Genomic DNA, 72,089 nt, shown 5'->3' on the forward strand with positions numbered 1-72,089 from the left:
AATTCTTGCTCCCTCTTCTCAATTCTAAAACTCTCTCCCTTTTCCTTAGGCTGAAGACAACAGGGGTTTGAGTAGAACTCACTTGAGAGGCAGGCAGGCAGGAGAAATGTCACAGATCCTTTGCTTGCCTGTAAGGTTTCTGCGATCTCCATACACGTTGCTGACAGGAGAAAGGGGAGCAAATTAGAAGAACAGCACTTTGTACTGAAGTGATTGACCTCTTCCCAAGCAGGCTAACATACACCAGCATCCTTCCCGTAACTGCCCCCAGAGGTCTGTGATATTCCATGTGTCACACACAGTGGACACGCACGTGTGTGCAGGTACACAGAGGCAATACACACACCCACTCCGCATAGGCCCAGCGCTCCTGCAGGTCCACAGAACACAAACGCACACACAGTTCACACACACACAACACCCATGCACACATGCATAACCCAGAAAGTGGTTCTTGCTCTCAATGTAACCTTCGGCTCTTGGCGGTTCTCCTGAGCTCCCACTCTTGGCAGGATCACATTTCCCTATGACCTCAGTGACGTGACTGGGGCAGACTTACTGGGCTTATCAGAGAGAGAGAAAGAGAGAGGATGGGCAGAAAATTCTGATGTGCAATAATGCCAGGCAAATCATCAGGCCCACCCTAGAGGAATCACCAAGATGGGTTCATTTAGTAAGGATTGGCATACTCGACTGATAATTTGCTGGAACACTGGTGCATACCCTTCTTCCAAATGCTATGTCCTCTGAATTCACCGAAAAATAAAAGGAATTTGCCGGTTGTGTCCAACAACACAGGTAATACACATACAGGCATGTACACAAAGAGACATATATACCTACATACAAGCATACCAAGTGTTCACAAGGACTTTGGGAGGAATTGGGGTGTGGAGGTGGCTTCCCCCAAGTTGGCCTCTCTCCCCACTGCAGGCAAAGTACAGAAGTAGCCTTCTAAAAGTAGATTCATCCCACCAAACTGTCACACCCGAATCCCCTCCCGAGCACTCAGGGGATCAGAAGCCCCATCTGAAGTTTATTTCTAAAGCAGAATGTTTTTCACGCCAAGATAGCCCCACACATCCAGCCAACAGAATTGTTTGTGCGGCGGTCAGTTAGCCGTGTGACGCAGGAATGGCACCTGTTTTCATTTATTTCAGGACACAAGCAGGGGTCCTGGGAGCATCTGTCTCTCCAAGCCTCCCTCTCCTTATGAGAGGCTTTGGCTTCCAGAACAGCATAGCATTTACTCAAGGCTTAAAATTCCCAGAAGACTCAGGATATAGAGATGTTCCTGATGGTCTTTTTTCCAAATCATAAAATGTATTTGAAATCTGCTTGTTATCAATCTGGCCTCAAAGCTAATTGATCAAACATAGACCCACTGAAAAATCTGCAAGAATAGACCAGACAATTTTTTTTTTTTTAGCTTTGGGTTTTCAGGGAGGGATTTTTGGGAAGTGGGAGAGAAGTCACCCAGTTAAACTCCTGAAGAGCTGGGGCAAAATTCCCTTGTCAAGAACCAGTTTTTTTTTTTTTTAATGACAAAGTCACACAAGAGAGGAAATGAAAAGGGAAATTTTTAGACTTCTCATCCGTCCAGAAAGCCCCGGGCCTGTTTCAGAACCCTGTCAGGGTAACTGTCACCTGCGGTCACAGCACTGCAATCCCAAGAGGCCTTGCGTCACTGGCCATTATATCAATAAGGAACTACAATCACCAAACCACAAGCCAGCTTCTTTTCTGCGCCCACATGTTGCTTTAGAGGGTTTTTGAACAAGAGACTTTCCTGTTTTTGAAAGCCGTGAATCCACAGGTCTTACAGGTTACTCAAATGATCTTATCACTTGCAGCAACCACTGGCATGGATTTCAAAACTGCCTCCTCCAGCCCTGCCCTCCCCTCACTCCACAGACATCCACTTATTCACCAGCATTGGTACTTACAGGATCATGCTGCCAACTGCTGACACAGAAGAAAAACATAGTAGTTATACATTAAGCTGAACGGTTAGAGTATCTGTGCCAGGTCCTATCCAAACACCATTTATCCACTGACCAGAAGGAGGATAACCACCCTGAAGAAAACCCAACAATAACTGCTCTGCAGTCAGATCACTGATCCATAGTACAGCCATACTGTTTTTCATGCGAACACATACACACGGGGGCAAAGGTAGTGTCAGAAATCATCATGGTTCTTGGAAAAAGATTATATTCATCCCAGGGTGTGCAGCACGTCTACTGGAAAATGTTAACTACGTCCCAAACCACCAAATGAGGCTGCCGTCCAGATTGCTAGGAAATGAATGTAGAAAATCGTGGGGAGCGGGCTCCGAGCAACCTGGGTGAAAGATGTAAACTGGCCAATCTAAATCCTCCATGGTATGCAAGTCAGACTTGTTTTTCTCTGGAGCAAAGAGAAAGACTCAGATTACAGAGTGCACTATAGCGCGATGAGCTAAATCCACAAACAAATGTCTCTCTTTCCTGCTCAGCACGGCAGCTCAAGAGACAAGCGCCAAACCTAACAACTGCCCTTGATAGCCATCTCCTGGTTTAACTCCTACCCTGGCCGGGGGCCACTTGGCGTTGCTCAAGCAACGCCTGCAGAATCCATCCTGCACTACCTTGCTAGAGGCGTCCACCCTCTGGGCGCAGACCTGAAGTTACCAGAGAGCTTCCGGAAGGTGTTGCAAGTCCCTGCTCTCAGTAACTGTCCAATCAGAGCGAAGTATAAACCAGAAAAACTTTTATTCTGCAGCTACACCCAGTGACTCTAAGCTGACTCCACAGAATCCACATGGCAATAATGAATCTAGCAGACACTTATCTAACCTCACACTTCTCAGTCTTTTTGGGTTAGAATCAACACTTAGCTCATCAAAAAAACACACACTGTCCAAAAAGAACCCGCTCTCAGTTTGAGCATGCTGGTGTTTTGTTGATCTTCTTTTGTTTTTCTGCATTCCAATCAATCTGCTTGCGCTAAAATGTTGAGATAGACGCTGGAAAGCCAGAATGTTGTGATTTTTATGTTTGAGAGAGGATTCCTTCAAAATACCAAAAATCCTCTCTCTTGTGAAATGCTGAGTGTGAACAAGGAGATGAAGAAAACTGTCAGAAGTAAATCTCTCAACAATGATGACAGGTCTACTGTGGCCTAGCATGATGTATCCTCAGGGGAAAAAACAGTAAAAATCAAAGAATTCTGGAGACTTTCCACCCAGATCAAGAAGATATTTTTAATTATAATCCTCATTGGCAAGTAGTCTACTTCATTTTATGGAAAGCATCCTATTCTTCAAAAATGTTTTTAAAATAATCACTTTTTCTTTCGTCCTCTGGAAAACCCATGCTATAAAACAAACATAAACGTTGAACAGTTTTCCAATCCCTTCTGATAGTGGTAGTTTAGGACTCTTAGGCAAAGTGGGCTTCCCTGGTTCAGTTCAGTCAGTAAAGAATCTGCCTGCAATACAGAAGACCTAGGTTCTATCCTGGATTGGGAAGATGCCCTGGAGAAGGAAATGGCTACCTGGTCCAGTGTTCTTGCCTGGAGAATCCCATGGACAGAGGAGCCTGGCGGGCTACAGTCCATGGTGTCAAAAAGAGCCAGAAAGGACTGAGTGACTAGGCACAGGCCTAAACAGTCTTGCCTGACTTGGAACCTGCTGGACAATTACCCAACCAGCCTCTCACTTTGGCTGCGTGGACCACGGCTCTGTGTCCTCTCCCCAGGGGATAAACATTGCCCAATGAGGAAAATGTTGCCTCTCCCCTTTTACATCACCACTGACACCCCATCCTCAGGCAGGTGTCACCAGGCCCGCCTCCAGGACTGTATGTTCCCTACTATCCTGGGCTTTCGAGCTCAGATGCCAATGAGGGCACTAGGTAATGGGTATTTTTGACAAAGGACATTGCAGGAGGTCTTTCCACATCACTTATGGGAGTTCTCTATTTTGGGTCATCACCAATCCCCATTCACTCAGATCAACAAGGAAAATAACTCATACGAGCAAATGTAAGATGTCACCTTATAAGTGTGTCTATCCAAAGTTCCTCATGTTATAGAATGCTCACTCAGTTTCTTTATTTTAAATAACAAAATGCCCTTAAAGGCATTCAATCGATACAAGTTTAAGATGTTCATAGAGGTTGCCTAGAACAGTCGTGGGTGTTTTTGCTTTTTACAGTGTTTTTTAATTTTATTGGAGTATAATTGCTTTACAATGTTGTATTCGTTTCTGCTGTACAACAATATGAATCAGCTATAAGTATACATTTTATCCCCTCCCTCTTGAGCTTCCCTCCCAACTTCCCTTCATCACACCACTGTAGGTCATCACAGAGCACCAAGCTGAGCGCCCTGTGCTATACGGCAGCTTCCCGCTAGCTACCTATTTTCCACATGGTCATGTGTATATGTCAAGGCTACTTTCTCAGTTCGTCCCACCCTTTCCTTCCCCCGAATCCTGTGTCCACAGGTCCGAAGAACAGTTGTATTTTTTTAATCACAGTAAGGTAGGAGTTTTTGTAGTTATCCTTGAAGGTGTGACTCTAACTGCAAGTAACAATGTAAGCATGTTTTTTAAAGCTCATTTTTTATAAACTTATTATGAAAATTTGTAATCGAAAGAAGAGCATACAGTATGATGATATACTCTCTCTCCAGATTACTAATTACCCAGATTTTTTCCACATTTGCTTCACTGGTCCTTCTTCTTCTTTTTTTTTTTTTTTTTTTTTGTCTTTTATCTTTTTCTCTTTGCTGAATTGTCTCAAGGAAAATCCCAAACCTCACGTCATTTCACGCTTTGGTATCTGAGTATGCATCGTTAAAACGCATGAATATTATTTCCTAACCTAGGCACAACGCTGTTAAGATCTTTAATGGGTTAAGATCTTAACCCTGTTAAGATTTTTAAGCAGGACAAGAAGAAGTTACTTTAGGGATATCATAAATAGCATGTGGATATTAAGCTTGAGATAACATTTCCAGTGACTGCAAATACAAACTCAAAAATATGTGGGCAGAAGCAAGTTCTGGAAGATGGAGTGAGATCACTCAAAAGGGGGGCTCAAGTGATGACAAAGACAGGTGATGATGAAGAGTCTGGATAATGAGTTCAAAAGGGCAAGATTCTAAATACGTATATTTACACCTATAATTTTAAATAGGCATGTAATGAGACCAATAAATTAAATTTTATAACTAGAATTTTGACTATTCCACTTGCATCATTAAAAGTGTCCATATTCAACCCAGCCAAGAAAAGAGAAACAGACACGGGTGCACACACAGAAGACTTTTGTAACTTTTTCGTTGGGAAATGGGGTATTGCCTCATATTTGGAGTTGCATATATGGTGTCCTAAACCCATTGCCTGCCAGCCCTGCCAAGACTACTCTTCCTAAGGAAAGGATTCCTACTAGCCTCTACTAGACTCCAAGCACAGTGCCAAGCCCTGAATATATTGCCTGGAGAATCCCAGGGGCGGGGGAGCCGGGTGGGCTGCCGTCTATGGGGTCGCACAGAGTCGGACACGACTGAAGCGACTTAGCAGCAGCAGCAGCACTCCAAGGGCATCCTGCCAGCCCCATGTTTTCACTGGGAAGAAAACTGAAGCTTCAAGAAAGTGAGTTATTCTCCCAAGGAGAAAAAGATGGAACGTAGGCGTAGGCCTGACTTAGTTCTTTCTGCACCGCTACCTCATAAATTCTTTCTTTTCTCCCTTTCTCTAAGTAACCACTTTAGATCTGAGTTGAACCATGTGGCAATATCAAGATTTCTATTATATACTCAATGAAGGAAAACTGGGAGGCTGAGAGAAGGGTTCCCTGCCTGTGTGATTCACAGTATAGCCATCACTCCATTTTGTCATCGCTGAAATTGTTTCCGAATATAATAGTTGGTGGATAAACAATAGATGACACCACCAAATGGGCCTGTGAATTCCGCTAAGACAACAAAACCAGTCACGGCATTTGCAGAAAGGCTTGGCTTGTGGGTGACCAGATGCTCACAAGTATTTATCATCGTCTCTCTGAGCTCTCCTTGCTTTTTGCCCATTTAATCAGACATCTTCCCAACCAGGGCATCCTTACCGGCCCCACTCCTCAACTGTGGGGTGATCCCCAGCAAGTCATTTAACCTTTCTCCACTGAAGTTTATCATTAAAAGGCTATATTGGAAGACCATGGCTGAAACAGCCAAATAACATTAACCAATTAAGGTGAAAAGCACCATAGAAATGCTGTAGGGGCTAGGACTTAACTAGTCACATATGGTTTCATGTAAAGCACTCCAGTTCATCAGCTAACAGTAAAAGCATGCGGGAGTGAAATAGACTGGCTGGAAATGAACTGCAAATTGATAAACATTTAGTTGCTAATGCCCTGTTTATTATTTTTACTAGGATAAAAATTAACTTGCCCGGCCTTGGCCAGAAAACAGATTGAACTCTACCATCTGGGTATTGGAAACGGTATTTCTTTAGCCTCGGGTTTCATCCAGGTTACCGCTGCCAGCTCCGATTTTATTTGTCAATAGGCCCTGACTGTCCAGACAACAGAAATGGGGGAGGCTTCTGGGAAGCACAGTCAACGGAGCCAAAAGGGTGACTCTCTGGGGAAGCTTAGGACGTAGGGCCGCCCCCAACCATCCTTGGCGTCTCGCATTTCCCGAGAAAGAGGTTGCCACATGGCCCGTGAAACTGTCTTCCTCCAGCGAGACCAGCGCGGGCTGGAAGGCGCGGTCTAGGCGCAGAGAAGAGAGCACAGTTAGGAGCGAGCGCGGACGCGCGCCGGGTCGGAGGGCGCTTGCAGGGGGATGGGAGCGCGGGGGGAACGGGGGCGCGCAGGGGGGCGGGGGTCGGGGGCGCGCGGGGGAGACGGGGGCGCGCGCGGGGGCGGGCAGGGGCGCGCGGGGGGCGGGCTGGCGCGCCGGGCGGGGTCGGAGGATGCAGGCGGGGCGGGGGCGAGCCCAAGTCAGCTCCGCGGACGCCGGCCTGGCCACGTGACCGCGCCCGCTGCGGCCCCAGCTGCAGATGCCGTCCCCTCCCCCGGGCGCTTTTCCATCAGCCTGTGAGCAGCTGGATCAATTTACTCGAGCTCCAGCGCCTCGCACCAGCACGGGCTGAATTATTACTGGTGGAAATCCCCTCTGTTTCAGGAAATCAGGTAGCTTTCAAACTCCCAACAATGAATGGCCCTTTGGGTCCAGGGAGAATAACAAAAAATATAAAACCAAAAAAAAAAAAAGACTGTAGGCTACAGGTTTCCAAACAGGCTGTTTGGTTTCTAGCAAATTAGAGAGTGGGCGGATGAGGTACCAAGTAATGTTATGCTGGGGAGTGTGGTCTTCTTTGACGTCACCAAAATGTTTCTCCACTGACCGCCCCCCGCCGCCTTTCCCTTGCTTTTCCCTCCTCGGCCCGTGTGCACCCTGGCCTTTTTCCTCCCTCCTCCTTCCCTGTTGCTGTCACGGAGACAGATGACATAGGGAAGCTCTGGAAAATCGCTCAGAGTTGTGCAACGGAGCTCGCAGGCTCAGAAAATTCCTATATTTTCAAAAACAAAGGCCATGAGGTTGGAGAGGCGGCGGGGTGGGGAGGGGTATAGATCTTCAGCCACTGTCTCAGCCGGCCAAAAATCATGCGACTCAGGCCAGGAGGGGAAAGGCTGCTAAAAAAACCAGCAGCCGCCACCACTGGCTGTACGTTCCTCCCATCCTCTCGCCTGATTAGCAGTTCTGTCTGAGGGAACATTCTTCCTGTGGCAAAGAACATTCTTGCCTCCAGTCGGCTTGAAATAGAATCCTGGAGAGCATGCACCCGCCGCCCTGCTGCTGCACCCGGGGAAGGGGGGAGGCAGCCCCCTCTGCTGTGCATTGAATTCTCCAGCACCCTAGCCCCCCGCACCTCTCCCCACCTAGTTGTTTTTCCTATCCTCACGCAAGGGAGCAACAGCTGCCCCCATGTTGACATAGAACGATCTCGAATGAGCGTTCCACGGCTATATACGTAAGCATTTGTAGCCTGACCCTGCTATCTTTTTATTTCCCCTTTAAATTGACTTTGGGGCCCAGTTGTTTCAACAAGGACCGCTGTGGTCACTCAACGGCAGGGTCCCGCCCACAGTCACATGATGAGTGTTGGTGGGGCCGGCAATTCTCTGTGTGGCTAGTAATTGTCATGTAGCTCAGCAAGACTGCTTGGCTTCTACAACACTGTAAATCAACTATACTTCCATTTTAAAAACATAAAATGAAAAAAACGTAGATTCTGATGCAAAAAAAAGAAGAAAGACTGCTTAGTTTCTAAAGTAACCTGACTCGTATTCTTTACCCAGGCAGCTCTTGAAAAGCAGACATCGGTATCCAGATGTCACGTTAGGGAGTATGGTTCCAGGCAGGGTAGGCTAAGGAGCAGCCCAGGGTACACGTGGGCCTGGTTTTTTCCATCAGTCTCTGGTGACTCCTCCCTCCTCCCTGATCTTTCTCTGATCTAGACAGCAAGAGCCTCAGAGGACCTTGGAACAGGGAGCGCTTTCTAAATCAGAGCCTCCAGATGCTCTTTGCGGGCACTGAGTTCCCCTGAAAAGTCTACTGGCATTGAAAAAATACACTCACACAAAAATGGAGGTCACGTGCATCTATTCAGAAATTAGACGTGGAACCAGAACGACTAAAGAATTCATCGTATGTATTTGCAGAGGGTGGGGTGGTGCGAGGGAGTGTCACAAGTGGGTTGGGTAACACCTCTTCAGCAAGGGCACAGACCACGATCTCTTTAGCATAAGTGTTGGGAGGACCAATGAATGAGCAAGGGGATGAACATAAGAAATGAACCTGGAACACAAAGGAAGCACAAAGGAGCCCACAGTTTCTGGGAGGTAAGGCGGATGGGCTGGGGCATGTCTGCCAGAAAGAACCATTCTGTTTGAAGGAGAACAGACTTCTAAAGTGTAAAACGCAGGGATTTCCCTGCCCTCCAGTGGTTAAAACTCCACCCTTCCAATGCAGTGGGCACAGGTTCGATCCCTGGTCAGGGAACTGAGATCCCACATGCCACACAGCACGACCAAAAAAATCTGAAAATAAAGTTTTATTTTAAAGTGTAAACACAAAATGGAGTCTGACATAATGACAAGTGACAGTAACATTAGACGACTTGTACTCAACACATCCTATGTACCAGATGTTGCAAGTGTCTTACCTGGCACCACCGGCTTAGTCTTTGTGGCGCCCTCCAGAGGTGGAAGCCAGCTGGAGGATCTGTCAGCTCTTTGGGGCACCAAGGAAGAGATTCCTGGACCTGAAAGATTTAGAAGGACTGGAAGCAGATCCCGTCAATACAGAGCAACCCATGTGCATCTTTAAAGTCTGTCCAACCTGCCTGCCTAGTCTTGCCTCCACTGTAGTTTCTGCCTCCACCGGCCATCGCTGAGAGAGGATCCCTGCTCCCCTGCTGACTCACGGAGCAGAGACCCCTCGGAGAGGAATGAGATCTGATCTTCAGGCAGCCAAAGCCAGCCTCCCTGCGTCCACTCTGCTGCTCCTTCCTTCTCTCAGAAATGCCAGGCCTTCCATAGATGCATCTGAGACTCACTGATGCTTCCTCCGGGAACACCCCTTCAACACCCCTTCATCGAGGCTCTGACCTTGCTGGGTGACCTCTGGGCCCTGATGGAAGCACCTTCCCACCTCCTGGGACCTTTAGGGACCCAGGTAAGTAGAAGTGATGGCAAGAGCCCTCTCCTCGGGGGCCTCGGGAGACCTTTCACCTTCGAGAGAGGAACAAGAAACATAGGTTTCATCCAGTTGAAGCATTCATGCCTAGAAGTTCTTGTTTATGACTTAGGAACAGGCTCTCCATTCAAGTCGTCACAAGGATCCTTTACCTCACATTTCCGCTCAGAAAACACACCTTCATTTGGGGCCACTTCAAGGGAAGTCTCCTTTATTCATGGTCTGTACATTGCCCTGCTGACCGCTTCTCTTTTCTTCCAGACATGCTGTATAGTCCTGGCACCAGAGAGACAGCCCTGCGTACGTGTGTGCTCAGCCGCTTCAGTCGTGTCCGACTCTTGGTGACCTCATGGACTGCAGCCTGCCAGGCTTCTCTGTCCATGGGATTCTCCAGGCAAGAATACTGGAGTGGGTTGCCATGCCCTCCTCCAGAAAGCTGCCCTGAGAGGGCATAATTTGAAATCTCATCATTTCAGGTAAAATGTGTCCCTGAGGGAGGGGGTTTGGAGGAGGAACTTAAACCATCTGTTTCCTTCTGGTCACCCAGACAAGCAAGGTGACTGTCACTCTGAGTTTCCATCTCCTCCAGCATCCTAGAACCCACCACCACCCACCCCCAGCCAAAGGCTAGGATGCCTGTCACCCACCCATTGACATTCCATTAAAAATTGGGACTAACAACAGGTTCCAGAACACTGCGTCATAACTCAGCAGGTGTGGGATCTACCTGAACAAAAGGACAGAACGCCCAGCCACTGTGAGGTGGCTAAGCAAGGGCTTTGCAAAGCTGTTTGGCTTACAGCACACAGACCGACCTGTGTTCATGTAATGGGGTAAAGATGAAGCAGGTGCCCCGGTGTCCTCCTGACACAGCAAGTTGCCAGCCTCTGCTAAATGCACACACCCACACACATAAACACACACTCATGACCTCCAGTGTCCCTGAAAAGATGGCCCATCTCGCAATCAGTGCAGGCTCCCCACAGCCAGACATGCATGCATGCGCGCTACATTGTTTTAGTTGTGTCCGACTCTTAGTGATCCTATGCACCGTAACCTGCCAGGCTCCTCTCTATGGATTCTCCAGGCAAGAATACTGGAGTGGGTTGCTGTGCCCTCTACCAGGGGATCTTCCCGACCCAGGGATTGAACCCGCGTCTCTTATGTCTTAGCAGGTGTTCTCTTTACCACTAGCTCCACCCAGGAAGCCCCACAGCCAGAGATGCCTGGCTCCAATTCCAGCAAGCTATACTCACTCCTGAGCCTCAAGCTCCTCTTCTGTAAAGTGAAGCTAGTAATACCTCCTTGAGGGGCTGAGCCAATGCATATAAAACTTTAGACTCAGAGTAAGCACTTCATAACTTGAATCCAAAACAATCCCAAATTGTCCATAGCAGCAGTTTTCACACTGGCTTTGTGCTAAAGACAATAACATAGCCACTGTGGACAAAGCAGTTTTTATGAACCAGGTGTGTTCCATGCATTATCTCATCTCGACTCACACTAGCCCTGCTAGTTGGGTAGGTGTTAGGATCCTCATTTTACAAATAAGGTTTCTGAGGCTCAGAGAAGTTAAGACACTGGCCCAAAGTCACACAGTCAGCAGTAAAGAAATATCTAACATTGAGGTAATCGGTGCTTCAGTGCCAGCCCCAAAGCATGCTCCCTTCACAGGGCTGTGCTGCCTCTTGATGCAGTTAGCACAGGCCGAGCTCTGCTCTCTTTACAAGACAACACGGAGTAAGTGCCAAGTGATTATGCAGAGGGCTGCAGCCTTGCACGTGTGTGTGTGTGCATGTGTGCGTGCACGTGCCCTTGGCCAAGGGCCACACTTTTAGCCCGCATACTGGTCTGCCAAAAGCCCATGTTCAAATCCCACCTATTGAAAAGCTCATCTCCGCTTTGGCAGGACAGGCCCTGAAAAAATGTAGGAAATAAACAAGGGCCATTCAAAAGAACTGAACTGCAATTCAAATGAGAAATTCCTTCACAGGAATAAAACTTCAGAAACCAAACAACCAAAGCCCTCAGAAAACGTTGGTAATGATCCATTAATGTTAAGTTATTAGAAAGGGAGAGCAAGAGGTAAACCCAGTTTCTGCATGGGCATCCTCACCCCTTCTCTGAGGGCAGTGCTCACAAGCCTGAAAGGGTTGGCTTGAATAGAGAGGTCACCCCCTGGGGAGCCAGTGGGTGAAATACACTGGAAATGTGCCTAAGGGACCAGCATTTTTTGACACACAGGCTCAGAATGATGAAAAGCACCCTTCTGGGGACTTCCCTCCTGGTCCAGTAATTGAGACGCTGAGCCTCCAGTACAGGAGCCATAGGTTCAATCCCTGGTGAGGGAACTAAGATCCCACACGCCTCAAGTTGAGCCAAAATACTTTTTAAAATAAATGAATTTTATTTTTTTTAAAGCACTCTTCTGCTCTTTATCCCTCCACACCCGCTTCAGTTTCTCAAATATGGAGACTCCTTCTGAGCTTTTCCTTCTTGGCAATGCCACACTTGTTAAGAAACTAGTATCCTGGAAACCAAAGTGGCCTTGGATGTTGTTCTCTGCTGTGGCAGACCAAACTTTCCTTGCTGAATCAGACCCCATAATATATCAGCTCTGAGTCACACATGAACAGAGGAGCCACTATTAGGAAGAGAGAGAGTGCAGTGATATTTATCAGTGACTAAATCGGAGCAAATAACGAGTGTTACCTAATCACAGGGCATATTCATATACATTACCTTCCTATGAAGCAAGGTCATCGCTTAGTAGCTCTCAGGATGGTTTCTAACTGTCAATATTTACAGAACCAGGCACTTAACAACACACGCCAGGAGACCTGGCTGTCTCCAAGGATGAGTCATGCCGAATGAAGTCTTCTATCTCGGGGTCACTGCTCCATCCTCACTGACTAGTCATGGGATTATTGAAAAGTACGTGCAGGATTGCGGGCCCTGTTCAGTTCTCTGGAAGAACCAAAATTTATGAAATTGAAGCCTGGGAGGAAAGGATGTGAGTTTAAAAGCATATTCTGTGCTCAGTTGCTCAGTCATATCTGACTCTTTGAGACCCCATGGACTGTAGCCTGCCAGGCTCCTCTGTCCATGGGATTCTCCAGGCAAGACTACTGGAGTGGGTTGACATGCCGTCCTCCAGGGGATCTTCCCAACCTAGAGATCAAACCTGCATTTCCTGCTTTGTAGGCAGATTCTTTACCACTGAGCCACTGGGGAAGCCCTAAAAACGTAATCTGCTAACTAATAAATATAGCTCTGGGTCTAGGGTAAGTGGCAACGAGATGGCACCAAGACCCGAGTCAGCCTCTGCTTGCAGCAAGATATGTGATAAATAGCCTGAGTGGTGTCAAAGCCATGGCTGGAAAAGTCACCTGCATCATGCAAGACACACACCAAGGAAGGTGGTGCCACTCGGCTTAGAGGGAGACTGGCCACAGTCTTGGATATTTGGGGATTTTTTAAGGTTATTTATTTATTAATCTCTGTCGCTGTGTGCAGGCTTTCTCTAGTTGCGATGAGCAAGGGCTACTCTTGGTTTTGGTATGCAGGCTTCTCATTGCAGTAGCTTCTCCTGTTGCAGAGTACAGACTCCAGAGCACCAGCTCAGTAGTTGTGGTGCACAGGCTTAGTTGCCCTGCAGCCTGTGGGATCCTTCCAGACCAGGGATCAAACCCAGGTCCCCTGCATCTTAACCACTGGACCACCAAGCCCCAGCTTGGATATTTGAATAAGCACAGTAGACCTGTGTGCACAGCCAGTCCAGATAGAAACCCTTGGCTCCATTCAAGCAATGGAAGATCATTTCTTTGGGTTTTGAAAGCTTAGTTGTTCATGAATCACTCATTTAAAATGCCAGTAACCTCTGGGACTTCCCTGATGGGCCAGTGGTTAAGACTTCGCCTTCCAATGCAGAGGGTGAGGGTTCAGTTTCCTGGTCAGGGAGCTAAGATCCTATATACCTTCTCAGCCAAAAAAAAAAATCAAAACATAAAAGAGAAACAATATTGTGACAACAATAAAGACTTTAAAAGACATCAAAAAAATCTAAAATATAGATAACCTCTGGAGTTGCCTCTTGATAAAACCTAAGGTTTATCAAGTAGGGGGATTATGCTTGGTGAGAATCAGGAAGCAAGAAAAAGAGGGCAAGGATGGCGGGCAAGCCAAGCAAGGAGGGTACTGCAGGAGGAAGTGGGCTGGGGAGAGCCCAGCACATGCAGGACATGACTATTCTGGAAGATGTTCCTTTGTCTGTATGCAGAAAAGAAAAGCAGCTTCAACCTAAATGTCCATCGATAGAGGAATGGATAAAGACGTGGTACATGTATACAATGGAATATTACCCAGCCGTAAAAAGAATGAAATAATGCCATTTGCAGCAACATGGATGGACCTAAAGAGTGTCATACTAAGTCAGACAGAGAGGGAGAAATATTGTATGGAATCCCTTATTTGTGGAAATGCTACAAATGGACTTAAAAAACAGAAAGAGACCCACAGACTTAGAAAATGAACTTATGGTTGCCGGCAGGGAAGGGATACACAGGGAGATTAGGGAAGGTCATATACACACTGCTGTATTCAAAATGAATAATCAACAAGGACCTGCTGTATAGCACATGGAACTCTGCTCAATGTTATGTGCCAGCCTGGATGGGAAGGATTTGGGGGAGAATGGATACATGTATATGTATGGCTGAGTCTCTTTCCTGAGACTGCCACAGCATTGCTAATCAGCTATGCCCCAATACGAAATAACAAGTTTAAAGTTTGAAAAAAAAAAGAAAGGAAGCTTCTTTCACATCAACGTTAAATGAAGAAATTGGCACCACGCTTCAGAAACGCCACGATCAGTACAAGTGACCCTGTTGCAAACTTCACCCCCAACATGCAAACAGAAGCTGATTGCAACCATAGGGGCGGTTACATCTCTGCCAAAGTCCACTGGGGACCCAGCACTACGCAACATGGGACAGGTTGGTCAACACTGAGCTCCTGGAATTCCAGTTCCCTTTAAAATCGATGAGCTAAGCTAGGATTGCAAAAGAGACCCATGAGGGGACAGGATTATTACTGAGCTGTGTGGTACAAAATGTCTTTGATTGAAAAGTGGTGGACACCGTGGAAGAACCAGAAGTATCAAGACATATCTCAGGCACATTTGCAAATGGACTTAGTTTCTTAATAGGCTAGGTCTGCAGGCTCAGAGAAGTTGCCAGAGATCACAAGATTATTGCATGATGACAAGAGCTCCTGATTCCTGAAGACAAGGAGGTCACAGCCCCACCAACACTGGCCAGGGCCAGAAACCAAAGGACATTTCTCCCGTAGCAGTTGCGTGGAGACACAACATTGGCATCATATTTAGTCAAAAAGCGCAACAAGGGATGTACTTCATGATCCCGAGAAAGGTTTGATTGTGGCCCTTTCCAGCCACCATGTATCATAAAACTGGGGCTGGCAAGCACCCTGGGGAAGGCCCTGCCAGCTGAATGCTCACAATGTGTCCACAACAGCTGTGAACCCTTTCCCGGGCCTTCCTCAGGTGCACACACACATTCAGGCTGGCCATGCACATATGCATACATGCACCAAGTAAAGACAGTGGAAAGAGAGGTAGCCAGGAAAAAAAAAAAAAAAACAAAACAAAAACGCACTTCTGCAAATACACATGGAAAATACTTTTTGGATGAGTGCTTAAAGGGAGTTAACCCAGCAAAGATGACTTATTTACCTGCTTTATCCTTTGTGGCTTGGAATAAGGATATGATGGCTAGAGCTAAAGCAGCCATTTTGGACCATGAGGTGTTCTTTGCAATAGATGCCAAATTCTAAGAATAGAAAGAAAGGAACATGGAATACTGATGAGTGTAGAACCGCTAAAGCAGTCCTAGGCGACCTACTGCTACACTTCTTTGATAAGAGACTGAAATAAACTTCTTTATTGTGAAAAAAACAAAGAGACAAAAGTGCTTCAGATTCTATATGCATTCTACTACAGAGCTTCTGTAGGATGCCAGTCCTTTTGCTGGGGAACCCTCTGTTTCATTTCCCCCTGTGTTTCCTCTTTCTGTTGGAGGTAGAGGGAAGGAGAGGCCAAGTAGAGAGGGGTTTGGGAGGAGAAAATGTATAGCGAGGATGGGCCCCTAGCTGTTCCTCTTTCCCTGTGTCTATTTCTCTGCTTTGTCTCCAGACCTCCTAGAACACCTTGCATGTGGTCCTGTGCTTGGTGAATGTGTTGAAAGCTTGTACCGGTTTGCTGAGGCTGCCAGAACAAAGAACCGCCGCCTGATAGCTTGAACAGAAAACATGTATGTCCTCCCAGGGCTGGATGCTGGAAGTCCACGATCGAGGAGGAGTCAGCAAGGTTGGTTCCTTCTGGAGGCCATGAAGGAAGGATCTGTGCCAGGCCTCTCTCCTGGGCTTGTAGACGGCTGTATTCTGTGTCTTCACACCGTCTTTCCGCTGTGTGTGTCTGGGTCTAAATCTCTTCTTTAAAAAACTTTTTTTATTTATTTTTGGCTGTGTCAGGTCTTAGTTTCAATGCATGGGCTCTTTGGGGTCCTCCCTCGTTGTCGCACATGGGCTTAGTTGCCCTGCAGCATGTGGGATCTTACTTTCCCGATCAGGAACCGAACCTGCATCCCCTGCAGTAGAAGGCAGAGTCTTAACCACTAGACCACCAGGTTATTGTGGTTGTTCAGTCACTCAGTCATGTCCACCTCTTTGCAATCCCATGGATTGCAGCACACCAGGCTTCCTTGTCCTTCAGTGTCTCCCGGAGTTTGCTCAGACTCATGTCTGTTGAGTCAGTGATGCCATCCAACCACCAGGGGAGTCCCTTCATCTCTTCTTCGTATACAGACACCAACCAGATTGAATCAGAGCCTCATTTTTAACTGAAAGCGGCCTCATTTTAACTTAATCCCCTCTTTAAAGACCCTGCATCCAAATACAGCCACATTCTGAGGTCCCAAAAGTAAGAATTTCCACAAAAGTGAGGCCAGGAAGGAAGTTAGCAAATGCACAGAGCCGCTACCATGGGCTTGGAGCCACGCCAGACAGCAGAGACCAAAGATAAGAAGATACAGTCTCATTGTGGCTGAATGACTAAATGACAGTCCTAGCAAGTGAGTCAGTGGATGGATCAGTGATGAATGAATGGGATGAACAAACATCAAAACTGCTGCTGGAGCCCAGAGAGCTGATTAGACATAACCATACTGCGTCCAGAAGCATAACTGAGTCCAGAGCCAGCAGCCCACTCCCACCTCCATCTACAAAGGGGTCTCAGAGATCATTAGAGAAGCAAAGTGGCAAAGGGGCTTCTATTCTCTGTCCAGGGGAGTCTGACCAGCTCTTGGCTAAAACTAAACAGGATCAGTGTGCTCAGAGATGCTTGCAGATGAAAACCAGACTTTTCTTCATGCTTAGCCTACTACTCCAGGGGAGACCGGGGGAGACACTCCTGCTATGATTCCAGTGGCCCCAGGGCCACAAATCAGATGGAAAGCCACCAGGAGCAGCATCTCAGGTTAGCCAGGGCAGGAAGGAGGACCACCTGCCCACCAGCTGCCATGCAGTGACAGGTGGGGTCCCATCCCTGGGATGTCGACACCCGTGAAATGAGTGAAAGTCTCCACACCCTCAACTCCATCCCCTGCAAATACTCTCTGAGCCTAGAACTGACACCAGGAGCCAGGAAGTCAATAAAGAGGAACAGAAAGGCAAGATTCCTGCCCCAGTCATTATTAACACGTGTTTCTCCTGACTGCAAGCACACCAGCCACGTCACACAATTATTATTATCTGCCCTGTGGCTGTTTACTTAATCAGTAGAGATTTCTAAACAGGTCTTTTTGTGGCCTAGTAGAGGTCAGAGTTCCCAGGACCATCAGTCAGAGCCTGCAGGGGGCAGGCCAGCTGTCCATCATCTGGTCGAGGCCGCTGCAAGCGCAGTTTGAACCGGTTCCTGTGGCCTATGTCTGTCAGGCTCCCCGTGAACCCTGGTCATCAGTCAGTTCCTGAATTACAGCACACAGACACACACCCCAGCGGCCCTTCCCTGCTCGGATGATTCCCTTTTATTGTGTTCCAGTACATTCTCCCTCTGGCCCCAGTGGGATCGCCTCTGAGTGGCCTGTCCTTCAATTTTTACTACCGAATCTGTGGCTCAGAAGCCTTGGGTTGGTATTTCCTCTGCCCTCGGAGGGATTTTTATGGGGTTTTTATTTGGTTTCATTTTTGCCATGCTTCTCAGAACATTTCCTTTGTTCTTCTCACTCTGCTCTGAGCCTCCAAGGCCGTCCCCTCAGAAGATCACACACAGCTGTGGCCTCAAACATGTATCCCCCCCAAAAAAAGATGGTTGAGGAAACCCCCATCTTTTATGGATTTTCAAGTAGTAAAATGATGGTTTCTGAGGGTTCAAAAGGCACCTCCTCCCCTTGGCCAGGCCACTCACTGCAGCCCCTACAAAGAGAGGTGAGGCGGCCCAGGACCCCAGCCTACAGTGCCCAGGGTTAGGGGACCTACTGTTTGTCTACCTAGGATGGGCGCCCCCTTCTTTGGAAAATACTGCCACCCCTGAACTGATCATAGCAACCAAATGTGGGCAGCCTCTTGCTCAGAGATCCTCCCCCGACCACAGAGATGGAACCGGGAACTATTGTCTGACCCCCACAAAGGCCATCAGGTGGAACTTTTGAACTCTTGGCCCCCTCTCCAGCAGTGAAGCTGGGAGGTGTGATAAGCAGAAGCTGCTGTCCTGTACATTCCCTGCCATGTAGAGAAAGCTTATCAAAGAGATTGAAATCCATGTTGGGGTAGACGAGACCAAGATTTAGTAAGTGATGAGAGCGCCTGGCAGGGTCAGGTCCCATCTCAGGCATCCTTTTTGAAGCCCTGAGTCCCTTTTTGAAGCCCTGAGTGATCTGGGTCACATTTCTCTTTCGTGTGGCTAATCAGCCCTGGGATTTCTTTGGAAGGAATGATGCTAAAGCTGAAACTCCAGTACTTTGGTCATCTCATGCAAAGAGTTGACTCATTGGAAAAGACTCTGATGCTGGGAGAGATTGGGGGCAGGAGGAGAAGGGGACGACCGAGGATGAGATGGCTGGATGGCATCACTGACTCGATGGACGTGAGTCTGAGTGAACTCTGGGAGTTGGTGATGGACAGGGAGGCCTGGCGTGGTGCAACTCATGGGGTCACAAAGAGTCGGACACGACTGAGTGACTGAACTGAACTGAACTGAATAATAGCTTCCCCATGAAACTCACCAGGGAGTGGACTCTGGCCATCCTGCCCAAGCAAGACCAGCTGTCCTCAGCTTTGGCCATGGGAACAGGAGGGAAAGGAGAGGAGAAGGGACCATCATCCAAGGTTGTTTAGGACACTGAAATACAGAACCCCTGTTGCAACTCTTGAGAGGATTTCCACGTCTTTATCAAGTCAGTACTTTCAGGATTGGACACTCTCAGGCAGAGGTCATTATCTGGATAGTTAAAGTGTTTCTTAGAACAGGGTTCAGTGATGGTGGTGGTGGTGTGTAAGCAGCACACAGAGGATGGAGGTGATCATGACTCTGCTCATGGGAAGGGAGCAGCAGGGCCCCCGTGTACCATGATGGACAGATGGACTCCATGAAAGCTAGTTCAACACGTCTGATACCTGCCAAAGCCAAGCCCCTCAGAGCCCAAATGTTCTTCCAAATATGACCCCCAAATCAAGCAAACCCTCTAGATGGCCACAGACCTAGAGAGGCTTCTGCTCCCCAGCTCACTGATCTCTCTCAGCTGGAAGCACAGGCAGGCCTCAAGTCAGAAGGGCTTACCCAACGAGGAGGGAGGCAGAGAGTTCAGCCTAATCCCCTTACCCATCCCAAAGGGTCGGAGGAAAGCCAGCAACCACAGCGGTCAGTGCCTCTGTTCTGACTCCAAAGAGTCTAGCTAAAGCAGCCCAGGGCCCCTGGCACCACCCTAAAAAACGGATCCAATCTTGAGTCAGAGAGGAAGCCGACAGTCACTGAATCACCCGTCCACTTCCTTCTACCCACAGCCGCTGGGCCAAGACCAGCAGCCGCTTCCAAGGGGCAGCTCGGTGACCAGTGCTCGGAAAAGCTGAGGCTCTGCAGAAGGGCTAGCAGGGCCGAACCACCAAGACCCACTTCCCCGAGGTGCCCCACCCCCTGCGTTTTCCAAAGTAAAGCTTCACGTCTTGTGACAGCCCCGTTGCTGTCCTGTGCTGCCCTTGGCTGGGTTATTTTTCACTTCCCTGTTCAGAACACAGCCACACTTTCCAAACGCCGTGAATCATCACCACGGAGCAACGGCCATTCAGCCGGGCAGGAAACCACGGAGGGGCAGACCTAGAAGGGACTGCAATCCTGCAGCTGACTCTGGCGCGCCTGGGCATCCCGAGGACCCCATAAAGCCTAGGGGACGGAGCTGCCACTCTGGGGACTCATTCTCCTCCATTGTCTGCCACGGCTGTCCCCGCACTCTCTGATCCACTCTTGCCCTGAGTTCCAGACAGCATTTCTGACTTTGTTCTTATGGCTTTCTTGGTTGTGTTGGCTAACGTGAAGCTGTCATCTTCCAGTGCTGGGAGGGAGAGAAATGGGCAGATCCATTCAAGACCCAGGGAGCTGGGACTTCCCTGGTGGTCCAGGAGTTAAGAATCCACCTTCCAGTGCAGGGGACCCAGATTCGATCCCTGGTCTGGAAAGTAGGATCCCACATGCTGCAGGGCGACTAAGCCTGCGTGCTGCAACTGACAAAGTCCTTGTGCTCAAACAAAGTGCCTGAGCAGCCAAACAAGTGGGGGAAGCTGAAATGGGATGCAGCATAGAGTAGAGTCACTAACAGAACACGGAGTCGGCTCTCTGCCTGCAAGCAGTCTTGCAAGAATGTTACAAAGGTCATCCCTGTCATCCAAGCCTCTTGTTGACCGAAACCATGTGGCCTTCCAGATGCCATTCAGTAAGCACCCAAAAGTAGTCACCAGTGATCCTATGAATAAATCAATCAATGAAAGAGTATCGTCCTCAAAGAGCTTCAAACTGTCCTGTGCTAGGCAACTGGCTCCTCTGAATAGTAACTCTGCTTTCGTGCCAGTGTTGGGTTCTTGTGTAATAAGGAGAACCTAATTTGAAGTCAGTATTTTCGCCTCTATTCAATCATAGACAATGCTACTCGAAAGTAAAGCACTCTGAGGACTTCCCTGGAGATCCTAGTTGTTACAATTCTGAGCTTCCACTGCAGGGAGTGCAGGTTTGGTCCCTGGTCAGGGAACTAAGATCCTGAGTGCCGAGAGGCACGGCTAAAAGAAAAGTAAAACAACCTAAGAAACGAATCAATATGACAATATTGTGTCAGTTTTAACCTATCAGATTGACTAAAACCTTAAATATTAAGTGGCCAGAGAGTGAGAAATGAGCACTGCCCTATACTGTTGGTGGATGTGGAGTGTTACACATTTTCTGGAGACAGTTTGATACTGTGTATTACCATTATTAATGAGTAACATTGACTCCTTCATTTCAAGGCTAGACATTTAGCCTCAGCTGAACAATCAGGAAAACGCACAAAAATGTAAGTAGAAAGAAAGTCACATGACTGTGTGGTAAATAAATATAAAACAAAACCAAGAAAACAGGAAACAACCTAGATGTGATTGAGCCAGTGAATTATACCCCACTTAATAAACGATTAATGCTGTGTAATCGTTGGGACCTCCCAACGGGAGACTAAGACTAAGATGCTAAGACTCCAAGCTCCCAACGCAGGGAGCCTGGATTCAGCCCCTAGTCAGGGAATTAGATCCCACATGCCACAACTGAAAGAGTCTGTGTGCCACAACTAAGACCCAGCAAAGCCAAATAAATAAATATTTATTGTAAATAAGTAAATAAGTGAAAGTACTGTGCAACTTCGTTGTCGGACGTGTACACGCAAAGCCAGAGAACAATATCCACATGGCTCATCAGTCTTGTCCGACTCTGTGTGACCCTTCGGACTCCCCAGCCTCCCCTGTCATAGGATAAGCAAAAATACCGGAGTGGGTTGCCAGGCCCTCCTCCAGGGGATCTTCCTGACCCAGGGATCGAAGCCAGGTCTCTACCTGGCTCTCTTCAGTTCACCTGCATTGGCAGACAGGTTCTTTGCCACCAGCACCACCTGGGAAGTCCCTAATAATAGTAATATTCTCCTGGATGATTTTGATAGAAGGAGGAGATAGAATATGTGCAGCCCATCTATGGACTTGTTGATGGAGTGTAGGCCTAAAAGAGACACCTGAAAGGGTTTATCAAGTTGTTAGCACTGCTCATCTCTGTGGAGGTGGATTTCAAGGTGATTTTTACCTTTTCCATATTTTCTGTACTTCTTAAAATTCTTGATAAGAAACACAAAGCATTTTTATGATCAGAGAAAATTATGTATCTGTTTTCATTTTAAAACTGAAAGTAAGACAAAAGTAAGTAAGCCCAAAAGTAAGTCTGTGTCCCTGACAGGCTGTATCTGGCCAAGATAAATTGCGTGTCCTCTTTCTGGTAGAAGGTGGACTGTGGACCATTCTGCTAGGGGACCTTGGGCTCTGAATTGTTTCCCTTGAGTTCTGAAGAGTTGAACTGGGTCCATGTTACTTTTCTTTTTTTTTTTTTGGCTATGCCATGCAGTATGAGGCATCTGAGTTCCCCACCAGGGATCGAACCTGTGCCCTGTGCAGTGGGAGCACAGAGTCCCAACTACTGACCACCAGAGAAGTCCCGCATCTAGGTACTTTTAACCAAGAGATCACATGTTAATATTTTTCTAAAATGGGATTATAGAACGTTCGTATATTTCCAAAGGGACCCACTGCAGATCAAAAATTAAGGCCAGTGAATGACGGAGAGGGGCGGCTGGAAGAGCCAGTGAATGACCGGGGGTGGGGGGAGGCGGCTGGGGGGAGGCGGCTGGGGGGAGGCGGCTGGGGGGAGGCGGCTGGAAGAGCCAGTGAATGAGAACATGGGCTGTAAACTAGCTTTCAGTTCAGTTCAGTCGCTCAGTCCTGTCCGACTCTTTGCGACCCCATGAATCGCAGCACGCCAGGCCTCCCTGTCCATCACCAACTCCCGGAGTTCACTCAGACTCACGTCCATCAAGTCAGTGATGCCTCTGTGGTCCCCTTCTCCTCCTGCCCCCAATCTCTCCCAGCATCAGAGTCTTTTCCAATGAGTCAACTCTTCGCATGAGGTGGCCAAAGTACTGGACTTTCAGCTTTAGCATCATTCCTTCCAAAGAAATCCCAGGGTTGATCTCCTTCAGAATGGACTAGTTGGATCTCCTTACAGTCCAAGGGACTCTCACGAGTCTTCTCCCACACCACAGTTCAAAAGCATCAATTCTTCGGGGCTCAGCCTTCTTTACAGTCCAACCCTCACATCCATACATGACCACTGGAAAAACCATAGCCTTGACTAGACGGACCTTAGTCGGCAAAGTAATGTCTCTGCTTTTGAATATGCTGTCTAGGTTGGTCGTAACTTTTCTTCCAAGGAGTATTCGTCTTTTTATTTCATGGCTGCAGTCACCATCTGCGGTGATTTTGGAGCCCAAAAAAATTAAGTTTGACACTGTTTCCACTGTTTCTCCATCTATTTCCCATGAAGTGATGGGACCGGACGCCATGATCTTCGTTTTCTGAATGTTGAGCTTCAAGCCAACCTTTTCACTCTCCTCTTTCACTTTCATCAAGAGGCTTTTGAGTTCCTCTTCACTTTCTGCCATAAGGGTGGTGTCATCTGCATATCTGAGGTGATTGATATTTCTCCTGGCAATCTTGATTCCAGCTTGTGTTTCTTCCAGCCCAGCGTTTCTCATGATGTACTCTGCATAGAAGTTAAATAAGCAGGGTGACAATATACAGTCTTGACGTACTCCTTTTCCTATTTGGAACCAGTCTGTTGTTCCATGTCCAGTTCTAACTGTTGCTTCCTGATCTGCATATAGGTTTCTCAAGAGGCAGCTCAGGTGGTCTGGTATTCCCATCTCTCTCAGAATTTTCCACAGTTTCTTGTGATCCACACAGTCAAAGGCTTTGGCATAGTCAATAAAGCAGAAATAGATGTTTTTCTGGAATTCTCTTGCTTTTTCCATGATCCAGTGGATGTTGGCAATTTGATCTCTGGTTCCTCTGCCTTTTCTAAAACCAGCTTGAACATCTGGAAGTTGACGGTTCATGTATTGCTGAAGCCTGGCTTGGAGAATATTGAGCATTACTTTACTAGCATGTGAGATGAGTGCAATTGTGTGGTAGTTTGAGCATTCCAAACTAGCTTTACAGAAAGTAAATATTTTGACTCTGCAGACTGTATGATCTCTGCCCCAGCTACTCAACTCTGCCCTTGTACTATGAAACCAATCACAGATCATCTACCAACAAATGGGTGAAGCTGAGTTCCAATAAAACTTTATTGACAAAATCAGGCTGTGGGACAGATTTGGCCCAGGCAGTAGGGTGCCAACACCATGCCTACCCTCTCCCCACCCCCACCCCGCCCTGCTCGCAACAGAAGCCAAGTAATCGATGACCTTTCCTTTATTTCAGATTCTGCTTCTGGTCAGGATCCAAACGATTCCTGCAGTGGGATCCAGCTCTTCAACAGAGACCACCAAGGAAGTTGGGAAACACATAAAAGGAATTTGCTTCACTTTTTCATTAAACAACAAGTCCTTTGAATTTCTAATTGGAAACTTTCACACATGAATTGAGGTAGTTGCAGCTCATTTCCTTCAGTCCCGCTGTCCTCCTTCATTTGGAGCAAAATAATTGTTGAATTGTGGAGCGTGACCTTTGACCTCTGATGGCTGCCTGCAATCTACTTTCCTGGCTCATTTGCATAAAGGGCGTTAGAAACCCTCTGGCACCTTCTTCTCATCTCAGATAAAATTCTGACTTCCTTGATCTACTAGGGAGTAAAACAAGATCTCAAGACAAAACAAGCCCAGGCGGGAACCAGAGATTCCCTGTCTCCTCCTGTCTTGGCCAAAAAAAAAAAAACCTCTTCAACTCGAATCAACATCTCCCTCATGGTGCTAAGTGGGGCCCTTCGAGGACCACTGCCCAGAGGACACAGTCTGGATCCAGGACATCCCTGCTCTTGAGATTTACTGACAGCAACAGAGACATTTTCTCTACTGGACCCTCACCCAAGATGGGTCATTCCCCTGCCCCACAGACCCTCACCCATTGACTTCTGAGAAGGCAGAGATGGAGAAAGAGCCAAGTCTAAGAAGCCTGCTTCTGCCCTGACTAGGGAGTAAGGGAAGGGCAGAGTTCAAGATGAAAAAGACAGCAGACAGCACCTTCCCTCCCCCCACATCACACAGCCTCTTCTAAATGTGGTAGCAAAAGAACTGAGTCATATAGTCCTAACAGCAACAGGCAGGTAACACGTATATTTTTCCATCTGTGTGCCAAATATCCTTTGGGAATGCTTGCTTACAGGTGAGGATGTGCTTCTGGGTTATTCTAGACTGTTTTCACAGTTCGTTAGGACACACAGAAACAGCTCTAAGGAACTCAAGAGGTGAAGAAGCCTCCTTAGAAGAGAAGAACAAAGGCAGTCAGAGACGTGGGGACATGCCAAGGATGAGCCGGCGCTGAGTCTAGGGCTCTGGCTTCCCGTCTGGTGTCCTGATCGCCGGCTGTGCCTCCATCAAGCTGGGGTCTGCTGAAAACCCAATTTCCCAACATCTCAAGTGGCTTCCAGGAGAGTCAGAGGTGCCCTTTTTCTTCCTTTTTCTCTTTCTATCCGGATATGCTTCCTAACCTTCCATGGAAAATCCCTGAGTCGGCCACTTCCTGTTTTTGTTTTGTTCTCTAACCAACCCCCGCTTTGGCCTTTTGTCCTTTGTCTTGATCTTCATCTCAAACTGAGAAAGAATCTCCAGCTCCAAGCAGTTCCCTGGCAACTAAAGTTTTCTATCTCAGCCCTGCTCGCTCCCTGTAGGTGCTTCTATAAATCCTCACTCTTACTGGTCCTCACCCAAAAAGGGGATGCTAAAAAGATTCAGAGATCTGTTTGGGGAGATGCTTGCCCAATATAAATGCAAACTGTACTAACAATTGTTTTTCAGTTCCGATACACTTTTATTTGGGGTGAGGCGCATCCTTTTGCTTTGTTTGGACAGCTAGACGAGGAGCTGGAAGGGTGCCCTTGGTGATGGGCTGTGGTTTTTCCTTCTTTCCACTGTTTTGTCCCCTTCCTCCGGGCCCTGCATTCCTAGCATATTTGGAGAGAGTAGGAGCTGGCCTGAAGCCACTTTTCTGAGTATCTTCTCAGTTCTGCAGTCCAGTTTCCAAGGCAGTCTCTTTGCTTTGTTTATTCTTTGTGTCCCACTTCTGGGCAAGTACCAGATGCTACTAGATACAGCTCCAGCCATGGACAGCATGCCCTGGCCAATGGCTCCAGTTCAGGCTGGCTGGAAACTCCCGGCCACCAGCTCCAGAGGGAGAACGTGTGAAACAGTCAAAGGATGTGTGAACCATGCGCCAGTCTTGGGGGGAGTTTCCCCAAACACATCTGACACATACAAAGAAAAAAGGAAGAAAGAACCAAACAGTAAACCACCACTGCCTTCAAGAATTTGCTGTGGGAGCAGGTGTCCACTGTAGCCTCATGAAAGGCTCTGGGCTGAGATATCTCCTTGGGTGACCTTTGCTAACAAAGTGACATTCTCCATCTGTGCTCTCCCTGGGGATGCTGTAAGAGGCTGTACCAATGTTGAGAGCCAGGTGGTTCCAGTTGAAAAGAATGATCCAGTTGGAATGTAATATGGTAACACCTGGTTCCATCACTGTCTGTCAAGCCCAGCTAGGTCCACCTTAAATCTTACCTCGAGGAAAGGTCCACCCAATTCATATCACAGGAAATCTGAAGTTTACTCTCTTCTCCAAATTGTTTTCAATTTCCCAGGAGGGAAAGAGATTGATTCATTCTGTTAATAAGCAAAGGTCTTATTTTTCCACCTTTGGTCATATAAACATCACAGGAAAAAGAAAGAAAGAAAAGCTTCATGTTCAATCAAAAAACTGTTCCAGCATTTTAAAAAAGTCAAGTGGAGATAAAACAGATGATTCTTCAGGAAAAAAAAAATAGTAACTGTATCTCCCAAACCATAAAACTGTACGTTATCTAACGTTTAACTCCCTCAACAGAAACCTTGTGGAGTTGTTTTTTTTTGTTTTTGTTTTTTAATAAACATAGACTGTGTAGGAACAACAGCTCAGATGATTTCAGGTTTCTTATAGCTTTAGATAAATCAACCACAGGAGCAAGAAAACCAAGGATGCTGAGAGAATGAATGTGAGTCAAGCTATAATATACAATTCAGAGTTCTGATAGTACACCCATATTCATAGCAGCATTATTCTTATTAGCCAAGGAGTAGAAGCAACTCATGGAGAAGGGCGTGGCAGCCTGCTCCAGAATTCTTGCCTGGAGAATCCCATGAACGGAGGAGCCTGGAGGGCTGTAGTCCTTAGGGTCACAAAGAGTAGGACAGGACTGAAGCGACTTAGCACGCACACACACAGAAGCAACCCAAGGGTCCATCAGTAGGTGAAAAGATAAAATGACTTGGAATATAAATGGAATATTATTCAACCTTTAAAACAAGGAAAGTTCTGACACAGCCTACAACATGGGTGAATTTTGAGGACAGTATGTAGGTGAGGGCTTCCCTGGTGACTCAGATGGTATAGAATCTTCCTGTAGTGCAGGGGACCTGAGTTCAATCCCTGGGTCGGGAAAGATCCCCTGGAGATGGGAATGGCAACTCACTCCAGGATTCTTGCCTGGAGAATTCCACAGACAGAGGAACTTGGTGGGCTACAGACGATCAGGTCACAAAGAGTCAGACTTAGCAAAATACAACAAAGCAAATAAACAACTTAGCAAATGAAAAACAACAACAAATGCTACATGAACTGAACCAGTAAACAGAAGAACAAGTACTGTCTGAGTCCTCGAGGTCCCTGCTGCTGCTGTTGCTAAGTTGCTGCAGTCATGTCCGACTCTGTGTGACCCCATAGATGGCAGCCCACAAGGCTCCCCCATCCCTGGGATTCTCCAGGCAAGAACACTGGAGTGGGGTGCCATTTCCTTCTCCAATGCATGAAAGTGAAGAGTGAAAGGGAAGTTGCTCAGTCATGTCCAACTCTTAGCGACCCCAGGGACTGCAGCCTACTAGGCCCCTCCGTCCATGGGATTTCCCAGGCAAGAGTACTGGAGTGGGGTGCCATTGCCTTCTCCAATGCATATATATATATAAAGCTGGATCACTTTGCTGAACAACAGAAATTAATACCACATTGTAGTTCAGTTCAGTCGCTCAGTCGTGTCCGACTCTGCGACCCCATGAATCGTAGCACACCAGGCCTCCCTGTTGATCACCAACTCCCGGAGTTCACTCAAACTCACATCCATCGAGTCAATGATGCCATCCAGCCATCTCATCCTCTGTTGTCCCCCTCTCCTCCTGCCCCCAAGCCCTTCTAGCGTCAGAGTCTTTTCCAATGAGTCAACTCTTCTCATGAGGTGGCCAAAGTACTGGAGCTTCAGCTTTAGCATCCTTCCTTCCAAAGAAATCCCAGGGCTGATCTCCTTTAGAATGGACTGGTTGGATCTCCTTGCAGTCCTAGGGACTCTCAAGAGTCTTCTCCAACACCACAGTTCAAAAGCATCAATTCTTCGGCGCTCAGGTTCCTTCACAGTCCAACTCTCACATCCATATATGACCACAGGAAAAACCATAGCCTTGACTAGGCGGACTTTTGTTGGCAAAGTAATGTCTCTGCTTTGCAATATGCTATCTAGGATGGTCATAACTTTTCTTCCAAGGAGTAAGCGTCTTTTAATTTCATGGCTGCAATCACCATCTGCAGTGATTTTGGAGCCCAGAAAAATAAAGTCTGACACTGTTTCCACTGTTTCTCCATCTATCTCCCATGAAGTGATGGGACCAGATGCCATGATCTTCGTTTTCTGAATGTTGAGCTTTAAGCCAACTTTTTCATTCTCCTCTTTCACTTTCATCAAGAGGCTTTTGAGTTCCTCTTCACTTTCTGCCATAAGGGTGGTGTCATCTGCATATCTGAGGTTCTTGATATTTCTCCCGGCAATCTTGATTCCAGCTTGTGCTTCCTCCAGCCCAGCGTTTCTCATGGTGTACTCTGCATAGAAGTTAAATAAGCAGGGTGACAATATACAGCCTTGACGTACTCCTTTTCCTATTTGAACCAGTCTGTTGTGCCATGTCCAGTTGTAACTGTTGCTTCCTGACCTGCATATAGGTTTCTCAAGAGGCAGGTCAGGTGGTCTGGTATTCCCATCTCTCTCAGAATTTTCCACAGTTTATTGTGATCCACACAGTCAAAGGCTTTGGCATAGTCAATAAAGCAGAAATAGATGTTTTTCTGGAGCTCTCTTGCTTTTTTCATGATTCAGCAGATGTTGGCAATTTGATCTCTGGTTCCTCTGCCTTTTCTAAAACCAGCTTGAATATCTGGAAGTTCATGGTTCATGCATTGCTGAAGCCTGGCTTGAAGAATTTTGAGCATTATTTTACTAGCGTTTGAGATGAATGCAATTGTGCGGTAGTTTGAGCATTCTTTGGCATTGCTTTTCTTTGGGATTGGAATGAAAACTGACCTTTTCCAGTCCTGTGGCCACTGCTGAGTTTTCCAAATTTGCTGGCATATTGAGGGCAGCACTTTCACAGCATCATCTTTCAGGATTTGAAATAGCTCTACTGGAATTCCATCACCTCCACTAGCTTTGTTCATAGTGATGCTTCCTAAGGCCCACTTGACTTCACATTCACACCATTGTGATTATCTTGGTGGTGAAGATCTTTGTACAGTTCTTCTGTGTATTCTTGCCACCTCTTCTTAATATCTTCTGCTTCTGTTAAGTCCATATCATTTCTGTCCTTTATCGAGCCCGTCTTTCCATGAAATGTTCCCTTGGTATCTCTAATTTCTTGAAGAGATCTCTAGTCTTTCCCATTCTGTTGTTTTCCTCTATTTCTTTGCATTGATCACTGAGAAAGGCTTTCTTGTCTGTTCTTGCTATTCTTTGGAACTCTGCATTCAGATGCTTATATCTTTCCTTTTCTCCTTTGCTTTTCGCTTCTCTTCTTTTCACAGCTGTTTGTAAGGCCTCCCCAGTCAGCCATTTTGCTTTTTTGCATTTCTTTTCCATGGAGATGGTCTTGATCCCTGTCTCCTGTACAATGTCACGAACCTCAGTCCATAGTTCATCAGGCACTCTATCTATCAGATCTAGGCCCTTAAATCTATTTCTCGCTTCCACTGTATAATCATAAGGGATTTGATTTAGGTCATACCTGAATGGTCTAGTGGTTTTCCCTACTTTCTTCAATTTAAGTCTGAATTTGGCAATAAGGAGCTCATGATCTGAGGCACAGTCAGCTTCCGGTCTTGTTTTTGCTGACTGTATAGAGCTTCTCCATCTTTGGCTGCAAAGAATATAATCAATCTGATTTCGGTGTTGACCATCCGGTGATGTACATGTGTGTGCAGGAGGGCCAAGAGGAGCTACTCCACGTTCAAGGTCAGGAGGGGCGTCAGTGAGGAGATTCCCCTCGTCCAAGGTAAGGAGCAGCAGTTGCGCTTTGCTGGAGCAACCGTGAAGAGATACCCCACATCCAAGGTAAGAGAAACCCAAGTAAGACGGTAGATGTTGCAAGAGGGCATCAGAGGGCAGACACACTGAAACCATACTCACAACATTGTAAATCAACTATATTTCCATTTAAAAAGTCAGCAAACCCACCAAAAAAAGAGAAACGGCTAAGATGGTAAATTTTATGTTATGTATATTTTGCCACAACCTAAGCATGTGAAAGTTGCTCAGTCATGTCCGAGTCTTTGCAACCCCATAGACCCACCAGGCTTCACTGTCCATGGGAATTCCCAGGCAAGAATACTAAAGTGGGTTACCATTCCCTCCTCCAGAGGATCGTCCCAACCCAGGGACTGAACCCAGGTCTCCTGCCTCGGAGGCAGATTCTTAACCACGTGAGCCACAACTTAAGCATACTTTTCATTAAGTTTTTTTTAAATTCACAATTCTGAATAAAGACTATTGAGAGACTAAATCTGCCCCCTCCGTATACACATACTAACCAGCTCTTCTCTGAGAAACTCATTGATTGTGCCTTTGTTTTGGAGCCCATAGAGGGTCGTGAATCCACACACCCATGTTTCTGCTTCAGAACTGAGCAGGAGACACCACATATCCATGAGGCAAAAAAAGAGCAGCTCTTTGACTGATGTAAAAACCAAGGGTCGTGGAGGTTCCATAGCTTGCTTGAGGTTACACAGCTCACAGGGTCTGCCCATGATTAAAACTCCTGGTGACATATCTCTGGATTACAGTGTTGAGTAAACAAGAGACAAAACTGACCCTGGTCTGTGGAGAGATGGGAGCATGCCAGGACTGATTTTCTAAAATGGGTTCTGAAACCAGTGCCATGGCAGACAAAAACAATCCAGGAGGACTTGGCATTCATTTATTTAAAGCATGTTCACAGAGCCCCTCCATGGCTGTGCTCCCTTCTGGCTCATCATCCCGAATCCTGATCCCTCCCAGTGCCCTGGGCAGTGGGGTTGCAAGATGCAGGCATTCCAGGAGCAATCCCAAAACAGGGTGAAAAGTGCAGAGACAGCAGAAGTTGTGAGCATGGGCGGAGCAGGGAGGGGCGCCGCAGTGCCCCCACCCTCAGAGAGGCAGTGCATCCAGCTGAGTGCTGGGTAGGTAGGTGGGGTCTGGAGCTGGGGAGAAAGCATTTCTCTGCTTTCCCTTTTTTTTTCAATTAAAGTATGGTTGATTAACAATAGTATTAGTTTCAGGTATACAACATAGTGATTCAATATTTTTACGGATTATGCTCCATTTAAAGTTGTTGTTCAGTTGCTCGGTCGTGTCCAACTCTTTGTGATGCCTTGGACTGCAGCACACAAGGCTTCTCTGTCCTTCACCATCTCCATTTAAAGTTATTACAAATTGATGGCTATATTTCCCTGCGCTGTACCTTATATCCTTGATGGTTATTTAATCACACTAATTTGTAAATCTTAATCCTTTACCCCTTTTTGTCCCTCCCATTTTCTCTCTCCCCACTGGTAACCACTAGCTCATTCTCTATATCTGTGAGTCTGTTTTCTGTTTTATTCATTCGTTTTATTTTTTAGATTCCACATATAAGTGATAAAATAGAGTATTTGTCTTTCTCTAACTTATTTCTCCAAGCATAATATTCTCTGGATCCATCCACATTGCCACAGATGGTGGTATTTCATTCTTTTTCATGGTTGAGTAATATTCCATTGTGTATCTCTACCATATCTTATTAATTCACTTGTCTGTTGATGGGTACTTGATTGCTTACATGTCTTGCCCACTGTAAATAATGCTGCTATGAACACTGAGGTCCATGTATCTTTTCCAATCTTTTTTCTTTTCAGATATATCCCCAGTGGTGGAATTGCTGGATTATATGGTAGTTCTATTTTTTTAGTTTTTTGAGCACCGTCCATACAGTTCTTCTGGAGAAGGCAATGGCACCCCACTCCAGTACTCTTGCCTGGAAAATCCCATGGACGGAGGAGCCTGGTAGGCTGAAGTCCATGGGGTCGCTAGGAGTCAGACATGACTGAACGACTTCACTTTCACTTTTCACTTTCATGCATTGGAGAAGGGAGTGGCAACCCACTCTAGTGTTCTTGCCTGGAGAATCCCAGGGACCGGGAGCCTGGTGAGCTGCCATCTCTGGGGTTGCACAGAGTCGGACACGACTGAAGTGACTTAGCAGCAGCAGCAGCAGCATACAGTTCTTCACGGTGGCGACAGCAATTTACATTCACATCAGCTGCCTACAAGGGCTCCCATTTCTCCTGCTCCTTGACAACATTTGTTATTTGCAGTCTTTTTTGATGATAGCCATTCTGACAGGTGTGAGGTAATACCTCACTGGGGTTTCGCTTTGCATTTCTCTGATGATTAGCAATGTTGAATCAGCTTGCCTTTGTAGCAAAAGCCCTCACATGATCCTTGGGAGCAATCTTGGGGCCAAATGCTTTCACTCTGGGGTCTTAAATGTCATGTTTCCCTGATGATCCTCAAGTTTGTCTCTCCAGCCTCAACCTCACTCCCAGAGCTTCAGACTCAGACACCCCCCTTCCTCAAAATGAGTCTCCTCTTCAGGGAAAAGCAGGCCCATCATCACGGACCGGCTTCCTCCCCTTCATGCCTGATGTCCCCTAGGGTGGCTCCAGCAGCTTCAGCATCTTCTACCCATGCACCCCATTGCCTCTCCCCTGGAGCATGGGCGGAACCTCCTAACCACTCTCTCCGACACCCGTGTCCACATTCCCCACACGGAAACCTGGGGTGATGGGCACAGCTGTGAATTCATGCCATCAAAATCATCCATGATGTGAGCAAGGGGGCACCCACTGAATCCACTCTCCAAAGGGCTGCTTCCCTTCAGAGCATGGCCCTGTGTCAGCATACGCTGTGTTTCTCTAAACAGCCCCTGTGGATGCTGAGATTAGCTCCAGACTAAGTCGCTGCCACTTCGTCTTACTGCCTCATTTAGAGGGCTCCTCAGGAGCTGTGCCACCGGCCCAGAAAATGGACTGAGATGTGCTCTTGATCAGATAACACCTTTCCAAGACATGAGCCCAGTGTGTTGGTCCTGCCTCTCTGTAGCCTCGACCCCCAGCCCCCATTCCCAGTGTATGAGCCATGGGGTGGGTCCAAGGCCACCTGCTCCTCTGTCTGCATGTGCGGTCCCTGCTCTGCCCTTCTCCCTCCTGGGACTGTGAGTTTTATCTGGAATGGGCCCTGGAAGCCTTCAAAGCTGGGCCCACCAGTTCCCAAGGTGAACTGAACCACAAAGACCCTTTCAGCCCTACATCCCCTTTCTGGCCTCAGCCCCACGCCACCCAGCACCTGTCCCATATCCCAGGCCATCACAGGTGTGGTGGACAGAGAACAGATGCACAGGGGACAGTCCCACGCGCAGGGACTGGCGTGCATGCCTCATGCCTATTGATCATAAGCCTAGAGAACTATGGTTTTTTATCTATTTTCAATTGGAGGATAATTTCTTTACAACGTTGTTGAGGTTTCTGCTGTATAACTATGTGATTCAGCTCTAGGTATGTATATATATGTCCCTTCCCTCTCGAGCTTCTCTCCCACCCATACCTCACCCCACCCCTCTAGGTCATAACAGAGCCCCTGGCTGAGCTGCCTGTGTTATACAGAATCTTCCCACTGGCTTTCTGTTTCACACATGGTGATGCGTGTGTTTCAATGCTACCCTCTCAATTTGTCCCAACTTCTCCTTCCCCCGCTGTGTCCACAAGTCTGTTCTCTAGGTTTGTGTCTCTGTTCCTGCCCTGCAAATAGGAGAACTATGTTTTTGTATACACACAGGCATATGTGTGTATATGTTGTTCAGTCACCCAGTCGTGTCCAGCTCTTTACGACCCCATGGACTGCAGCACGCCAGGCCTCCCTGTCCCTCGCCGTCTCCCTAAGTTTGCCCAAGTTCATGTCCATTGCATCAGTGATGCCATCCAGCATTAGGGACTTTTCCAATGAATCTGCTATTCACATCAGATGACCAAAATACTGAGGAGCTGAAGTTGAGGAGCTTCAACCTCAGCATCAGTCCTTCCAATGAGTATTCAAGGTTGATTTCCCTTAAGATTGACTGCTTTGCTCTCCTTGCTATTCAAGGGACTTTCAGGGGTCTTCTCCAGCACCACAATTCAAAGGCATCAATTCTTTTGCACTCTTCTTCTTTATAGTCCAGCTCTCACACCACTGGGAAGACCACATAGCTTTGACTATATGGACCTTTGTCGGCAGAGTAATGTCTCCGCTTTTCAACACACTATCTAGGTGTGTGTGTGTGTGTGTATATGTGTGTGTGTATGTATGTGTCTGTACACATGTCTATCTACCTCTGGATTTTGTGTGCATATATGTGCGTGCATGCATGCACATGCCAAAGCCAGCCCAGGACCTGGCTGGTTTTGTCAACAAGGTTTTATTGGAACATAGCCATTTCATCTGTATATTTCACATATTATCTTTGGCCACTTGGGAGCCCTAATTGCAGACTTGAGTAGTTGCAACAGAGCCCATCAGGTCAACAAGAATATTTGTTGTCCAGTCCTTTCCAGAAAGTTTGCTGACCCCTAAGTTAAATTATGATTCTTCTATATGCAGTTATATGCAACTATTAAAATGACTACATAAATCTATAATTATGGCCCTGGAAAATTGTTATGATATATGACTAAGTAAGAAAATCAGTTGGCAAAGGTTGATTTCACCCCATTCTTATAAAAGGAAAAAATATTCAACTTAATGTGCATATTTGTGTAGAAAAATACATATATTTCCTCTAGAAAGTTATGGAAAGAGGGAGATCATAGGTGATGTCTTCATTTCTTCTTTCTACTTTTTATGCTTGATTAAAAAAAATAATGACTACACCTTACTTTTTCATTTAAAAACTAATAATAGTGGTTTTTCATCTTGGGTAAAGCTGCTTGCCTCCCCCACCCCCACTGATAGCTTAAAAGGAGCGTTGGTGTTTGGTGGGGCCCATGCCATGGGTCAGCCTGGCTTCTGGGAGGGGGAGTTCCTAGGAGAGGCCCAGAGAGACAGCCCCTGGGAAAAGCAGACCCCACTGATAACCTTGGAGGGGCTCAGGCCTGAGCATATTCCACGGGTTCCATCCATCACACCCTACTTGGCAGAAAGATAGACCAGAGAACCTCCTTCCCAACTCAGTCCTGGCCTCCACTGGCACAGGGCATCACAGGGCATGTAGCCTGGCACTATGTGTCTGGTTGCTGTGGAAACAGAAGCACAGCGTCCAAACATGAATGGCTTGTTTTTAGAAAAGTCCCCCTCGTGCCCTGGCCACACTCCAGGGGGAGAAATGCCATTCCCTCTGACTCAGCTCCCCAAATCGACTCGGCTCAGAGGATCACGGGGGTCCCCCCTCACTGCAGGAGCTGCAGGCAGTCCTTCGGGAAAAGCTCTAGAGAAAGTCCAAACCCTTACAAGCCCTTCTTCTGGAAAGAGTGCAGCCATCCCCTTCACAGTCTGTTCTGAGGAACAGACCTCAGAACCCTCTGCACCACAGCTCTTGGGTGCCCAGGTTCCCAGCAAATGCGTAAATGATGCTCGGTGCTCCTGGAGCCCTGGTCTCCCCTGCCACCTGTGACAGGCATTTCTCCGTCTTTCTGCATCAGGCCCATGCTACATCCAGTGGCCCAGAGAAACATAGAGAGAAATGCTTATCTCCCAGTGAAGACACTAGAGCCCCTGCCCTGCTGTCATTTATCTGTAGGTTTTACCACATCATCAGTGTCAAGGAAAAGAGAGCGAGTACAGACTTCTTGCTCAAGTGGATCATGAGCCTGGCAGGTTTTGAAGGAAGGTGGAGATAGAGAAACAGGAGAGTGTGGGAGACTGTTTCACTTCCCCGAGCAGTGTTTCCAACATTCCAGAGGTAGCAAGGACGCAGCTGTCCCTCCTCCATTTCCCTGTGTGACTGGAGTTGCAGAGGTTGGTTGTCTCAAAGCAAAGATTGCCCTGGGCCCCGCCTGTATGCAAATCTCTGTAAAGATGAGGGCTGTGTTCTCCTGGACTGGCGCCTGGGTTTCTCCTTTGTCCCATGTTCTGCCTTCTCCATTTTGAGTGAACCAGCGGCCCTGGCCCCAGAGAGCAAGTCAAGGCCTCTCTGGGTGTGGTCAAGAGCTTACATGGCCCCTTATTTTGTTAGTCGGCATCATGCATCAACCTTTATTCATGCCCTATAAAGCTGTAGCCTTTAACGTTACTCTCGTCCACACCTACGATTCTCCATCAGAGCAATTTGCTGTGGAGAAAGAGCCCTCGAGGAAGCAGCCATGAGTCACAGCTTCTCGTGGCCCTGCCCACCCAAGAGGGACCTCAGTGAACAGGCATGTTTGATTCTGTGGGATGTGGAAGAGGTGACTGAGCTTACCCATGTTCCTAAGGTCAAGGGACTTTTCACAATGAATGGAAGCAGTAGAACTTTCTGCCCGTGGGAATGGATAGAGAAGATGTGGTCCATAAATACAATGGAATATTACTAAGCCATGAAAAAGAATGAAATAATGCCATTTGCAGCAACATAGATGGGACCAGAGATGACCATGCTAAGTGAAGTAAGTCAGACAGAGAAAGACATATCATAAGATATCACTCATCAGTGGAATCCAATTTTTAAAAGGATACAAAGGAACTTATTTACAAAACAGCAAAGACTTACTGAAAACAAATTTATGGCTACCAAAGGAGAAACGTTGGGGGGGAAGGGATAAATCAGGAGCTTCAGCTTAACAGAGACACACTGCTAAATATAAGACAGAAAGCCAACAAGGACCCACTGTATAGCACAGAGAACACTACCCAATATTCTGTGATAACCTGTATGAGGAAAGAATCTGAAAAAGAATGAATATATGGACAATTTAATCACTTTGTGGTACACCTGAAAATAATACAACATTGTAAATCACTTCAATAAAATTGTTTTAAAGAAAATATTTAAAAATTTTAAAAACCCTCTGGTTCTTGCCTTGATCATGCCCTTGGCCTTTGTTCATTATGTAGGGTTAGTCCTATGTCTGTCTTTCAGATCATCAGTTCTACTATTTGAACAGGCAAGAGTCTCCACGGCTTTGGCCTGGTGAGCTACTCCTCATCTAGGAATTGTTAAGACTCCCTGGGACCCTAGCAGTATCTCACTGGGTGGGATGTGGCATGGCTACAGAGTACAGATCTCTCCAGGGACCTCTGAGGCTGTTCAAATAGCCCAAGAAAACCCTCCCAGTGATTCTCTATCTAAGATTCAGTTTTCTTATCTGTCCAGTGGAAGAGCTAGAGGAAATATTTGCTCCATTCCCATCCGGCTGCAACTTACTAAAAGTCTATGGTTAGCTAGACCTGCACATTTCTACTCAGCTCTTCATGCCACAGCCTCAGAACCAACCTCACTTGCATGTGGCTGGTCTTCAGTTACCAGTCACCATCCTCACTCAACCAGGGCTTCCCCGAGGGCTCAGATGGTAAAGAATCTGCCTGCAGTGCAGGAGGCCTGGGTTTGATCCCTGGGTCAGGAAGATCCGCTGGAGAAGGGAATGGCTACCCGTTCAAGTATTCTTGTCTGGAGAATCCCATGGACAGAGGAGCCTGGCAGGCTACAGTTTGTAGGGTCGCAAAGAGTCGGACTTGAGTGAGCAACTAAGACTTTCACTTTCATCCTCACTTGAATCTCTCCACATCCCCACACCTCGATGACAGGTCCCCATATGACAACCAGCCCTAGAAGAAAACAAACAGCTTTCTAGAGGCCACAGGACTAACAAGTAGCTGAACTGGACCCAGTCTCCTGATGCTAAGCCCAGGGGTCCATTCAGCAGCTCCACCCCTCCCCCAAGGTGCAGCTACAGGGCTGTGAATAACAGCGGCCAAGGGTAGAATTTCAACCTGCTGGTGTCAGTGAGTCCTAACATATACATGCTACTGTGCATAAAATAGATAACCAACAAGGACCTGCAGTAGAATATAGCACAGGGAACTCTGCTCAATACCCTGTAATGACCTATATAGGAAAATAATCTAAAAAAGAGTGGATGCAAGTATCTGTGTAACTGAATCACTTTGTTGTACACCTGAAATGAACACGACAAGTAAGTATTAACTGTACTTCAAAAAAGAGAGAGAAAGAAAGGCAGGAAGCCCTTGTTTTTCTCTTTTCCTGTTTTTATTGAAATATAGTTGATTTAAATGTTATGTTCATTTCAGGGGCACAGCACAGTGATTTGGTTATAAAGAAGTACTGTTTCTCCTCCATTTTGCTGAACAGGGGTTCAGCCAGATTGCATTAACATCCAACACAGGGCAGCCACACTTACGCTCGGTTCTCTCCATTCTTTTCTTCCTTCTTAGTCTCAGGCATCTGATGGCCGCTCTGTTCTGAGGACAGTTCCAGGCTGCCCATTGGGGTCAGACACAGAGTTTAAAATTCACAAAGCAGCCTGGATCAGCTCCAATGCTCCCTATCTACACTTGAAAAGGGCAAAGGAATAATCATGGTATAAACCATGGCTTGGGTTTAAATTGGGGGTCTCCTTAGCCCTCATCCTCTTGTCATAATGGGCCCAAATCTGGGAGAAGGGACCATTCTCTCCACAGTCCCAAACCCGGGTGTCTGCTGAAGGTGATAGGAGATGTGGGGGTAGGGGCGTGAGAGAGGGACCTGTGTCTTGTCAGAGATAGAAATTGCCCAGAACACCAGCCTACATCATCCATCCTTCATCCGCAGGTCCCTCAGCATCTGCAGTGACTCAAACTTGCAAAGACTCAGCCTTCTCAAAACATTTACATTTCTGCCAGGCAAAGATTCATGGGACTTTGAATCTCAAAGTACACAGGTTTTCATGGGAAGCTTAAAAAGGGATCCTGGACATTTTGCGACAAATGAAACAGGCTTGTCAAAGTGTCACTTCAAGAATCTTTGCTTTACTCACAGGGATTTTCTTTCTGGAATCCTACCTGTATCAGTTTTATAACCTCACTGACAACTTTTGATTGGTGCTTAATTGAAAGGAAATAGAGAGCAATGTCAACCGTGGTCCCCTGTTTCTGCAGAGTGCAGAAAGAGGTCACCCAGGGCGTGAAACTGACCTGCAGAACTTCACAGTAGGACCAAGACAGGTGAAAGGGTGTTGTGAAGACAAATCAACCCAATGTCATCTGAAGATACCAAGAAAGGTTCATTCGCATGATTTCAGCTTCAGAAGTACTCTCTAATCATCTAGAGAGTACACGCACATGCCCCAATACCCTGCCCCCAAGGGGATTACTTATTCTGTCCTTCATGTGCTGAAAGAACAATCCTTAGTGTTTCTACCCTTTAAATACTTTGCCAGAAGCCTGAATTCATGAAAAGCATATTTATCTATTCACAGTTTTACCCATTTTGTTACATTTGAAAGTCAGAACAAAGCGTGGACATTCAGTACATGCATACACATTAACGAATGCAGTACTTTTGCACTATTAGCCCTGACCTTGAAACATCATTAGAGTTTTGTGTTTTTTTTAACCAGAGGGAAGATCTGAGAAATTCTATTTGGGTTTTGATTGTTGTTCGTCACAGATGTGATAATGATAACGACCTACAATAAGATGGGTCTCATCTGACTGTTGAGCAAGGGATGTGGAGAGGAGGCTGGGATGGGAGCAGAGGGTGGGAGTGGGGTGGAGGGGATGAGATGCTGTGAGCCAATCACACAGCATGGCGACTCAAGACTCCATCGCCCTACATACAGCTGGAGTCAATATTTAGTGAAGATTTTTTGTGATAATATGTCAATTCAGGGGCTTCCCAGGTGGCACTAATGGTAAAGAACCTACCTGCCAATGCAGGGGATATAAGAATCGCTCGTTTGATCCCTGGGTCAGGAAGATCCCCTGGAGGAGGGCATGGCAACCCACTCCAGTATTCTGGCCTGGAAAAGTCCATGGACAGAGGAGCCTGGTGGGCTACGGTCCATAGAGCTGCAAAGAGTCGGACACGACTGAAGTGAATTAGCACAGACACACACTTGTCAATTCAGAGTTGCAAAATGTTGTTTAATCCTGAATTAGTATAGGCTACCGGTACTTCTCAAGACCTACCAGGAACTGGCGTTCCATCTGCTAATGTGAATAATGACTATTTGCATGGTCCCTTGGAAGAGGATAGAGGAGTCTTTAAATAGATTCAAGAGGGTTCAAGACACAGCTCAAGCTACAGTCCTACTCCATGGATGGAGCCATCATCCCATCAGTTTTTTTTAATATCCTCAATGGCATGTTGAGGGCATTTTTAAAAAATATCCTCAATGACGGACTGAAGAATAAATACTTATTCTTTAATGATGGATATATGCATAGAGGCAACCAAGAGAAGGCAGAAGAGTATAGAGGTTAAGGACGGGGCTCTTTCTGAGCGGAGGTTGGCTTCACTGGAATAAAGTACATACTGTGCACGGCAGTATCACTCCCTCCACTTAATGGAGGGACAGGCCATGCACCAGAGGAGAAGAGGGGAACAGATATTCACAAACACAACCAAAGGAGGGGACCACTCCTGCCCTGGCTGCAGCCCATCCCCCAGATGGGACCAAGAGACCAGGGAGTAATGCAGGGAAACACATGATACTTCCAAAGCCAGAATGTCCACATTGTCAACTGATTGAAAACCTCAATGCCCCAGATGCCCAAATACACATTCTTGAATTTATGTATTTGTCCAAATACCATCCCTCCCATCATCTTCACTCTCTCTGTTGAGCCTGCCCCAGAATCCTACTCAAGATCTCCTTTAGGAGTCCTGGACCTCCCACCCACACACAGGCCATGGCCCTACCTTGGTGATGGCTCTGATGCAAACTGCTTTCCTTCCAGATGTGTGCAGCCTACCTTGTGCATCTGTGACCCAAATCATGCAAAGAGCCAGGTGGTTGCTTTACATTATAGCTCATGAGCTCAGCTGGCATTAAGCAAACCTATCTGATTTTTCCCTGTGTGTGTCTTTCAGTTCTGTTTTTGGTGCCAACCTGTTATTACTTTTATATTTCACACTTCACTTTACCTCTCATCAATTTGCTCTCCCATATTATGTGTATAAAATATCTCCAAATGTGTATTCAAGAAAGTAACACACGGGTGGTCTCTGGGTGGAATGGAACTGGGTGGCTATGGGACTGTCTGGAAGGGAGACTTTTGAACGTTTTAATGTTGAACCACATGAGGAAATACCTAATCAAGAAGCACAGAGGACTTTCAGGGCTGTAAAAATACTCTGTATAATATTATAATGATGGATACGTGTCATTTTATATTTGTTCAAATCCAAGAGAAGGAAATGGCAACCTACTCCAGTATTCTTGCCTGGAGAATCCCATGAACAGAGGAGCCTGGTGGGCTACAGACCATGGGGTCACAAAGAGTTGGACGTGACTAAAGCAACTTAGCATGAGCATAGCATGATAAAATACATACAACACCATGAGTGTCAACTATGAACTTGGGGATTGTGGTAAGTCACTGTAGGCTCATCCCTTGTAACAAATGTACCATCTGGTTGGGTGTGTTGAATGAGGCAGGCTGTGGGGAGAGGGTGGGCAGGAGAATCTGTACATCCTTCACAATTTTGCCATGAACCTCAAATTGCTCTAAAAAAAAAGAGTCTTTTTAAGTCAGAAAAAAATACTTGGAAAAGTAAATAATGAAAAGAATGATAAGACTTCAGGAGGCAGTGCCAACTAGTGAGAAAGAGAGCAGTGGAAGAGGAGCCATCTGCCACCGGGAGGAGAATCCCAGGGAAAGAGGGAGATGCTTAAAGAGCATTTTGAGACTACTGCATATAAAATAGATAACTAATAGGAATCTACTGTACAGTACCAAGAATTCTACTCAAAACTCTGTAATGATCTATATGGGAAAAGAATATAAGAAAAAATAGATATATGTACACATGTAACTGATTCACTTTGCTGTGTAGCAGAAACTAGCACAACATCGCAAATCAACCATACTCTGATAAAAATTAATTTTAAAAAAGAAAATTATTAGAAACATTTGTGGTCTAATATGGAATGCAACCACTTTCCTCCAATCTCCAATACTGAAAGAGGTCGGTAAAAGTCTACAAAATGTATCTAAATGTGGGGAAACTGGGAACCCTTGTTCACTTGTGTTAGGAATATAAACTGGTATTGCTGCTATGGAAAACAGTATGACAACTTTTCAAAAAACTGAACAAGGAATTACCTTATGGTCCAGCAATTCCCCTGGTACATACCTAAAAGGATTGGAAGCAGAGTGGAAAGGAGATATTTGCACACCCACATTCACAGCACATGGCCAAAAAGGTGGAAACAACATGCATGTCCACCCATGGGCAAACAGATAGACAAAATGCGGTCTATCCATATGCTGGATATTATTCAGTCTTGAAAAGAAAGAAATTCTAACACGTGCCGCAACGTGGATGAAGCTTAAGGGTGTCATGGTAAGTGAAATGAGGCAGTCACAACAAGACAAGTATTGCAAGATTCCACTTATTTGAGGTACCTAGAATATTCAAATCCATAGAAACAGAAAGTAGATTGGTGGTTGCCAGAGGTTAAAGTGGAGGTGGGGGAAGAATGGGGAGTCATTGTTTAAAGGGTACACAGAGTTTCAGTTTCACAAGATTAAAAAAAGAGCTCTGGACATGGAACAACAATGAAGAGGTACACAACATGGATGTGCTTAACATCACTGACCTGGACGCTATTATGCTAAGCTTTACATTACGTGTATTTTACCACTATTTAAAAATTTTAAATTTCTTTTTAAATGCTTTGTAAGTCAAGGTTGTGTGTGTGTTTGTGTGTCGTGTTGCACGGGGGACGGCAGAGGCAAGAGTGGGTGGCAGTGTGCTAAGCCTAGATTCAAGGCAAGGGCAAGATGGACCAGCGTTCTCTGTGAGACATCTCTAGGGCAGACTCCTCACCGGTGATGAGCAATGCTCAGGTGGTTTATTTGGCTCTAGACTGTATCCCAATCCTCCTCCAACAGTGGTGCCACGTGGAAGCTGAGCCTGGATCTGAACCAAGCACTCTGACTCCAGATTCTGCACTCTTGGGTAATACTCTGTGCTGCCTCTCTTTTCTTAACAAAGCATCCTCCCCAAACCAGCTCCAAAGCCAACCGCAAAGACCCCAATAATTCATTCAGCTGAAATAAGTTTTCTACTGAAAATGGGTCAGGTAACAGGTAATGGCCTGGGTGATGCTTCTGGTAAGCACTGAGATATACAGAGTCTCAGGGATCAAGACCCTCTCCATATCTGTGACTATTTGCCTCACGATGCACCTGACTGATGAGCAGAGGGGAGCGAGGACAAGGAAATGGCAGGCGATTGATCAGATCCCTGCCCAAGCCACCAAAGTTCCATTCCACAGTCTCCTTACCTTCCAGGGAGAGGAGGAAACCCAGCGGGAATGGCAGCCAGTCAACAGGTGCTGGGAAACATCCTAGAAAGTCTCTTGGTGAAGAAGCAGATGGAAGCAAGTGGGTTGACTTGACATTTGGGTCACCTTCCTCCTCTGATGGAGCTCGTCTCCAAGGGCTTCTGGTACCCAGGCTCTCTTAACAATGGAAATAGGTGTGGGATTGGGAGTAATGCTCAGGGTTGAATCATGATAAAGGAGGGAAACAGGGGATGAATGAATTCAGGCCTCAGGCCAGAGCAGGCAAGGGGAGCTGCAGACTCAGGGCTCAGGCATAGGATGGGGAGAGGGACAATGAGAGGAAATGAGGCAAAGAGGTGAAGACTGTGGTGATGCTCCCATAAGGAGCTGGGCTTTTGCATCACTGAGAATGGAAGGACCAGGAGGAAGGGGCTGGGGGGCCAGGCCAAACCATAAATGCTGAATAACAAAGCTTATCCCTGACGACGGCCAAGCCATCTGGGATGAAACATCCACCTTCCCACTCCGAGCCACCGTGAGCCTTACTCCCCATCTCACACCTATTTCCATTGTTAGAAGAGCCTGGGTACCAGGAGCCCTCCATCAGAGGAGGAAGTGATGGGGATGGTGAGCTGAATGTCAAGTCACACTTCCCCTGGTCTTGGAAGGGAAAGTCTTCGTGAAACGAAACTTCAGAATGACAACAAAAATTGATGAAGAAAAACACAAATGGCTGAGATACAATGGTGATTTCTGAGAGCAGCTGAGACCTTCAGTGTTGGGGAGGGGGTCCTCTGGACTGTTGCCCAGGTCAGACTCAACTGTACCTTATCAGGGTCTTTCCCACTGAAGTTTCCAGCATCACTAAGGTGCACAGAATGCTCACTAAACCATTTGGGGGTTTTATTTTTTTTCACCAAGGAAATAGGGGATGCCCAAGTTTGGGTCCCCAAACCAGAAAGACTGTGGGTGCCTCAAATAAAGCAGGGGGTTTCAGGGCAGTCCCCACGGGGACTCTGGGGGCCCACTTCGTCCTCCACCCTCGGTGCTGCCTTCTCGCCTCCACCCTCTCCCCACCCTGGCCTTTTCCTCTCTCCCTTCACTCCCCCATTCGCAGAGAGGGCTGCCCACAGGGAGCTGTCATCTCTCACCCGTTGCTCTCAACTTTGCTCGGCCTAAAAGTCTCTGGAGGAATCTGTAGAGCCCCTCCCCCACCCCCCATTCAGAGGTGGAGGCTGAAGCCCAGGAATCTGCATTTTTAATGAGCATCCCAAGCTGTACTGACACTCTGGAGTAGAACCTGCTGGAGGGCAGACACCCTGCCTTTCACGGATCACCCGTGCACTCAGCACACACACTCCCACCCATGGCCCACACTGGCCCACACTGACATGCACACACTCAGGGCTGCAGGAGACACAGCAGGTAGCTGACATTCTGTCAGTCAATTCCCGAGCAGCTGGAGCCTGGGAAGGCATGTGTCATGGTGTTCTCGTCCCTCTGAACCCCTCACCTGCTATCTGACAGCTTCCCATCCAGAAACCACCCAGTACAGTAAAAAGCAGAAAAAAGAAAGCCGTTAGACCCCAGTGAATGTTATTTTTAATGAAAGTGGTGCATTTTGAGTCACTATGTTGAAACCAGATTATAAATGAGTCATCAGGGAATCAACCACAAAGAGCGTCTGTGAAGGTGATCTACAGGAGTGCTCTGACGCCTGCTGTCCCTTCACACGCTTCGCAGAGATGCTGTCAGCCTTGGAGCTGGTCTGGAGCATCTGCTGCCGCGTCAGCTCAAAAGGCTGCTATGTTGTCACCAACGGGATTCCCCCTCCAGCCGGCAGCCTGGTCCCACCCACAGAGCAAAGGCAGCCGTCGCTGAAAGATGCTGTGGTTACATCATAGCTGTTGCTTCCAGGTAGTGACTGGAGACAGTCACGGGCCATCTGCTCCTCCCATGCTCCCAGACTCCATCCTCCCCCCTGGTCCTCGAAAGGCAGCCTGGTCCTAGGGCAGAAAACCGGGACTTAAAGTGGGCTCGAGTGCCCAGTCTAACGGGGTGGCCGCTAAGAGGCAGGTAACAGCCTCCTGTTTCTCATGTCTGAAACGTAAATGGTATCACTCACCTGCCTCCCTCACAGGAAGGTTGCAAGGTTCTCGTGGGACTGTGTTTCACATGATCACGGGCCATTCCAAGTCGCTGGTGAAGGAGGTAAAACCTACTGTCTGGAATAAGCTTTCACCCACCAGCAACCTCCACCCAGAGCAGAACCAGGTACACAGATCCGTGTGGACTGGCAGAGCAGGAAGGTTAAATGTTCCTTCATCTCCTACCCGGAAAGGAGACACCACTGTTCACCTTGCCCCTGAGAAAACAGGGGGTGGAGGCCAGCCAGTGGGGAGACTGTCCCAGGGTCCCCAGACACAACCTGGGGAAGGACTCCCAGACCAACTGGGGAGTGCCGCCAGGCTCCTGGGCAAAACTATGTTCCATGTACAGCAGCCGCTCAGTTAAACTGTCAACTGTTGAGCATGTGACCAAATTAAAAAAAAAAAAATCTTCAAAGAAGGTGAGGAATTCATTAAATCTGCTCAAAAGAGAGGGAAGGCACAGGAAGAAAAAAAAAAGCTGTTTGACAGAGCCAACTGAATGCCTCTTCCATGCCTTGCAGACTGATGACTAGAATCAGCATTAAAGTAGAAGAGAGGGAAAAAAAAAAAACACAGAGGTTTTTAGGGACAGGCAAATCTATACTAGCAGGCTAGCTTCTTCCTGGTTCTGGGTCCTTGCAGAGGCTATGTATTGTCGCTGGGACTGTTTTCCAGTACCCTCTCTCCCGGGATGGCTGTGAGAATTAAGCAGAATCATATATGTGTTGTACCTACAAAGTGCCTGGAACATAATTAACAATGCACTTTGGTCTCTTTCTGTGGACAGTTGCAAAATACAGCCACAAATTCTTCCTATCTTGGCAAGCAAGCCTCTTGGCAATGACTGGGCATCTCTTCCCATCAAGAGTTAAAGTCTATTTCCCTTCCTCCTTGAATCTGAGTTCGCTTTGGCCAGAAGAATTTAGCAGAAGTAACCATGTATGGCTTCCAAGGCAAGTCCTTAAAGCATTCACACTTGCCCTCTGGAAATGCTGCCCTGGGAGCACCGTGTTAAGGAATCTGGTTTAGCCGACAGATGAGAAGAGGCCATACGGAGAAGTGAGGGCCCCGTCTTGACTGCCAGCACCAGCTGCCAGAGCGGTCACTGACGCCATCCTGAGATGACCTTCCAGCCCAGCTGAGCCTCTGGCTACTGAAGCCACATGAGTGAGCCCAGACAAAATCAGCAGAGAAACTAACTCACCCAAAACATCATGAAAAATAATAAATCCTTGTTGTGTGAAGTCCCTGAGCCTTAGGCTGATCTATTATGCAGCACATTTTACTGAAACACATTTCCTCTCCTCTACCTCCAAAACCTTTTATCCCTTGGCCACTCCTGAATTTCCCCAAGCCACGCCTGGCAGACTATTCAATGAAATACTAACAGAGAATTTACCAGGACCAGGAGCTGTGATCACGAAGTCATTTTCACAGATACATGTTAGAATAATTCATCAATCAATTAAACAGCATCTACCAGGCTAGGCTGATAGTCAGCAAGTAAGCCTGTTCTACACTGAAAATAGATCACAAATTCAGCTCTGCATACCCACCTCCACCACAGTCCCCATGGACTGTAGCCGACCAGGCTCCTCTGTCCGTGGGATTCTCCAGGCAAGAATACTGGAATGGGTTGCCATGCCCTCTCCAGGGGATCTTCCCCACCCAGGGATCAGGCCCGAGCCTCTCCCTTTACAACTAGTGCCACCTGGGAAGCCCACCAGTGATATCCTCCTAACTGGTAGCTCCCTTTGAATTCTGTCACCCCACTCATTGCCATTCTCCATAGAGGGGTTTGTGAAATATATTCATTCAACACAAATTTAGTTTTGAGCACAAATATCAACCTCCATAGAGTTTACATCCTAGTTGACATTTGTATATTTAATAAGGAAATTAATAATTAAAATATGTGGTGATACGTATTAATAAATAAACTATGTGGGGTTGAGTGTCAAGAAAAAATTAAGTGGGAAAGGTGAAGGGGGTTCAGTAATGTTGGAAAGGCTGCGATTTTATATAGGGTAGCCAGGGAAGGTTTCAACAAGACAGTGACATTTGAATAAAGACCAGTGGAAATACCAAGAGCAAGGACCCAAAAGCATAACCATTCCTGGTAAACTTCGGGAATAGTAAGGTCAGTGCGACCATAGTGTAATAAGCAAGGATATGAGCAATATGAGATGAGTTCAGAGAGGTAACATGGAAGAAAGGTCAAGAAAAATCAGACTATGTAACACCTTATAAGTCAGTGTAAGAACTTAGGCTTTTTCTCTAGAGACACAGAGACCCAAGACAGCGTTTTTTTTTTTATTTTTGGCCACACTCTGCCATATGTAGGATCTTAGTTCCTTGACCAGGGCCCCCTGCTTTGGAAAGTGGGGTCCTAACCACTGGACCACCAAGGAAATTCCAGGAAAGCATTTTTATCAAAGATCATAGTGACATGGTCTGATGTACTTTTTTTTTTTTTTGGCTGCACTGGGTATTCATCAGGTTACTTTCGTGCGGGCTTTCTCTAGCTGTGTTGAGGGGAGGCTACTCTTCATTGCGGTACCCAGGCTTCTCACTGCAGCGGCTTCTCTTGTCTCAGGACTTAGTTGCCCCCGGGCACATAGAACCTTTCCGGATCAGGGATCAAACCCATGTCCCCTGCACTGGCAGGTGGGTAGTCCTTCCATTGCACCACCATCTTAATAGTAGTATTCTGAATCATGTATTGACTATAGACTGAAGAAGATTCTGGGATGATCCCTATAGCATAATTTTTTAATCTTTCTAAATTTCACCATGAAAAAAAAGAGTATAGGTAGTACAGAATAGCAAAAACAAAAATTTACAGACGATATGTACCATAAACTGACAAAGCACCTCCCTGATCTCCAAACGGTAAGTGGATAGGAACAAACAACCAACAGCTACAAGACCTGAGTAGGATTAACATCTGTACAAGAGAAAACAAAGGAGAGAATCAAAGATCCGACAAACCTGGACATCCCAAAATCCTCATGTACTCCCAGGTACCTGAAGAAATACTCAGGAAATCCCAGGTACTCAGTAGGGAGCTGAGAAAGTCAGTTTGAAACTGGAAGAGTTTTCCCCACTCAATTAATGGGTGAGTTCAAAGTTCCTGCAACAGGAAAGGTCAGAAAGGGCTAGAGGTGTCTGGGAAAAAGAAAGGGAATAAGTGAAAGGCTATCCAAAAGGGAGGGTTCCCTGGTGGCCTAGTGGTTAGGATTCTGGGCTTTCACCTCCATGACCCAGGTTCAGTCCCTTGTTGGGGAACTAAGATCCTGCAAGCCACATGGTACTGCTAAATAAATAAATAAAGGATAAGGGAAACAGAGCCTGGAGACTTCTGAAAGTAAACCAACAGATTCCTGAACACTGCCAACAGAAGAGGAAACTCTACAGCAATGAAGTTAGAGAAGCCAAGTGGAACTATGTCCATGAGAGATTCAGAAAAACTGCGCTGCTGCTGCTAAGTCGCTTCAGTCGTGTCCGACTCTGTGCGACCCCATAGACGGCAGCCCACCAGGCTCCCCCGTCCCTGGGATTCTCCAGGCAAGAACACTGGAGTGGGTTGCCATTTCCTTCTCCAATGCATGAAAGTGGAAAGTGAAAGTGAAGTCATGTCCGACTCCTAGTGACCCCATGGACTGGAGCCTACCAGGGTCCTCCATCCATGGGATTTTCCAGGCAAGAGTAATGGAGTGGCGTGCCATTGCCTTCTCCGTCAGAAAAACTAATTTCATATAAAAATTTTCAACAACAACAAAAGTACAAATTTATTTTAGGAAAAATGTAAAAGTCACAGAATCACACCCTTGTAGAACATAAAAATGCCAAAAAGACAGAGACACAAAATAAGCGAAATCTACAATATATTTCCAAAAAGGCTAAAAGAAAAACATAAATTAGAGCTATAACAACTCAGAATTAAAATGATAGAATGCAGGAAAGTATTAGGTATATTTTATTTTTCCACTCAGGGAAATCTTTTTTTTTTAAATTTTTAATTGGAGGATGATTGTTTTACAATATTATGTTAGTTTCTGCCATACAGCAACATAAATCAGGCATAGGTATACATATATCCCCTTCATCTTTTTTTTAAAAATCATTTTTAATTGAAGGGTAATTGCTTTAAAATATTGTGTTTGTTTCTGCCATATATCAACATTAACTAGCCATAAGTATGCATATGCCCACTCCCCCTTAGGAATGTTTTAAGTCATATCAGAAATCAGATTATATTTAACAGAAGACAAGTGTGGTAATGTTGTGATATAATAAGAAATATATATTTGGTCTTTGTTCCCCCTTTCCTCACAAAGAGCTCCTAAAACCTTTATAAGTTTCTGAGTGACAGGGGTGAAAAGGGATGTTATTCATAATGAGATCCTTTCAACCATACTCAAATTTATGCTAATAAGGTGACTCTTTGTGGACCCCTAGATAACTTCAGGACGGGGCTGGTTGCCAGAGGAAACAACCACGTAATAAGAGCATTGAAACTTTCAGCCCCACTCCTTGACCTCAGTGGAAGAAAGAGAGACTGGGGATTGAGTTAACCACCAGTGGCTGCTGATTTAATCACTCAAGCTTATGCTGTGGAACCTCCACAAAAACCTAAACGAATGAACATCCAGATTTGTGAAAACATCCATGTTCCATGAGGGTGATGCACCACAAACTCCTCAAAGACAGAAACTCCTGTACTTGGGACCCTTCCAGATCTTACCTTATGTAACTCTTTGGCTGTTCAGTGTTTCCCTTGGTTCCATAAACCATTACAGAAAATCACTGAAGCTGAGGAGGTACTCAGAGAAATCCTCAATTTGTAGCCAAATCAGATAGAAGTGTGGATAATCTGGGGACCCACAACCTGTGATTGACAGCGGAAGTGCGAAGCAGTCTTGTGAGAGTGAGCCCTTAACCTGTGGGGTCTGCACTAACTCCAGGTAGTTAGTGTCAAAACAAATTAAACTATAAGACACCTGGTTGATGTCCATGGAGAAATGGAGAATTTTTTGATGTGGAAAACCCATATGTGTGGTCAGAAGTCTTGTGAATAGAAACAGATTATAATAGTATAAAGAGTGCATAAATCCAGCAGATAATGGAAACAGAAAATTTTAAGGGAAAAATTATGTCAAAAGAAATAAAGAAAGAATGAAAAGGGATTCAAGAGAAAGTAACAAGTATAGAAGACAGGCAAAGAAGATCCAACATAATATAACAGAAGTCCCTAATTCAGACCACCAAAGCAAGGAACAGAATCAAAACTAAAATCTATAATTCAAGAACAATTTTAAGTGTTAAAAATTAAATATCCAAAGCTTGCAACTACAAATATAAAGTCAAAATGAACTCAGAACAAGTAATACCAAAACATATTCTGGTAAAATTTCTAGACTTTAAAAATCTGGGTCCCGAGATTATTTTATGCATATAAAATCTCTTGGAAATTCAAGTGGGGAAAAAAAAAAGAAACCCAAGCCACGGTGCTGTCCCTAGTGAAATCTCATTCCCAACCAGGGCCTTTGCACTTGCTGTTCCCTAGGACCAGGCTCTGTTCCCCCCAGCTGTGAACCTGCACACCCACATCATTCCGCTCTCTGCTTAAATGTCAGCTCCTCAGAGACATGTTCTGACACCCTATCCAAAATATCTGCCTCCCACAGGCCTTCCTGGGTGGTCCAGTGGCTAAGAATCTGCCTCCAAATGCAGGTTCGCTCTCTGGTCAGGGAACTAAGATCCCACATGCCACAGGGCAACTAAGTCGTGTACCACACCTACGGAGCCCTTGTGCTCTAGAGCCTGCATCCTGTGGTCTGCTTTATTTTTCTCCCATTTACAGGTTGCCTATTATAGTTTCTATTACTGCATTAACAAGTTACCCCAAAACTTAGTGGCTTTGTGTAACTATCTTATTATGCACATGGATTCTGTGGGTTGGAATTTGGATAGCGCACAGAGAAGATGGCTAGTCTATGCTCGACAACGTCTGGGGCCTCAACAGGGAAGACTCAAAGACTGATGGTGACTTAACAACCAGGCTTTAAAATCAACTGAATGCTTCACTAATATATCTGGCATCTGGGCTTGGTCCATCTCAAAGACTGGGACTGTGGACCAGAAGATCTGTGTGTTGTGTGTGTGTGTTCAGTGACTAAGTCATGTCCGACTCTTTGCAACCCCATGGACAACAGCATGCCAGGCTCCCCTGTTCTCCACTATCTCCCGGAGTTTGCTCAAATTCATGTCCATTGAGTCAGTGATGCTATCTAACCATCTCATCCTCTGCCACCCCTTACCCATTTTGCCTTCAATCTTTGCCACCATCAGGATCCTTTCCAATGAGTTGGCTCTTCACATGAGGTGGGCAAAGAATTAGAGCTTCAGGTTCAGCATCAGTCCTTCCAATGAATATTCAGGATTGATTTCCTTTAGGAGTGACTGGTTTGATCTCCTTGCCGTCCAAGGGACTCTTGAGAGTCTTCTCCAGCACCACAGTTTGAAAACATCAATTCTTCTCACTCAGCCTTCTCTGTGGTCTGCATGTGTCCACATGGACGCCGTCTCTGTGCGGCTTGGCTTCCTCACATCAGGGCAGCCACGGAAGAGTCAGACTTCTTGCTTGGTTACTCTTCTCACGGAAGAGTCAGAGATGCAAAAGCATTGTCCCCGCAAACAAAACAGAGCTACATCACATTTTGTGACCCAGCTTCAGATGTCGTACAGTGTCACTTACCCCATACCTTCCTGCTTAAAGTAGTCTCAAGTCTGTCAAGAAGAGGGACATAGACTTCATCTCCTTCATCTCCTAAGAATCTAAAGAATCTTGAGCCTAGGCACTGCCATATTATCTGAGATGTATTCTCAGAGCTGAGCTATTCTTCCCAAGCTTGCTGCCAGCTGCCTGCTGAAAGAATTGTCTCCTGAATGCTCCTCTGTTGACCTGTGAATATCTTGCTCTATCTCTGCCTACCCCTAGCTATCTGAATTCTCAGCTGCTCCACCATTTATCAAGAAGTCTTTACCGGATATAAGACCCTGACTCCACAAAAAAGAGCACCCAGTGTTTCCCCCTTTACAAGAGGGCTTCTAAATCTGTCAACAGCCCCTCCTCCATGATGGATGTTCCATCTCCAATTTACAACCTGGTCCCTGTTAATCCTCCGAAAATTCTTGTCGGGACTCCTTACAGGGATGAAATACTTCTCTGAACATTGGAAAAACCGCAGAGACACAACAGAAGAGTTATTAAACAAGTTTACAGTGGTTTCTTCACAAGGCCATTTGATTGAAAATAATTGGACAGGAAAAATTAATTCCAGACTGAACTGAGTAGTTATTTTCCGAAATGGAAAGAAACGCTTCTCCTTCCATCATCAAAGCCCCTAAAAATGCCACCAAGATTGTTGAATACCACTGACTTGAAACAGGAAGCCAAATGACTGGAAATCCAGCTGCCCCTGGTTTATTCCTATTTACGCCCACAGATTCACCCTTTGGCCTGAGCACACTTGACTCAGAGAAGGGTTACATGTGCCTGAACACCTAGCACTGGCTTTGAAACGCCTTGAAGGGCAATGACCAACAAGAATTTTGGTTGGTGTAAACCTGAGGCTGGGCATGGAATTATGTGAAATAATGGGACAGAAAGAGACAAGGGACCACATGCCAGAGGGGGATGGAATGAAGCAAAACAAAGGAAGAGAAGGACCAGACCCAAACCCAGACCCCACACATAGGCTAGGACATGGCTTGGGTTGTCTGGAAGCAGTTCCCAGACAGAAACCTCAGTGTGATGAATCAGTTTTCTTGGACATTGAGGGGATAAAGAGTCCGCTGTAGAGACAGAGCATATTTATCCAAGGGATGGCTGTGAGAACTGGGCATGGGCAGGGGGCGGGGAATGGAGTGTAGAGTATGCGGTGGGGAAAAGCCACCATGAATCCTCAGTCTAGACACTGAGCCTGTAACACCCAGGGAGAAGCAAACTATCTAAAAAAAGGGTGTGTTTGCAAGAAGCCAGTTGAGACCGGCTCTGAAATGGCTGGTGGTGACAGCAGAATCAGATTCTGCAGACAAGTCTTTAAAAATCACAGAGTGGAGAAAATAGAGATGAATTTAAGACAGATATTAATAGGAGCACAAGTCTTCTTTTCTAGCCTGTAAATCACATTCCATTGTAAACAATGCCATAAAAAATGTCTACAACTCTAAACAGCAAAAATTTCCACGTATTAGAAAAAGGCTCCTTTATGTGAACCTACACAATTACATTAAGCACAAAAGCAATGTTTAGACAACCTCTCATAATTCAGGACTATTGTCAGTCACAAGGGTGTTGAGACCAATACTGTGCATTCCACACCCAGACAAAGCCCACTACCACGAGACCAGCAGAGACCTATGTTATACACTTTAGGAAAAATGGCACTTTTCCTCTTTTACCACCACTCAAAAGAAGGTCCCAATTCTTTTGTGACCAGCTCTACAAATGCCTGATAAATTCCAGACTGCTTTTAGCTGCGGGACCCCGGACTCTAGGCAACTTTTAAGTGTCTCTGTACTAAAGAAATAACAGCAACTCATATTTGTGTCATTTTTTGTGTGTGCTTAAGAGGCACTTTTACATATATTATCTCAGCTGAGTCTCGCAAAAAACGTGTGAGGTCAGCGTGGCATATACATTCCCTTAGCCCAAGGCCCTTCTGTCTCTCCTTGGAGACAGGGAGGCATTTGGAAGGAATGAAAACAGTCTCCCTCCCTGACTTTACTATGCTTCAGGGCCTTCTCATCTTCCAAGAAAATAAACAACCTTTTATAGTCCCAGGGTGTAGGTGCCACTTTGGTGGGCAGTGAGCGCCATACAACATATTTTGCTGTGGGAGACGTGGAAAGGGAGGGACCTAGGATGGAGAAAGGGGAGTCAGTCACCAGGTTTGGAGGACTAGAGATAGTTGAGGATCCCGGAAGTTCTGAAGGCAGTGCCAGGGGACAGAGAACAGCATGAGGTCAAGTGTCTGAGGCATGTTCTAATGGCCATCCTAAAGGAAATCAGTCCTGAATATTCATTGGAAGGACTGATGCTGAAGCTGAAGCTCCAATACTCTGGTCACCTGATATGAAGAACTGACTCATTAGAAAAGACCCTGATGCTGGGAAGGATTGAAGGCAAGAGAAGGAGACAACAGAGGATGAGATGGTTGGAAGGCATGCCTGACTCAATGGACAAGAGTTTGAGCAAGCTCTGGAGTTGGTGATGGATAGGGAAACCTGGTGTGCTCCATCCATGGGGTCACAAAGAGTCGGACGCAACTGAGTGACTGAACTGAGCTGAACTGAGCCAGTGGTCAGGCGAGACCAGAGAGCCAAGCTCAGCTCTGAGAAGGGAAGGCGGTCGGCTCTAGTAGGAACCCCACCAGGATGGAGTGTGAGACCCCTTGCCTTCCCCTGAGCTGGATCAACTTCCTCCTAGGACTTCCAGTCCCCCCACCTCAGTGCCAAATCGCTAAGCTATCCAAAACATCCCATAGACATTTGTAAGCCCTAGTGGGACCCGGAAACCCCAGCAAGGATGGGAAAGGAACGCTCAATCTTGTTCTTCAGGGCCAGATGGGCACACTTGAGACCACTACAAGCCCAGGAGAGATGGGAGTGGACATCACTTTTCCACTGGATTTACTGAACCATCATCATCAATATTTGCCCATCCTTTCTGGTAAGTCATTAAGGCTCAGTGAAGCCAAAGGACTTGCCAGGATCTTATAGCTAGTGAGTAACAACACCACCTTACTCTGACTCTAAGGCCCTGATTACTTTATAAAACCTGCTCGAAGGGTAAATAACCCCAAGCAGTGTGTGCACTTGCCAAATGAGGGGAGGCCCTGGGAATCCCCTGGTGTTACAGTGGTTAGGACTTGGCGTTGTTACTGCTGGGGCACAAGTTTGATTCCTCTTAGGGGGACTGAGGGGCTTCCCAGGTGGTGCTAATGGTAAAGAACACACCTCCCAATGCAGGAGATGTAAGAGCTGCGGGTTTGATTTCTGAGCAGAAAGATCTCTGGAGGAGGACACAAAAACCCACTCCAGCATTCTTGCCTGGAGAATTCCATGGACTCAGGAGCCTGTCGGGTCTCAACAGTTGGACATGACTGAGTGACTTAGCATACATGCAGGGGAACTAAGATCCTACAAGCCAGATCGCATAACAACAACAAAAAAAAGAGGGTGGCCCTATGTTCTCCCTATCCCTGGCTGCCCTGGCCCCATGGTTCTAGCCCTGGGGCCCTGACTTGGAGGAGATATCTCTTGCAGAATGACCACTATCATGCCCTTGGCTTTCTCTCCACAGTGTTTCCTTTGTCCCTGTCCTGGGCCTGCTTTATAAGGTGCGTGCTCAGCAGTTCAGTCATGTCCAAGTCTTTGTGACCCCGTGGACTGTATCCCGCCAGGCTCCTCTATCCATGGAGTCTTCCAGGCAAGAATACTGGAGTGGGTTGCCATTTCCTCCTCCAGGGATCGAACCCGCACCTCCTGTGTCTCCCGCATTAACAGGCAGATACTTTACCACTGAGCCACCTTTGCATAATGAAGCCCTTTTTAATACTGGGGGGAAAAAAATGTAAAACCTTGGCTTGGAAAGAATCCCAGACAGACCCAGCAGACACAGTTCCCCGGAAGCTGGGAGCATTTCTGCTCAGCCCCAGGTGCAGTCACCCAGGACGTGCTCCGGAGGGGCTATTTTGTGACCAGACAGAAGAGCCCTCTTCTCTACTACGCCTGTGAAAGTAGCAGCTGTGCTGTGTTCTTCTGTCCAGGAAACTAGCAAACGACTCAGAAAATTCCCAAGAAAAGCAACAAAGATGATTAATGAGCTAGACGAGCAAGTGAGAGCCTTGGCGGGTCACACTGGCAGAGCCGGGTGGGTACCGCTCATGGGAGAAGGAGCCGGCCCCAAAGAGAGAGGAAATAGTCAGCGATGGCCCCAGGGAGTAGTAGTTCTATAAGCGTCATGGGAATGAAATGGAAAGAAAAGGAGGATGTCAGCTGAATATCAGGAACAAATTCCTCACACGGGGCACCCCCGGGGCGGGGATGGAAAGCACACTGCCTCGGTTGCGTCATGGAAGGCCAAGATGGAGATCTGGGCCAGGCTGGCAAAGCCCCAGAGAAATGGAAAGCCCCAGAAGAGCAGCAGCTGGATGTTCCAGGTGGGGAGGCGGGCTAAGAGGGCCCCCAGTGGCTCCCTGGCTCCAGGCCACTGTAGTCAGCTCCCCTCAGGGGCCAGCGCTCCTGCAGCTCACAGCCCTGGACGGTCACTGAGATTTATGTGACCATGGCCTCCCCGATGAAGACCAGGGATCTTGGGAGCAAGTCTTCCTTTCTTGATGTACTGAAGTCACTGGAACCCATTAGTGAAGTTTTATCCCCGTCGGTAAATCACCGCCTTAGTCATGCAACGTAACTCTCCAACAAGTGGTGAGGTTTGTTTTTAATTCTCTTAGACGATGAGGCAGAGATGCAAACACTGGCCTGAAAGCTGCCTTTGTTCCTATTGTCCTTGTGCACAAGCACCTCCCAGCCTCTGCTCTCCTGTGGGAGCCGGCCAAGGCCAGAGGGCTCTCTGGGGCATTGCAGTCAAAGGGGAAGAAGGGGTACTGAGGGACCTGGAGCTGTCAATCACCTGGGTCCAGCTGCAGAGTATTTTTGCAGCATCCTCTGACCCCAGACTGGAGGAGGAAATGGCAACCCACTCCAGTATTCTAGCCTGGAGAATACCATGGACAGAAGAACCTGGTGGGCCACAGTCCATGGGGTAGCAAAGAGTCAGACATGACTGAGCCACTAAATATGCACACAGGCTGGCCCCAGATGCCCTGCTCCCTCCTCTTACACACACATTTCCACTTACACACTCATTTCCACAGCCACAGCTTCCAACTGTGGTCTTTTCTCATCATCAACCTCGGAAATGTCTGTTCTGTAGGACTCAACCTTGGGCAGGTGATTTCACCTGTGACTTCACATTCTCCCTGAGAGCCCAGAGGAAAGACACTCCAGTAAGAGCCTTGGGTTGGGTCTCTCTGAACCAATTTGTGTCAACATGCTCAGCCCTTACTGGGTTCAGGGGATCAGAATATGCTGAGTGGCCAGTTCTGGACACTCAGGTTGCCCTAGCACCTGAGGAAGGTGATACTGTTAGAGGTGATGATACAGAAGAATGGGATAGACACAGAGGAGATCAAAACAGTCAAGGACTAACCAGTGGCCCTGGTGAAAAGCTGCCAGGTACAATGTTGGACACAGGCTGGCCCGTGCTGGAGAGGTGGTGGTGAAAGGGGAACGCTTCTTTGCTGTTGGTGGGATGTTAACTGGTATCGTCCACTAGAGAGCATAGAAAGGAGATGGGTTTAAAAGATAAAGATCATACTGAGCTGCCATATAATCCTGCAATCCTGCGACTGGGCATATGTCTGAAGAAAGCCAGAATTTGAAAAGACACAGGCACCCAAATGTGTACTGCAGCAAGATTTACAAGAGCCGAGACGTGGGAGCAACGAAAAAGTCCATCAACAGATGAATGGGTTAACAAGTGGCACACGTACACAATGGAATATCACTCAGCCGTGGGAAAACATGAAAGAATGTCACTTGCAGTAACATAGATGGATCTCGAGATAACTTCTCCTGACTTTACCTCAGCCCCTTCCCCCAAAATCATACCCTCTCCCATCCTCTTATTATCTCCCAGTTCCTACCGGTCCTTCTCCACCAAACCATGGTATGAAAGAAGAGACCCTCCTTTGCATTCTGGCTGTGTCCTGGGATGTCCATGACTTGTCTCATCACCAACTTGCTTGTCTGTCTGCCCCATGAGACTGACTTTCTCGAGGGTAAGATCATGTCACAGTATTTATTGCAATATAAGTGCTCAATACACAAATATAAAGGAAAACAGGCCCTTTGGGAGATGAAAGAAATAATCTCATATGAAGTCCACTGATTATTTTCCATGAATTACAGGAAAAAGAATATGTTAATAACTGCCTAACTTGAGTTTCAAAATAAGGTTTTCAGTAGAGATCTGTTTATGATAGCCAACCGCAAAGAAGGACTATTCCAACGTCTATTTGCTTGCAGCTCTGATATACTATTCCTTTAACTTCTTACTCAACTGGTACATTTTTTAAAATAACCGTAAAAGGAGACTTCCCTGGTGATCCAGTGGCTAAGACCCTGCACTCCCAGGGCAGGGGGCCTGGGTTCAATCCCTGGTCCGGGAATGAGACCCCATATGCCAGAAGCGTTGCATGCTGCAGTGAAGACGAAGACCCCATGTGCCACAACTGAGAAAGACCCGGCGCAATCAAGTAAATAAATAAATATTTTTAGTTAAAAAATAAAATTAAAATAACTAATAAATAATTTGGGATTAGTATGAAGATTAAATTGATCACATCAGGTTTTACCCTATTTGGATGCTAATATTTTTAGCAATTATTTGAAAAGGAAATGTTAAGCAAATGAAAGTGTGCTTTAAAATGTGTCTCCAAATAACAGACCTCAAGGGGGTCTCTCGCATGCTGGGTGCCAACTCAATTCTATCATGGTCGTTTGGAAGGAACCCCCGAACACACACACACAGGCACACACTTACATGCTCACATGTACACACACCCCTACCCAATCCACCGCCATCCCTTTGTTCTCATACTTCCAATCCAACAAATACTGTTTACAAGCTTCTCAGACATCAAGACTTGTGTCTTGGTTTCTCCATTCAGCTTTTAAGGGAAATGGTTGGGCTGAATCATGTTCCTCCAAACTTCATATGTTGAAGTCCTATGCCAAAGCACCTCAAAACATGACTATATTTGGAATAGGGTCTTCAGAGACATAATTAAGTTATAAGGTCATGAGAGCTGGCCCTAATATACTATGAGGTGGACACAGACATCACAGAGGGAAAGCAATGTGAGGACACAGAGAGAAGACTGCCATCGGCCAGCCAAGGAGAGAGACCCCAGAAGAAACCAAACCTGCAGACACCCTGATTTTGGACTTCTGACCTCCTGAACTGGGAGACAGTTTCTGTTGTCTGAGCCACTATCTGGCATTCTGTTCAGGCAGTGAGCAGACTGACACAGTTGTGCTCACGAAGATAAGGATTCGCCTGTGTGTTCCTGGGGTCAATGGCCACAGGGAAGTCTTCCTCCAGCTCAAAATGCCCACCCATCTGCCTCAATCAGCATGGCTGTAACAGAATGCTACACACCAAGGGGCTTACATATTTATTTCTCATAGTTCTAAAGGCTGGACCTTTCCAAGATCCTGATACCAGCATGGTCAGGCTCTGGTGAGGGCTCTCTTCCTGGCTTACAGACAGCCACCTTCTCTCTGTGTCTTTACATGGCAAAGTGAAATATCTCTCTAGTGTATAAGAAAGGATATTTTTTATATGGACACTAATGCCATCATGGTGACTCTACCCTCAAGACCAAATCACCTCCCCAAAGCCCCATTTCCTAATATGATCACACTGGGAGTTAGGGTTTCATTGTGTGAATTGGGGGGGGAGGGGTGCGGGTGGAGGGCACAAGCATTCAGTCCATAACACCAGCTGACCTCTAAAACTTGAAATTCTTTTAAAGGGAAGCCAGCCTTTAATGTCACAGTTAAATATAGGACTTAAATACAAATGAACCTACACAAGGTAAGGACTGTCTCTGAATATCAAGGAGCAAAAGTCCAGCAGGAGGGCTTGCTTGCAAAGAGGAGCATGTAGAAGGAAGGGGAGGCAGGAGGCCCAGAGTGCAGAACTGCAGGACCCTGGGGATGAGTGAAGTCCTTCTTGCTTCACAGATGTCTCCAACGCCATCTAAGGATGCAGACCCAATGACATGGAATCAGTAAATAAATGTTTCAGATATAGGGAAATGATATCGGAAGGCAACTTGGAATATCAAAAATGAAGGAAGAGCAACAGAAATGGTAAATATCTGGATAGACAGACTTTTTTTCTTCTTGAAATTATGCTGATGGTTGAAAGCAAATATTTAATATTTTTGCATTCCAATGTACGTTAGGTGTTTGACTCCACTTATGCAAGATACCTAGAACAGTCAAAGTCATGGAGTCAGAAGGTGCATCGGTAGATGCCAGGGGACAGGGGTGAGTGGGGTGCAGGGAGCGATGTGGAGCTCGGGTTTAATGGGGACAGTGTCAATTTAGGAAGGTGAAAATTTGGGGAGATGGACGGTAAAAGTTGCGCAACAGTGCTTAGTGCCACTAAACTAGTTATCTATGGGTAAAGTAGCATGTTGTAGATTATGTGACTTTTACCACAGTAAAAGCACATTTAAAAAATGACAATATTTTTGTTCATTTTTTATTTTTTATTTTTGTTCATTGTTTTCTGGTTGGTTGTAGTTCTCTTTCATTCCTCTCTTCTTCTTTTGCTCTTTTCTCTCATAATTTGATAACTATCTTTTGTGTTACATTGGATTCCTTTCTCTTTTGTGTGTGTGTGCGTGTGTGTGTGTGTGTGTATATATATATATAAGTTTTTAGTTTGGGGTTATTATGAGGTGTGTATATATCAACATGTTTTTGATTATCTTGGTTTTCCCAGGTGCTAGTGGTAAAGAATCCACCTGCCAAAGCAGGAGATACAAGCGACATGGGTCTGATCCCTGAATCGGGAAGATTCCCTGGAAAAGGAAATGGCAACCCACTCCAGTATGCTTGCCTGGAGAATCCCATGGACAGAGGAGCCCGGCAGGGCTACAGTCCACGGGATCTCAAAGAGTCAGACATGACTGAGCACACACACATTATATAATTATTTTAAGTTGATAATCTCTTAAATTCTAATGCATTCTAACAACCCTGCATTTTCACTCCCCCACTGTGTGTTTAATGTTTTTGACATCACACTTGTGTACCTCTTACCTACTTATTGTAAGTAGGGGTGATTTTGACTACTTTTGTCTTTTAACTTTCCTGCTAGCTTTATGAGTGGCTGACCTACCACTCTTACTGTACCTTTGCCTTTACCAATGAGATTTTTCCTTTCATAATTTCACATTTCTAGGTGTGTCTTTTCTGCTTAGAGAAATCTCTTTAACATTTCTTGAAAAGCCAGATTAGAGGTGCTGAACTCTTTTAGCTTTTGCTTGTCCGGTCCGTAGAACTCTTTATCTCTCTTTCAAATCTGAATAATAGGCTTGCCAGGTAGGGTATTATTGGTTGTAGCTTTTTTCCTGTCATCATTTTGAATATTATGCCAGAAAGACTGGCCTGCAAGGCTTCTGCTGAAATGTCAGCTTGCAGTCTTATGGAAGTTCCCTTGTATGTAACTAGTTGCTTTTTCCTTGAAAGAAAAGAGTTTCTATTTTCAGTTGTTGCCCCCCCACCTTTTTTTTTTTTTTTTTTTTGGCCACACTGCATGGCATGGCAGGGCTTCCCTAGTGGCTCAGACAGTAAAGAATCCGTCTGCAATGTGGGAGACCCTGGGTTCGATCCCTGGGTTGGGAAGATTCCCTGGAGGAGAGCATGGCAACCCACTCCAGTATTCTTGCCTGGAGAATCCCCATGGAGAGAGGAGCCTGGCGGGCTACAGTGCATGCAGTTGCAAAAAACGACTACACACAGCATGGCTTGCAGGATCTTAAGTTCCCCAACCAGGGATCAGACTCATGCCCCCTGCAGTGAAAGCAGGGAGATCTTAACCACTGCATCTGCAGGGAAGTCCCAATTTTTGCCATTTTAAATCATTATCTTTCTTGATGTGGACCACTTGATCAGGACTCTCTCTCTGCTTCCCGGGCCTCAATGTCTGTTTCCTTTCCCAAATTAGGGATGTTTTCAGCTATTATTCTTCAAATAATTTCTCTGTCCCTTTCTCTCTCTTCTCCTGGGGCCCTTATAATGTGAACGTTAGTATGTTTGATGTGGTCCCAGAGGTCTCTTAAATTCTTTTTCATTTTTCTGTTGAGCTTGGGTGATTCCCACCTCTCTGCTGAGTGTGACCAGGTCTCAGTGCAGCTGGCTGTGTAGCTCACTGCCGATGGCAGCCCATTGGTGGGCAGGGCTAGGTCCCAGAGCAACTGGCTATGGGGTCCTGGTGGCACAGTGGGATGTCTGAGACTGGTTTCAGCCTGCTGGTGGATGGGGTTGAGTCCTAGGATGGCTGACAGTAGAGCCTGGGTATCCCAGTACTAGTACCAGCTCATTGGTGAGCAGGCTCACATCCTGGGCCTGCTGGTGGGTAGGGCTGGGTCCCCACACAGCTGACCTCTTGACCTAAAAGGTCCCAGGATTGGAGGAAAGATGAGCCTCTGGTGCTAATAGGCGAGAGAGAGAGAGAGAGTGTGTGTGTGTGTCGATAAAGCTGTGTCCGACTTTGCAACCCCAGGGACTGTAGCCTTCCAGGCTCCTCTGTTCATGGGATTCCCCAGGCAAGAATACTGCAGTGGGTTGCCATTTCCTTCTCCAGGGGATCTTCCCAACCCAGAGATCGAACCCGGATCTCCCGCACTGCAGGTGGACTCTATACCATCGGGGTCACCAGGGAAGCCCAATAGGCAAGTGGGAGGACTGCAAAATGGTGTTTGCAGTGCCAGTTTCCTTCTGGTAGAACAAGCTCCCCAGAGTGGCTGCTGCCAGCGCTTGTCCCCCAGGGGAGTCCTCGTTGCCTCCTGACTCTCCAGGAGGTTCTCCAAGGTGGTCTGACCTAGGCTCACCTCAAATTACTGCCTCTGTGCTGGGTTTTGGAGCATGAGAGATTTTTGCATGTGCCCTTTAAGAGTGAGTTTCTGTTTCCCACAGCCCTCCACCCCTCCTGTCCTCATGCTCTACTGGCCTTCAAAGCCAGATGTTCTGGGGGCTTGTCTGCTCAGTGCTAGACCCCTGGGCTGGGGGTGCTGCTGTGGGGCGCAGACCCCTTGCTCCTCGAGGAGAACCTCTGCCGTTGCGATGATCCTCCTGCTTGTGGGCCGCCCACCCAGGACGTGGGTCTTGACTATGTTGCATCTCCCACCCCTCTGGTTGTAGTTCCTTCTTTATATTTTTAGTCGTGGAAAATATTTTCTGCCAGCCTTCAGGTCATTCTCATCGATAGCTGCTCTGCAAACAGCTGTAATTTTGGCGTGCACGTGGGAGGAGATGAGCTCAGGGTCTGCCGTCCTGGTCACGTCCTTCTAAGATTACTAACTTCTGCTCATAAACCTTCAAGATGGAAATAACAAGCTACACACAGAGAAGGTGGATAAAGCCTTGTCATAATGTGATAAGCAGGGTCTAAAAAATTCAGCTGCAAAAAGTGCAGGATTGCATTTTTGCAACAATTGTGAAAAAATATGTGTGAAAAAAATTTTCAATCAGTATTTCAGTTATTGTTCGAAAAAAATGAGGAAAATGTATTTATGAGTTGTGTAGGAAATAGACATTAAAATGCTGACCTAGAAAATCCCAAACGATAAAGAACAGTTGTTTCCAAATGCCATTCCTCTGTCAACAGAGGGAAAGAAATTTAACCCACTCCTGTTTGTATGCCCAATCAAAATGGGAAATAGTTTTCAAGAAGAAGAGGGAAAAAGAGCATTTTTAGACTATTCAAATCAAGCAGACTCTCAGTCACTTCAGAAAGAAGTAAAATGATCCCAGAAGAGGAAGATCTGAATATGCAAGAGTAAATACAACAAAAACATGCACGGGTAAATCTAAATAAAAAGGGATGGTGTAAAACAATGATAATTGTGTTCCATTTGCGCAGTTAAAGTAAAACAAGTCAGAACTAAAATACCTGACAATAATACCACGTGCACCTGGAAAGAATGATGGGAATTTAGGTGTTCTAAGGTTTCACATTATTCCAGAGGAAGGGAAAGATAATAAATAACTTCACATGTTAAACGTGTAAGGTTAACTACTAACACAATAGAAATAAGAAATATAAAAATATTCCCTGTATGGGAAAATAAATAGAATAAGAAAAAAAAATTCATTCAATCAAAAAAAGGGTCAAGAAATATAGAAAAATCAAAGAAAAATGCGAGACAAACATGAATCACAAAAGGATGGTAAAAAATAATTCTAAAATTATAATTACAATAAGTAAAACGACTAAATGCTGTCATTAAATGACAAAGATCATCAGATTGAGTAGTAGAAACAGAATTCAACCTTATGATGTTTAAGAGAGATACAACTGAAATATAATAATAATAATACAAAAAGAGTGAAAATAGATATAATGCAATATTCCAGGCATGCCTAATATAGGCTAATGTATTAATAATTAATATGAATTAAAATAGACTTTAAGGCCAAAAAATAATTGCTAGAGATAGATTCAGTACATAAAGATAAAAGGTGCAGATCTGAATTTGTAACCAGTTAACAACAGAGACTCAAAATGTATAAAGGAAAAATGGAATGAACTGTAACAAAAAAGAGACAAAACCACCAACACAGTAGGAAGGTTTAGCACATCCTTTCATAGAATAAAAAAGTGAGAAGTCAGAAAACATAACATGTATTTTAACAGCACAATTAACAAGCTTGATCTAAAGGATCTGTAAAGAAAACCTATACATAACAACTACATATTACACAATTTTTCAAGCACATATGACATTTATGAAAATCTATGACATACTCAGCCAGAGAGCCAACTTCAACAAATTATAACAGTTTAATATTTTACAAACCATATTCTTTAACTAGAATTCAATGAAGTTAAAAATCAATAATAAAAAGATAAATAGAAAAGTTAAAATATTTAGAAGTTCTTCTAAATAACTCATAGATCAAAAAAGAAATCAAAACTGAGATTAGGAGATATTTCCAGTCAAACTATAATGTAAACACCATATAGAAATATAAGACATTTTGCAAGACACAGCTAAAATGCCACTTAAATAGAAATTTGTAGTCTTAAATGCTTGCCTTAGGAAAGAAGGCAGAAAAACTAATCAAGTTTGAAACTTAGGGGGAAAAAAGAGTTAAAAATAAACCCTAAGAAAGAAAAAGAAAAAGATAATAAAGAGAAGTTAATGAAATAAAAAACAAATTACAATAGGATTTTAAAAGTGGATAGTTGTGTTTTATAAAGATTAATAAAATTGACAAACTTAAGAAAGAAAGGATGCAATCAAGGTATGGATACATGTCAGTGTATGGCAAAACCAATACAGTATTGTAAAGCAAAATAAAGTAAAAATTAAAATTAAAAAAAAAAGAAAGGATACAAATAAAAAGATTAAGAATGAACAGTGGCGAAGTTGCCAGGGGCTTGGGCAGGGGAAAGGTGTGGTAGTAAATGGGCAGAATATAGAGGATTTGTAGAGCATGAAAATACTCTGTGTGTTACTGTAATGGTGGATACATGTAATTACACATTTGTCAAAACATATAGAAGGGACAACGTCAAGAGTGAATTGCATTGTGAACTACAGACTTCGGGTGGCAATGATGCCATGCAGGTTCATCAACCATAACAAACCTACCACGGTGGTGAGGGATGTTGATAAGAAGGGAGGCTGTGCCAATGTGGGGAGGGTGGATATATAGGAACCCTTTGTACTTTTGGCTCAATTTTGCTGTGAACCTAAAACTGCTCTAGTAGTAGTAGTGAAGTCACTCAGTCGTGTCCGACTCTTTTCGACCCCGTCGACTGTAGCCCACCAGGCTCCTCCCTCCATGGGATTCTCCAGGCAAGAGTGCTGGAGTGGGTTGCCATTTCCCTCTCCAGGGGATCTTCCCAACCCAGGGATCGAACCCGGGTCTCCCGCATTCCAGGCAGATGCTTTAACCTCTGAGCCACAATTAAAATGTTATATAGAGGGAAAAAAAAAAAAAGGTTAATAAGAAGATAGTGTAAAAAATAAAGGCCAGTAAGTTTGCAAGTGAATGCATTTCCAACTTAGCAAACTGACCCTAGAGGGGGAAAACTGTTACTAGTTCAACAACCCCTAATGACATTGAACTGAGTAGGTAAAACTCTTCTCCCAGTTGAAAGGTCTAGGCCCAGATGGTTTCACCAGCAAGTTCTACCAAACTTTTAACATTTTCTACCAAGGAACCAGTTCTATTCCAGAGTATAGATAAAGAAGGAAGAGCCCTCACCTTCTTTTATTAAGCTATCATAGCCTTGATTATAAAACTTAATTATAAAACTGCATCAGTAACAGCCCCAGCAGGAAATAAGATGATCTGGGGAGGACTTATTTACAGCATGTGGTCGAAGGGAAACAAGGCATTTGTACCTGGGATAGGAAACAGGGAAGAGAGACGTTATCAGAACCCCAAAAGATAAAGCGCGGAGTAGAGTAGGCCGCTTTGAGAGGCCCTTCTATCAAAGGACACAGCCAGTCTGTAGTGACCTCACTCTCCTCCCCCACCTCCTGCCAGGGCGCCTCTTTGGCCCAACCCAACTGTGAACCAGAGAGATACTGAAGACACTCATAGCCTCATACCTGGCAGTCCCACTTGGCAGTGAGCCCATCTGCGAAGGCAAACAGAAAATCTCCAAATCACAAGCCAAACTTGCTCATGAATTTCAATTTTAAATCTTTTTTTTTTTTAATTAGCAAAGTAGGGACTTTCCTGATGGTCCAGTGGCCAAGATTCCACATTTCCAATGCAGGGGTCCTAGGATCAACCACTGGTAGGGAACTAGATCCTATATGCCACAACTAAAGATCCCACATGCTGCAACAAAGATGGAACATCCTCTGTGCCACAACTAAGCTCCGGCACACTCAAATAAATAAATATTTTAAACAAACAAGCAAATAAAGAATAAAATTAGCAAATTAAATCTAACAATGTATGAAAATTCTAACATAGGATAAACAAGATGGATTTAAATTAAAAATGCAAATTTGGTTTAACTTTAGAAAACAAATTAAAGTAGTTCACTGTATTAGCAAATCAAAGGAGGAAAAATCTTGATTATCTCTATAGATGCAGGAAAAGTATTATTTAAAATTCAATATCTGTTCATGATTTTAAAATAGAAATATTCTCAGAAAACTACAAATAGAAGGAACATCCTTAACCTAATAGAGTATATTTACAAAAAACCTACAGCAGAGACAAGAAACTAAAATGTGGAAGGCTTTACCTCTGAGACTAGGAATAAGACAAAGATGCCTGATAACTCCACGTGTTTTCAACATTTGTGGGAAATGTCAGACAACACAATAAGGCAAGAAAAAGAAATAAAAGGCAAGAGGTTTAGAAAGGAAGCCTTTCTGTTATTATTTGCAGATGATATGGTTTCTACAGAAGCATCTCACTAAAAACTTTACATTTAAGTTACTAGAATTAATGAGTATAATAAGAATCCTAGACACAACATCTAAATATAAAAGCCAGTTGTGTTTTTATACTCCAGCAAAAAAGAAAACGCAGTTTTTAAAAACTCCAAAAGTCTGAAAAAATAAAATGCTTAGAAGTATGACATAAAAAGATGTGTAAGTCTTTAGGGAAGAAAATTCTAAGACTTCATTGAAAGATATTAAAGAACTAAACAAATGAAGAGAGGTGTCATGTCCCTGAATTAGGAGAATCAATATCGCAAAGTTTTTTTTCCTGAACCAGATCCAAAGAACCATAGGCAGAGGGGCTCAACAGGGAACTTCTGAAAAACCCAAGAAAGCAACCACGACAGACAGCTTTCATCTTTTTTTAAGGAGCCAATTTTTAGGTGATTTTTAAAGTGGTTTTTGTCTAAGGTGCCAGATGTTTCTCTAACCCAGTCCTCTATTTCCCCTTGGTCTGCGCCTTTCATTCTACGTTGAGCCTTTGTCCATGCGTATCCCATCTATAGTTCACAAAGTATACAGTCAAAGCAGATAGGATTAGTCCAAGACTGCTCCACCTGGGGGCAGTGGGGGCAGGGACCAGAAGAAAAGGAAGAAAGTGGTTTATACACCAGAAATATCACTCTGCTAGGGCTGCAATAACCGAGGACCACAGACTAGGCGGCCTAAACAGTAGACGCTCATTTCCTCACATTCTGGAGGCTGGATGTCTGGGGTCAAGGGGCAGCACAGCTGGTTCTTTCTGAGACCTTGCTCCTTGGCTTGCAGATGGCCACCTTCTCCCCGTGTGTTCACGTGGCTTCCCTCTGCGTCTTTGTCCTAATCTCTTCTTCTTCTTATAAGGACATCATTAATGTTGGATTAGGGCCCAGCACAAGGACCTTATTCTACCTTAATCACCTCTTTAAAAAGCTCCATCTCCAAATACAGTTACATACTGAGCTGCTGGGGTTAGGGTGTCAATGTATGAATTTGGGGGGATCTAATTCAGTACATACCAACAGCTTTCAGGCATGGTTTTCAAGTAATCCTTCCAGCAAAGCTATGAGGCCAACGTTCCTTTTGCACTCATATATGATAAAACTGAGGCCCAAGAAGATTAGGTAAACTGGCCAAGGTCACACAACTAGTCACTGGCAGAGAAATGAGTCAAACCAGGTCTGACTGCCCCCAGGCCTGTGGCCGTTGCACCACACTGCCCACTGGGACCAGGTGGCTACAAGTCACGAGGGCTAGAGGCGGTGGTATATTATAAGCTGGCACTAAAAATACTGCACAGAGGGTCACATGCCCATGTGTAGTCAGCCCTAATCTTTCCTCTCTCACACCCCTGTCCAGTGCCCTATGTGTTTCCTTTCCCACTAGGTCAGCCCTCATATTTATTCTTTACTTGGCTGTGACTATTGGCAGGAATTGCAGAGATTCCCTCTTCCTAAGAAGGAGGGGGGCTCTATGGAAAAGGTGGGTCTATAAGGGGCAGAGAAGGATGCACAGCATCAGAAAGGCCTGTTTCTGACTTGGGGCTGCTGCGGGGAGCAGCTTGGAGGCTGGCACAGGAATCAGGAAAAAGCCTGTGGAATTCTGCTGTAAGTAGAAATGGAATTGTATGGCCTTACCCCTTTCTTCTCAGGAATTCAATCCCAGTCTGGTATAGAGTAGCTGAGTCCAGCGGTTCCCAAGTGTTATGAGCTGATTTGTGTCCCCCAACATTGATATGTTGATGCCTTAACACCTGGTAAGTCAGAAAATGATTCTATTTGGAAATGGAATCTTTAAGGAGGTAATTTGGGCTGATTCATGTTGATGTATGGCAGAAACCAACACAATATTGTAAAGCAATTATCTGTCAATTAAAAATAAATAATTTTTTTTAGAAAGACGTAATTACGTTAAATGAGGTCTTTAAGGTAGGCCCTAATCCCATATGAACAGTGTCTTTATAAGAAGAGATTAGAGGACTTGCCTGGTGGTCCAGTGGCTAAGACTGTGCCCCCGGTGCAGGGGACTGGGTTCAATCCTTGGTTAGAGAGCCAGATCCTACGCGCCGCAACTAAAAGATCCCATGTGCTGCAACTAAGACCTGGCGCAGCCAAATAAACAGATAAAAATAAATATTAAAAAAGAAGAGGTTAGGACACAGACACACACAGAGGGAAGATCATATGAGGACAGAGGAAGGAGACGGCCACCTGCCAACCAAGGAGAGAAGCCTCGAAAGGAAGCAGCCCAGCTGACTCCTTGATCTCAAACTTCCAGCCTCTGGAGTTATGAGACAATGAATTGCCATACTTTAAGCCCGCCCAGCCTGTGGTACTTTGTTCTGGCAGCCCAGGCAGACTAAGGTACCAGGTACCAGGTACCAGGTCTCATAACATTGGCAAAAGCTTGGCTACCAAGGCTGCCCCAAATCTTCCTCAGTTTCCCCCCAGGATTTTCCAAAGAGATGGACTTGCTCAGAACAGACCCACCTCTGAGAATCAAGAATAAGGTCAGCTGGGAGAGAATATGAAAAGACTCAAATTCTCTATCATCATCAGTGGGGGTTTGGGGGGGGGGCGACAAGGGGTTCAGTGGTAAAAGAAGAGAAAGGAGAAAGAAATATTTAGTAATAGGAAAAAAAGGCACACTGATCAATCCTTGAGCAAGCTTGACCTTTGCTATCTATGTCATTTTGAACAATACCGTTTTTTTTCCTTTTTGGCCTCACCGCACAGCATGTGGGATCTTAGTTCCCTGACTACGGATTGAACCCCCACCTCCTGGAGTGGAAGCACAGAGTCTTAACCCCTGGACCTCAAGGGAAATCTCTAAACAATATCTTCAGGGATCTCTGTCACCTTCTTCTTCTATTAATTGCAGTTTTCGCAGGTAACTCTATGAACCAACTGGTTTCATGTTAACCAACCAACCCAAGTCTTTAGGAATTTAGCCCAGGACTTCTGATTTTCCATCCCCTATTCTAGCAGCCAAGAGTCAGGCTGCTTGTCCTCACTGCTAAGGTGGAGGAAGGCCATAAAAGTATTTATGACCTAAACATTCCAGAACCTTCCAAACACATCTGTTCCACTGTCTCCCCTAAAAGCTGGACCCACTTTCTGAGAGCTGAGGAGTAATACATTTTCTTTCCAGACCAGCTTGTCCATCTCAGCTTAGTTCACACAAACATGAAACACTTATCAAATGACAATCTGCTAACCCACAGAATAGGAAATTTCTAGCTCAGCACAACGGTTGCAAGTTGGAAACCCAAAGATGGAAGTGGCCTGTGTCATTTGTCACCAGAGTTCCATGCCACGTAGCAGCCCCTGCATCTCTGCGCCTCCCACTGGCAAGTCCCTGGCCTGTTTGAGAGCTGAACATGGACAGCACGGCCATGTGAACTGGCAAAGAGGGCCCCGAGCTCCCCACAGGTGGAGGCATCCATGCCAGGCTTGTCAGGCAGAGCACAGGCTAGATTCTAGCCCCATTGGACAGCCTTGAAGGCCACGGCCCCAGGCAGCAACAACGACTATAGTCATTCCATCACAAAGGTAACAGAATGTTAAAAGTGACACTTTGAAGGTCAAACGACTTTTGCTGTAAAATTCCAAAGCAAGAAGTGTTCACAGGAAACACTCAAGGCACACAGCATGTGAGCCTACTGACCCTGAGAATATAACCCGTCAGCTCATTG

General features: G+C 45.8%; 2 long non-coding RNA genes across 4 annotated transcripts; one reads left to right on the forward strand and one right to left on the reverse strand.

The window, feature by feature from the left end:
- Positions 1-6,520: 6,520 nt before the first annotated feature.
- LOC121817959 (uncharacterized) lies at positions 6,521-9,322 on the reverse strand. The gene is made up of 2 exons (XR_006058042.2): positions 9,221-9,322; positions 6,521-6,761 (listed from the first exon to the last, which is right to left on the reverse strand). It is a non-coding gene; the product is annotated as an uncharacterized LOC121817959 (long non-coding RNA).
- On the forward strand, positions 6,666-27,042 carry LOC105604916 (uncharacterized). 3 transcript variants are annotated; one of them, XR_009598567.1, is made up of 4 exons: positions 6,666-6,784; positions 7,046-9,732; positions 10,015-16,138; positions 24,364-27,042. It is a non-coding gene; the product is annotated as an uncharacterized LOC105604916 (long non-coding RNA). The 3 variants fall into 3 exon arrangements; XR_009598566.1 differs by having other exon boundaries at positions 7,046-8,703; XR_009598565.1 differs by having other exon boundaries at positions 7,046-16,138.
- The last annotated feature ends 45,047 nt before the right edge of the window (positions 27,043-72,089 follow it).

Source organism: Ovis aries, chromosome 25 (assembly GCF_016772045.2).
Source record: "Ovis aries strain OAR_USU_Benz2616 breed Rambouillet chromosome 25, ARS-UI_Ramb_v3.0, whole genome shotgun sequence".
NCBI classification, from domain to species: domain Eukaryota; kingdom Metazoa; phylum Chordata; class Mammalia; order Artiodactyla; family Bovidae; genus Ovis; species Ovis aries.